This window comes from Mobula hypostoma, chromosome X1, assembly GCF_963921235.1.
Source record: "Mobula hypostoma chromosome X1, sMobHyp1.1, whole genome shotgun sequence".
Classification (NCBI taxonomy): domain Eukaryota; kingdom Metazoa; phylum Chordata; class Chondrichthyes; order Myliobatiformes; family Myliobatidae; genus Mobula; species Mobula hypostoma.
Window position 1 is genome coordinate 16,208,033 of NC_086128.1, and position 72,089 is coordinate 16,280,121.

Sequence of the window (72,089 nt, forward strand, 5' to 3'; positions counted from 1 at the left end):
CAGCGGCTCCGGGACAAGCGTAGCCACACTGGCTGTGGTGACGAACCAGCAGCGAGTAGATGTAAGCTGGAGTTTTTGTGCTGCCGGTTCGAATGAGGATCAGGTGCCTTAATCAAGGAGCCCAGTGGAACACAGGGAAAAGGAAATTAACTGAAATGAGGAGCCAACGGACTGGACCGTGACATTTTGAGATTGCTTTGCTCTGTTTTGCATGTTTCAATTGCCATTTAATCCTGTTAGCTGTATTAGAACATCCTTTTACATATGCCAAGTGCTACCATGCTCTTTTATACACTGTTGCACTCCTGGCTTGCTAGTATTAATGGAGTGAGGGATATACCATCCCATGAGGATACAGATTATGGGGTGGATATTCCTGCTGCTGATGGCCCAAGGTGCATCGTTGATATCCAGTTCTAAGTTGCCGGACCTGTTCTGAGATAATCCCAATTAGTGCAATTGCAATGCCACACAACACGATGGGGTGGAAACCAGTTCTGAGGAAAAACTGTTCAGTGGTCACTTCTATGAATGCTATCATGGGCAGATGCATTTGCCCCAAGTCGATTGGTAAGGATGAGGTCAAGTTATCACATACAATGGTTCAATCACAGCCTTCTGCAGACCCAGACTGGCTTCTCTGTCCTTGGTCAGCAATGATGTCATTAAGGCACTCTTGATGACGAATATTGATGCTGCCCACCAAAATTACTCGTCCAGCAACTTACTGTTATCATCACACTTTTTACAGGTACAGCAGCTTCATGACAGCCATTGTAATTAGACAATCCACAGGAAGTTTCCTCCGGGTTGTAGGAAATTGTAATGCAGGGAATGCCAATGGGAAATGGTGAGATTTACGTTCGATGCAAATCGTCCTTTATGAGGCACTCGCACAGTTTTTGTTTACTATACCTGTACATATATGTGCTTGTGCATATGACAATAAACAGGGCTTTGACTTTAAGTTTGTTTTATGTACAATATATCTGCAATAGGCTCATAGAACCATGCAATCAAAAGTTGCACTCTGAGCTTTGCGTGCTGTGAGGTCCCATTTGTGGTTAGCAATTGATTTTTATGTCAGAATTTAATCACACAGTACATAAAACATATGCTAACCTTGCTCAAAATAATGCCTCAGGGTTTTTTAACATCCACCTGAGAGGGAAGGTAGTGCCATAATTTAATGTCCCATTCGAAAACAGAGTCCCTGTCAGTACAGTACCCCTTCAGTACTGCATCGTCTCAAGTACGAGCCTAATCTCGGGAGCAGGGTGGACCCATAGCCATCTGATTCACTAAGCTAAGGCTTATTAATGCAGCTAACAAGAGCAACTATTTTGTACAGAAAAAGGTTGAGCTCAGCGTCAATGAAAGAATGTTCATTTAATCCATTCATTGAAAATATTATGCTGCCAGATACATCATTTTTTGGATGAGGAGGAATGTGCTTCCCTGTAGACTTTGGCAGGATTGACCCTCTTGGAGAGTAGAATGTTGGTCAAGATAAAACTTTATGTTTCTTGTTGAATAGCTGGGATTGTGAATTATTCACCTGATTAGGCAGGTCTCAGTTTATTACTTCATTCAACAGACAGCAGCTCCAAGAACAGAATTTTTCTTCTGGACAATACAGGAGTGTCAGACTAGATTATGTTATTAAATCTTTTCCATCATCAGTATCTCTGTCACGGTACAAGCTACCATGTCCCACAGCAGAGAAAATGCAGAAGCTAATGAGAAATGTGGCACAAGCCTTTGCTAACCATTGAAGGCCGAGGCACGATTGCTCATTCCCATGCTGAGTGGCTGCATCAGTACAGAAGATGGGAAATACAGAATTTCATCAGCACTTCAGCAATATACGGGGGGGGGGGGGGGCTGTCATATCTAAATGTCCAAGTGTACATCTAAAAGGCATAGAGAACAAAACGATGAATACGTGAAAGCAGGTGATATAATAAAAAGCTCCGATTAAGGGAATCATGCATGTACAACACATATAGTGCTCCACAGAGAAGATGAACTGTATGACTTTAGCCAGACTACTGAGGGTCACTCAAAAAGAGCAGGGTGGAAAAATTAGCAGGCTTAAGCAAAATGACCAGAAAACACTGTGCAAAACATTGTGTTTGCTGACCGCAAAGTTATAAACTCAATTGAAGACCTTAAGCCCTATTAGATCTAAATAGCTACTGGTACCCTCACTAAAGGGAGATTATACTGTAACTACCTAATCTTCAAAGACTAGTTCACTTCCCTATCTATCCTCCGTGGTGAATTAAGCTGCCAATAACCACTATTCGAGCACTATTCTCTCCCCCTACCAAGGAGAAGATACTTCTAGCTAACAAAGTAGTCTAAAACACAGTTCATTTATTTTCAGTGATACACATTTAAATGCAAACAACATTCTTAAAACACATTTAAAATTCACAGAGGATTTCTATCTTATATAACATTTTCAAATTACAAACTATTTCTAAAACACAGAGGAATTCCAAAACACAAGTATAATTCCTGTAAACTAAAAAGATATACCAACGATGCAGGCAAATTATCCATCACAGAAAATGAAGCCAGTGGAAGGGACTCTAGCGTTCACCCCGAGTTTCTTTCATGCTTTTTGATGTTTACTCCCCTATTCTGAATAAGCCTGAACTGCTCTCTACATATACATAGTTTCTTTGCCATGTCAGTGACTTCACACGTACAGTAAATACTATTTTTCCTCGGATACCCCCTTTACACAAAAGGTCTAAAAGCCTCTTGGAGACATTGTTCCCAGCTACCCTTGATCAATGCTGTGAAGCTAACTTCTTTGAATACATTAAACTCTCAACATTAGTAGGTCAGATAGTTTAATGCTATACCACAAACCATTTCAGTAGGTTTCCAATGCTAGAAAAGTTTTCTTCGATCCATTGCTCCAAGAGATCATAGAGTACTTTCCAATAAGTTCTTGTTAGCTCATTTTTCTGTGGGATTCTGTTATTAAACCAATTATTTGTAACAGACATATCCCAAACCCCCTCAAGATGAGGTGAGAAACATGCATACCTGACGCAGGACTAGGAAAAGGAGAGGAGTAAGGGTAACATGACCAGGGAAGTCCCTGCTTTTAACTCTTCCAGGATTGAGGACAAACCGTAGGAATAGGTGAGCACAAGGTGTGTATAGCAAAGCAGACTTAGTCATGCAAAAGATAACCCATGGTAATGCAGGTTAGGTACTGGAGGTAATGGAGTCTTAGGAAACTTCCATCCTTGCAGACTTCAATGTACCAACAGAAAGAGCACTACAAGAACAATAGTTCCAATGGCTAGGGGAATTCTCCATTGGAAAACTGCTAAACAAAATCCTCAACTCAATTTAAAGTGGTGCCAATCCATCCGGAAACTGTATTCGCTGCTGCGGAAGCTAAGTGTGCAACGTCTGGAAAGGTCTTAGCTATTGTTTCAGCTGGAGCGTGAAGCCTGTCAGGGGCTTAGCATGAGTCTGCAAAGGAAGCTTGTGAAGGGAGGTGCCTCGCCTGTCTGACTGTGTCAGTTCGGCAATATATAGAGAAACCTTCTTCTAAAGATTCTTCTGAATATTGTTGACGAATATCAAGTCCTTCTAGAATATCCTTTGGTGCATCTATCATAAACCATTCCTTAAAACTGGACTTGTGTTTTTGTTGAAATACGCAGCATAGATTAAAACATCAAATTACTCCAAGAGTCATTTCTTCTATAAACCTTAAAAAGTGGGTGATCCTCTGATAGCAGTATGTCTGTATAACATTTGTCATCAGAAATTTCTATCTTACGACTGAACCAAAGGATCACATCAGTGCTATTATAAGAGTGAACACTGCTGAGGCATGGCTATACAGGCAGTTTTACTCCGATATTTTAAAAAAACTTGAAAGTTGTTTAAGGCCGAATCATTGTTTTTCTCTCTGCATGTGACTGAATACACAGCAATAATTGAAAGCTTATCTGTATAACATTGTCTATTTGGGTGTAATATTATCTGTGTAACCACAAAATTTTGCATTATCAATTGGTCTCCACCAGTAAAATTTGTCATAGGCTTATTTCTCCATTTTCCAACTTGTAGTCGATGTCTCTCTCAAATATAATTGAGCTTGCAAACACGCCAACAGCTCTGAAGTAATTTTTGTTGAAAGGCATTATCCGCACCACAACGCAAACTATTCAGGACTGTTTGATTAAGGGCAAATAGGAAATGTGGGTGATACAATAGTCTCTGGGACAAAATCTATAAAAGATTTTTGGACTTATCAGATTCAGTTGACCAGGGAGGAAAACATTTTTGTTTCAGCTTCTGCTTCAGTGCATCTTTCCATCTTATCTTCCCATGCAAAAACCCAGATCAAATGCTTTGCTGAACCATTTGGAACATAACCCAGAAATGCAGTAAATTGTCCTGTTACCTTGACGTTTAACAATGGAATGGAAGTGGCCATAACTGGAGAAATGGAAATGTCTAAAATCTTTGCAGTAAGTATGTTCATCCACTTGTTGGCCACAAAGGGAAAATGCAATGAGATATCTGTCTAATGGAGAAGACTTCAAGACTTAGAAAAGTGGCCTTTCATAACGCTCTAGTCTAACAATTACAATGTCATTTTCCCATGAGTGGACCATTCAATGACATAACAGTGTCCATACTTTTCTTCAAGTGCAGAGGGATCCACGTCAAGGAATTCTTCTATTACTTTACCTTCAATATTTTGTTTGGAATCTTTCAATTTTATTAAGAGTGTTATTAATTATTTCTGCAAGTAATTCTTTGCAGAATGTACCCATATTCATTTAATCTGCAATGCGGTCAAAGTGAATGTTCGAGTGGACAGGAACAATCACTTTGCCAGAGGCAAGTATTAAGGGTTCCAGTGTTTCAGTTCACATGTGAACAAGAGGTAAGAGCCACTAAGTGATATTTAAAGTAGAATCATTATTGCTCACAGATGCCCTTAATTTAATATTCTCTGAGTCATTAAGTTTTTGGGGTGTCTGAGCTAGGTGAGACAATTTCCATAGTAACTGAGATTTTGTCTGTGAAAAAGCAAATAGTGAGCATGGCAGCACTGAACGATATTATTATAAGCACAAATATTACCTGTATACAGCAAAGGCAACATTTCTTAATGGAGTTTGAATCTGTTTTACGCTGAAAACAGCAACGCATTCAGGATGCATTATCCTCGAGAAGTGTATCGATGAGGTCTTTTTCAAGTGATCAGGAGTTTTTTATTGCCTTTTAAATCTAAACCTGTGTTTCATCTTTTCAATACATCACACCCCTTCCCGTCAGGCTGTAAGGGTTCCATAGCGGACCGGTGTACTGGTCTAATATGAGAGTTCCGCTCATTCTGTGGGAATAAACCATGCTGGGGCAGGTTTGATGTTATCTATGGAGACAGTTTTACTTATAGTCTTCTTTCCTCTCCTGGTCTTGATTACCACAGTTTCTGATAAAAAAAATTTCCCTTTTATATTCAGGAGCAGTTATTATAATTAAGTGGATCCATCTTTCTGGATTTTCATTGCTGATCCATCACAGTACTATATGTGAGAATAGTGCTCTAAAGGATGTGGTGCTATATTAGGTCAGAGAGAAGATGGTTTTACATCTTCCACAAAATGCTGGAGGAACTCAGCAGGCCAGACAGCATCTATGAAGAAGAGTAAGCAGTCGACGTTTTGGGCTGAGACCCTTCAGCAGGACTGGAAAGGAAGGGTCTCGGCCTGAAACGTCAACTGTCCTCTTTGCATGTTTAGAGAGTAAAGGATAAGACAGGCCTCAAGCTATATATTCAGTTTCATACTCTTCTCCGTAATCTCGATGGGGCCTCTGAACGTTCCCTCTCTCCCAAAAGGAGTATCTTGACCTAAGACATTCTTCTGCAATGAAAGGGGTGGAGCTAAAGGTTGTGGCCTATACCTACAGAACGAGCCATCTAGGTTGTGGGCATATATCTCTTCCTGAGGCAGGCAGCCTCCAGGGAACTTGCTTGATTTGTTGATTACGTCTTCCCTGCCGAGGGAATGATATAGGAGAACATTGTGAATGCAATTGACCTGAGGAAAGGGATTGGTTTGATACACTTTTGAGGGGAAAGAGGAGGACCCTGTGCTGGCACCTCATTGTCCTCGTGTGGGAATGAGTGGTAATCCTGATACCACCATGTGGGTGCACAGGATCTTTTAACAATCTGAAATCATTCGTGTATCGGATGTTGGTTAAGGTTTACTCCCCACATGGAGCAGAGGTTTTCACTAGAATAAAGAGGTAACACTTTAGTATAAACCAGGTCCCAGTCTGCTCTTGGCATTTGTTCTCTGATCTTAAAAGCTGCTATTAAGCCCTGGCTTTCAACTATTTTACTCAATTCACTACTAAGTCCTCCGCGTACACCTCCAGCATTTATTTGTTTATAAATCCATGGATATATCTGATATGGATTTCACACTCATGTGGAAATAAAGCTGTGGGAAATAACATGAATAAGAGTTGCTGAATATGTTGGGGAGTATGACTGGCCCAGAAGGCCTGTAACCTCCTAGCATTCTGAATTAGCCACTTCTGAATTCCATCTGTATCAGCTGGAGGTGTGGTGCATACTGCCTGCAGACTCTGAATGGCCAAACATCCAGAAACTTGATGGGAAGTTTGTACTGGGGAAGCTGCAGCGGCTCCCTGTACAGAAACCTGTCCCTATATTCTTCTTTTACTGGCTATAGTCAATCTTTTTAGTAATCCTAGCATATGTTCCCAAGCATGTGTTCTCCAGGCTTCATTAGTACCTCTGGGCTTTACTGATGTGACTGCTACTCATGCATGACTGGGAGGAATACACAACATCCCCATGCCTCAGGATTAAGAGATGAGTCACCAGTTCTATCATATAAGCATGTGGTCCCCACCCTGGTGCTTGGTTCCTATCTAAAAAGGGACCAACTTGTTGTCTCCAGGTATAAATTATTGCTGCATTGTTGGGATTTGGTGCAAGTTGTGATGTTGTGAGTCCTGCAGGTTGTACAATGGGGTTTGGTCTGTCTAATCTGCATCCTACTCCATATCCTAGCCCTTCATCATTCCAGTCTCCGACTTGAGCAATCAAATATTCATCATGTTCAATTTGAGGAGCAGTCAGAGTATTATCCCATATTTCTGCTATATTATTAACACCTCAACCAGCACTTCCCTGCGCAATGATGTTTGGACCACGATTTAAGCACTAGGCTGATTTGGATAAGTCACGGGGCAGGCCGAATCAAAGTGGCAGGGTCCAGGCCCCAGAGTGTATCAAAGCAACTGAACCTGACGTTTAGACGATGATTTAGGCGCCGGGCCAGATTGAAAAGTCAGGGTGTCCGGGCTCGAGGCAAGGGACGGGCTGGTTCAGCTCAATGCTCGGCGACATACTCAACTCTGAACTGAACGAGGGCTCTGTGGATAGATTCCCTTTGTAGACTTCAGTTCAGAATGCTATTTACTTGTGTTTATTATTTGCATGATTTGTTTGTTTCTCTCTGCACATCAGGTGCTTGATGGTCTTCTTATTTTTCATGGGTTCTTTTGGGTTTCTTTGTTTTGTGGCTGCCTGTAAGGAGGCGAATCTCAAGCTTGTATAATTCATACATACTTTCATAATAAATGTACTTTGCACTTTGAACTGCTGGAAAACAAGATGTTGACCATTTTATAGTACTAGGTGGGGTGCCATAGCACTTGTCGAGAGCTGTTTGAGTTGGCCTATTGCTAAATAATAAATCTTTCTCTTTCAATATTTTTATTAGTTTCTACATAGAAGAGTGCAGAGTACAAGAAAGTATATATAAAAGGTCAAAAACGATAAGAAAAAAACTACCAATTACATTGCATCTATTCATAATAACAATCTCATTACCCCATATTCATGTACGTTTGTAGGTTATTCAATAGTTATATTGAAATATACTAACTTATGACAGGAAAGAGTCTAACCCCTACCAAGACCGAAGCTTTTTATTAAAGGAAAAAGAGGCAAAATACCTTCCCGTATAATACAAATTAATAATAGCCAACATCTAAATTTAAACAACAAATTGAGGGTTTTTAAGATTTTGAAAGTAATTCAGAAAGGGTTCCCACAATGTTTGAAAATATTGATGAGATTCAGAAATTGAACAACGAATCTTCTCTAAATCTAAGAATGACATAATGTCGCATAACCATTGAGCATGAGTAGGAGGAAAAACATCTTTCCATTTAAGCAAAAGCGCCCTCCTGGCTATAAGAGAGCTAAAGGCCAAATAGCTACCAGTACCCTCACTGAAGGGAGATTATACGGTAACTACCTAATCTTCAAAGACTAGTTTACTTCCCTGTCTATTCTCCATGGTGAGTTTAGCTGCCAATGCTACTATTCAAGCAGTGAGTCCCCTCTCCCTACGAAGGAGAAGGTACTTCCAACTGACAAAGTAATTTAAAACACAATTCATTTATTTTCAGTAGTTCATGTTTAAATCCAATCAACGATCTTAAAACACATTTAAAACTCAGAGAGGATTTCTGCTTTACACATTTCCAAGTTTCAAACCATTTCTAAAACACAAAGGAATTCCAAAGCGCAAGTACAATTCCTATAAACTAAAAAGGTATACCAACGATGCAGACGAACGAATCATCCATCACATCTTTCATGCTTCTTGATGTCCCTTACCCCATTCCTAATAAGCCTGAACTGCTCTCTACGTTTACAGTTTCTTTGCCACTTGGGTAACTTCACAAATGTATGATATTTCTGCTCACCAGACCTGGGATATCTAGCCCTAAAGTGCCATCCTTTTTAGCTACCACAGGAGTTCTCTGGGGTCATTTTGGTAGCAGTTTACACTCCACCTCAGGCCAACGTCAAGCAGGCTTTAGATGATCTGAGTAATGGGATCAACATGCACGAAACAGTGCACCCCAATGCCTTCACCATCATTTTGGGAGATTTTAACCAGGCCACTATGAAAAAATCACTAAGCAACCACCATCAACAGATCACTTGCAATACCAGAGGAAACAACACACTGGACCATTGCTACACCACTATCTAGAATGCCTACCGTGCTATTCCACGCCCTCACTTCGGGAAGTCTGATCACCTGGCTGTACTTCTACTCCCTGAGTATAGGCAGAGACTGAAGACTGCAGCACCAGCAGTGAGGACCAAGAAGGTATGGACAAGGGAAGCACAGGAGAGCCTACAGGACTGCTTTGGATCGGTGGACTGGACTGTATTCAGGGATTCATCTTTGAACCTGGATGAGTATGCTGCAGTTGTTACCGATTTAATTAAAACCTGTGTGGATGAGTATGTGCCCACAAAGACTTACTGTACATTTCCAAACCAAAATATGTGGATGAACCAGGAGGTACGTTGACTACTGAAGGCTGGATCTGTGGCATTCAAGTCTGGTGACCCAGGCCTGTACCAGAAAACCAGGTATGATTTGCAGAGGGCTATTTCAAGGGAAAAGAGACAATTTTGAACAAGGTTGGAGGCGACATAGGATGCACAGTAACTCTGGCAGGGTCTGCAAGACATTACTTCCTACAAAGTGAAATCCAGTAGCGTGAATGGCAGCGATACTTCACTACCAGGTGAACTCAACACCTTCTATGCATGCTTTGAAAGGGAGGACACATCTACAGCTGTGCAGATCCCTGCTGCACCTGATGACCCTGTGATTTCCGTTTCAGAGGCCGATGTTAGGCTGTCTTTAAAGAGAGTGAACCCTCGCAAGGCAGAAAGTCCTGATGGAGTACCTGGTAAGGATCTGAAAACCTGTGCCAAATAATTAGCAGGAGTATTCAAGGACATTTTCAACCTCTCACTGCCACGAGCGGAAGTCCCCACTTGCTTCAAAAGGGCAACAATCATACCAGTGCCTGAGAAGAATAATGTGGGCTACCTTAATGACTATCGCCTGGTAGCACTCACATCTACAGTGATGAAATGCTGTGAGAGGTTGGTCATGACTAGACTGAACTTCTGCATCAGCAAGGACTTGGACCCATTGCAATTTGCCTATTGCCACAATAGGTCAACGGCAGACGCAATCTCAATGGCTCTCCACATGGCTTTAGACCACCTGGACAACACAAACACCCATGTCAGGATGCTGTTCATCGACTATAGCTCAGCATTTAATACCATCATTCCCACAATCCTGATTGAGAAGTTGCAGAACTTGAGCCTTTCTACCTCCCTCTGCAATTGGATCCTCGACTTCCTAACCGGAAGACCACAATCTGTGCAGATTGGTGATAACGTATCCTCCTCGCTGGCGATCAACACTGGTGCACCTCAGGGGTGTGTGCTTAGCCCACTGCTGTACTCTCTATATACACATGACTGTGTGGCTAGTCATAGCTCAAATGCCATCTATAAATTTGCTGACAATACAACCATTGGTGGTAGAATCTCAAGTGGTGACAGTAAGGCATACAGGAGTGAGATATGCCAACTTGTGGAGTGGTGTCACAGCAACAACCTAGCACTCAATGTCAGTAAGACGAAAGAGCTGATTGTGGACTTCAGGAAGGGTAAGACGAAGGAACACATACCAATCCTCATAGAGGGATCAGAAGTGAAGAGAGTGAGCAGATTCAAGTTCCTGGGTGTCAAGATCTCTGAAGATTTAACCCGGTCCCAACCTATCGATGTAGTTAGAAAGAAGGCAAGACCGTGGCTATACTTTATTAGGAGTTTGAAGAGACTTGGCATGTCAACAAATACACTCAAAAACTTCTATAGTTGTATCATGGAGAGCATTTTGACATGCTACATCACAGTCTGGTATGGAAGGGCTACTGCACAAGACCGAAAGAAACTGCAGAAGGTTGTAAATCTAGTCTGCTCCATCTTGAGCACTAGCCTACAAAGTACCCAGAACATCTTCAGGGAGCAGTGTCTCAGAAAAGCAGCTTCCATTATTAAGGCCCAGGGCATGGTCTTTTCTCACTGTTACCATTAGGAAAGATGTACAGAAGCCTGAAGGCACACATTCAGTGATTCAGGAACAGCTTCCTCCCCTCTGCTATCCAATTCCTAAATGGACATTGAATCTTTGGACATTACCTCACTTGAATTTTTAATATACAGTATTTCTTGTTTTGCACATTTTTAATCTATTCAATATATGTGTACCATAATTGATTTACCTATTTATTATTATTTTTATAATGTTATTTCTTATTATTATTATTATTTTTTTTCTCTGCTAGATTATGTATTGTATTGAACTGCTGCTGCTAAGTTAACAAATTTCACATCACATGCCGGTGATAATAAACCTGATGCTGATTCTGATATTTCCTCAGAGACCCTTTTTACACCAATTGTCTAAAGGCTTTTTGGTAATTACCACTAATGTTGTAAAGCTTGAGTACATAAAACTCCAAACATTAATAGATCAGTTATTGATATGCTAAGTGATATAATCCATCTGGTCTACAAGCTTCTGTGAACTAAGTAACTTAGTCATTGTTGTCTGTTTTGAAATAAGCCAAATTAAATAACCCATTGCCCATTACCTCTTCAGCAGCAATAAACCAGGTGTTGTGGGTTTGCAGTCTGCTCCATAGACAGACCCTGTTTGCAAAAATGTGTTTTTAACTTCAAGCTGATTACTGCTTGCCATTTACATTTTAAGAATGAAGACTGGCTCCTGTTTACAATTGGAAGCTAAACAACTATAGTTGGAAGTTTAACCTACAACTGTTTGAAATTACAAGTGGCAGCTGCTGTGCTTAGAAAGCTTAACTTAGCAAAACATGAGGCCCCGTGGCCCAGTAAGTGAATAACGATCACAACACGGCCAGTTACAATTCTGTCCAACTGGTAGGAAAGTAAGAATTTCAAACTGTGAGAGTAGTCTTGCAGTTTTCACCTTGAGTTTTTGAGTGGGAAGTCTGGACATCCACTGGAACCATTTTTTACACATAAGGGATTCTGCAGATGCTGAAAATCTTAAGCAGCACACATAAAATACTGGAAGAACTCAGCAAGACAGACAGCATCTATGGAGGGAAATAAACAATCAATGTTTCAAGCTGTGAACTTTTTTAACCATGTGGATTGGGCTCCTATCCATTATTAACGTCCAATTTTAATATGGAGCCTGAATGGGGAAATCCATCCTGGGCCAGATCGATGGCAAGAAGATCCTGAGGCCTGAGGAAGTACAGAAAGATTATTTTCTTTTATTTCTTGGTTATATATGTTTAAAATATATTGTGCAAAGTTCTACTGATGACTAGTAACATATCGCCAACTATTTTCTGTTGTATGGAAATGATAAGATTTGTGAGCTGTTGCACAGTTTGCAGTAAAGATAACTGTGCAGAGTAACTCAAAACAAAATGCTAGAAACACCCAGTAAGTCAGACAGCATCCATGGAGAGAGGAAAAGAGTGAATGTTACAGGGTGATCTTCCATCAGAAGCATAAAAGTGAGAAAATAAGTATGTTTTATGTTGCAGATAGAGGGAAGGGTGGTGAGAGAATATTTGTGATAGGCTGGAGGCCAAAGTTGTCTGGGTAACTTAATAGTCTGGTTAACATTTTTGGTGCTAGCAATTAAGAAAAAAAGAAACAAATGAACACATTGGAACCTTGAGCTGAGTATCACAGCGGTTTCTGGCAATCTGAAACAAAACAGGGAATTTGACACCCATTTTGTGGACAGTGAACTCCTATCGGCACTAAACAACAGGAATTCTGCAGATACTGGAAATTCAAGCAACACACATAAAAGTTGCTGGTGAACGCAGCAGGCCAGGCAGCATCTCTAGGAAGAGGTACAGTCGACGTTTCAGGCCGAGACCCTTCGTCAGGACTAACTGAAGGAAGAGTGAGTAAGAGATTTGAAAGTTGGAGGGGGAAGGGGAGATCCAAAATGATAGGAGAAGACAGGAGGGGGAGGGCCCTTGTCCCGGACCTCCTGTCCCATGATCCTCTCGTATCCCTTTTGCCAATCACCTGTCCAGCTCTTGGCTCCATCCCTCCCCCTCCTGTCTTCTCCTATCATTTTGGATCTCCCCCTCCCCCTCCCACTTTCAAATCTCTTACTAACTTTTCCTTCAGTTAGTCCTGACGAAGGGTCTCGGCCTGAAACATCGACTGTACCTCTTCCTAGAGATGCTGCCTGGCCTGCTGCGTTCACCAGCAACTTTGATGTGTGTTGCTTGAATTTCCAGCATCTGCAGAATTTCTGTTGTTGGCCTGTATTGTGCTGCAGGTTTTCTATGTTGCTATGTAATTCACACCAGGGTCCTATATAATTGCAGCAAGACAGCCCCACTCTTTCTTTCTTTCTTTTTAAATCTTTTTATTAAATAAGTATACAAAAAGGTAAGCCATATAGACACTAATACATTGTTAGAATATAATAAAATTACAGAAGATATTAATACAAAAAAAATACTACAAACAATGTAATTTAAACATAACATACCAAGGTAACATAATAGTATACTAATTTTATATATATATCAATAGAGAAAAAGAAAAAAAAAACCCCAAAAAAAAACCCACCGTGCAACTAACTAAAAGCAACGCAAAGCAATGGGCTAATTTGAAACCAAACAGAGTTAAACTTAAAATCACGTCCTCAATCCCGACCTCCATTAAAAACAGTAAAAAAAAACAAGAAGGGTATCCCACTCTTTCATTCAACTCCTCTTGCTTGCTAAACCTGAATATTATTTGTCAGTGATTTGTCTACAAAGGTAACCAGTTCTCTCTGAACACCATTAACTTCTTGTCACTTAATAAATAATCTGCTTTTCTATTTTTTTTTACCTAAAGTAGATTACCTCAGATTTTTCTGCATTGTGTCTGTGGGCAGCACAATGGCACTACTGCTTCAGAGCCCCAGAGATTTGGGTTTGATCCTGACCTTGGGTGCTGTCTCTGTGGAGTTTGTACGTTCTCCCTGTGACTGTGTGTATTTACCCTGGGTGTTCCAGTTTCCTCAGACATCCCAAAGATGTGTGAGTCAGTAGGATAATTGGACACTGCAAATTCCACCCCAGTGTGTGGGTGGTGATTTGTGAATTGGGGGGAGAATAGGATGTGGAGGGATGGGTGGGGGAATAGGATGGATAAGATTGCTCTAAGAGCTGGTAAAGCCACAATGAGCCACTGGGCCTCCTTCTATGTTGTAAGGAAGTATAAGGAAAGATAAATGTGAAAAAGAATCTGCTGTGTTCTTGTCTATTCACTTGGCCCATCTAGGTCCCTCTGATTCCTCTACTGCCATCCAGCTTTGTATCATTAGCCATCCTAGATTCCCTCACCCAAGTCACTGATGCAGATTGTGACCAGTTGGGACCCAGCAACAAGCGCCACCACACTCCAATAATCACAGCCTTGTGACCCTTGCCCATCCTCTGGGTCCCCCCCCCCCTTGTCTTTCTTCCTGGACCTCCTGTCCCATGATCCTCTCGTATCCCTTTTGCCAATCACCTGTCCAGCTCTTGGCTCCAACCCTCCCCCTCCTGTCTTCTCCGATCATTTTGGATCTCCCCCTCCCCCTCCCACTTTCAAATCTCTTACTCACTCTTCCTTCAGTTAGTCCTGACGAAGGGTCTCAGCCTGAAACGTCGACTGCACCTCTTCCTAGAGATGCTGCCTGGCCTGCTGCGTTCACCAGCAATTTTTATGTGTGTTCCTATCGGCAGTAGTCTGATAGGGAACAACGGAAATAGACTTGCATTTCTCTAGTGCTTTTCATATCCCTTTCTGACACGCCAAAGTAGTTTACAACCCACAGAGTACCTTTCAGTTGTAACCTTTTTGTAATGAAGGAAATTTGACAGCCATTTTCCAGACAGTGAACTCCTATAGGCAGTAGTCTGATAGGGAGCACTTAATCTTTTTAGGTGATGCTGAGGGAGGGATAAATATTAGCAAGGACACCAGATAACTCTCCTTCCCTTCTTCACAATAGAGTTTTATTTTCACCTGGGGCTTAACATCTCATCTGAACTACACCAGCTCCAACACTGCAGAACTCCCAGGACAACCTACTGCATGTAAGTACGTCAGCACATAAGACATGACAGAAATGTGAGCCATTTCCACAGCAGTTGATCACAATAAACTTCAAACGATCAATGTGGTGAGGTGAAACATGGTGCATAACAAGATCCCACAAGCGTCAACTTGATAAATTGGTCAGTGCTTGATAGTGTTGATTAAAGGAAAAATGTTGAGCAGTGTTTCCTATTTTAGCTGAGGAAGACTTTCGTCCTTAGTTTCAATCACAACGCATATTCCACTATGACATCTTCACAATCATCTCATTTCACTACACCATTCCCCAATCACAAGCCAGCAATTAAGATGATGACATGTGGACTGCTTAAATATTCACCCTTTGATGAATAGTTTATGCTGCACTAGTTTACTTATTCATCTCCAAGTTCTTTGGGAGCTGGAAGATTATTTTTCCCTTTCATCTGCTCTGGACAAGTCACACTGCTTCAGACATCGCTCTGAGCTCTTCTTGGCTCTAAGCCTCAATGAGAGCAACATAATCTGCTGCTCATCCATCCAGCTGCTCCTTCAGTGCCTAAGTATATTTTGTGTATGTGTATGTCGGTGCATTTCCTTTTCAAATACTTTTTGAAAAACATTACCTCATTGTGCCAGATTTGAAGAGGCTTGTATTTCAGATGATAATGCCTCCTCCCCTTCCGCGGGCAGGTTCAACAAGATAATTCTTTCTGTTTTTGAAGAAATAAATTCCTTTATAAATTGCAATCCATGAAAATCATATTAAAGGACAGATAATTGTGATACAAATGTATTCTGGTGTTTGAATTATAAATGGACAGCAAAGTAACATTTGAAAGGCTTTAATAAGATTTTTCTGGATTTAATTCAAGGAAGTCACTGTGGTAAAAACAGAGAACATTTAATCCAATAAGAACTACTTCAGCTAAATAAAATTTATACAGAGGCTCATAAATTCAATTATCTATCTTTTCTTTTTAAAGATCCCAGTACCATAATCTTTGTTTCTTATTGGAGGAAATTTAAATAATCCTCTAACTCTAACTCACCTACCAGAGGCAAGAGGTAGACATGGGGGCATCTCTAAAAATGGATAACCTGTAGCCAGCACAGGAACTACCCTCACTTGGAGGCTGTTGGGGCTAGGGGAACAGTAAATTAGCAAGCTTCTTTCAGTTATATTGGCATTCCCATTTGTAAGAGAGCAGCTTTCAATGCAAACTGACCATTCATTGACTCTGAGCAGAGCTTGGCATCATTTTTGCTGGTACTGTGTTTACATTCCACTATCCCGCGCCTCCCCCACCCCCATCTTCCTCCATTCCCCACTCTGACCTTTTACTTCTTCTTACCTGGGTCCCCTCCTCCTTCCCTTTCTCCTATTGTCCATTCTCCTCTTCTATCAAATTCTTTCTTTTCCAGCCTTGACCTTTTCCACCCACCTGGCTTCACCTATCACCTTCCAGCAAACCTCTTTCTCCTCTCCCCACCTTTTAATTCTGGCATCTTCCGCCTTCCCTCTCAGTCCTGATGAAGAGTCTCGGTCCAAAACGTCACCTGTTCACTCCTTTCCATAGGTTCTGCCTGACCTGCTGAGTTATTCCAGCATTTTGAGTGTGTTGCTTTGGGTTTAAATTGCCCCAATATTTCCTCAGCCCCTTCTGTGCTACTGACTTATGGTGAGGTGTAGCTCAATGTGTGCCAGTGTCTTTTCTGTACCTTATCTTATAACAGCAGAGGTCTCATCAGGTCCCTGCCAGCATGCAGAGGAATAATCCCATTAGTTCTATTCCCCTTCTCCTAATTTCCCTGTGAGTCCATAACTTATTTTCTCTCACACATGCTCGTCAATTCCTCTTTCACACTTAATTGCATTAAACTGTACCGAGGGGTAATTTAAAGGCCACTTAATCTAGCTGCACGCCTTTGGGATGTGGAACAAAACCGCAGCACCCAGGGACACCCATGTAATCACAGGGAGAGCTTGCAAATTTCACGTAGACACCAGAGATCAGTTTAACCTGTGATGCCGGCACTAGGAGGCAGTGGTACTAATTCTATACCACTATACTGCCCTTATCATTCTTTGTGCATGAGTCTGGACACTAAGTGTTGCCAAGTTATTGTGTCTAGTATGGTGGAATGAAAGGAAAGGTTCAAACATTCCAGCAGAAATATCAACATTGTGGGTTTCATGATCCAGTTGCTTGAGATACAGTATACTGTTCCCATGCTGTTGTAGCTGATTCAAATCTGTGATTTTCTCATCTCCAAAATGCAGGGCTGCTACCACATGGTGGGACCCATCAAGTCCTCAGGATTTCCATACTTGAGAAAAATATTGCTCATATAAATTCTGACACATCATTTTTCCTCCAGCCCAGTCCTTTCCTTGACAGCCTAAATGTTATGCCAATTCTGGCCATCTCTGACTTATTATGGCAACATTTTTCCATCAGTTTTGAGGAGGGCAAAGAGTTAAATCCCTTTTATCCCAGAAACTGAAACGATACATTATATTACTCCAGACGAACAAAAGAGCAACTACAAATGTTGCCAAAAGGGCATGCCTGCCGAAGAAAGTGGAAGCATTGTCATTTGACCTTTTTATGTAAGCTCTTGTCTCAAAGGAGTAATTTTGCACTGTACAGTTGTTCAGGGTAAAATGCATCATTTTTTAGCCGTATAAAAAGAAATTATTCTGCTCATCTTCAAAGGAAAGCACACAGCAAAGAGCTGCTGAACATACATCATTGTGTTGACTGCTAAAAGAACTTGTCTTCATTTAAACTACATTAGCTGCCTTAGCTGAGTGAGTTTTTAATTAAATTGAGAAATTGTGAATACAATCAAGATTGAACCAAGAAAATTTGGGAGTGGTGGCTCGGTGATGAAGTGTTTGCTAGTTCCTAATCTTAGCGTCTGCCTGGATACTCTTTCCTGAGAGGGTGTTGCAATGAAGGATCTATTGATTGAGTCCAAGTACGAGTGGACTACCGAGCGTAATCCTAAACCGATATTCTCTCAAGGCACAAGAGACAGCAGGTGCTGGAAATCTGAAGTTCTCTGAGGTTTGGATGGATGACATTTGATCCCAGAGTAACATATAAATTTCTAGTGGATGCTACATTGTATTCCTCTAAAATTGTACACAGTCTACTATACATCCATTGTCTAACTTCCCACGATAATACATAGAGGGGTTATTGACACATATTGTAACCATACTTCACCATTGGCCAGGACCACAGAAGGGGATAAAGAGATGTCAAACCCTCTGCCCTCAATTCGTTTCTTGATGTTAAGCTGTGCTCTGTGTTAATAGTTTGGAAACTTTAGAGAAGGTGCAGAGGAGACTTACAAGGATGTTGCCTGGATTAGGGAGCATGGTTTATGACGATAGATTGAGTGAGCTAGGGGTTTTCTCATTGGATTGAGGAAGAATCTGAGGCAGCTTGATAGAGGTGTGCAAGATGATGAGGCATAGATCAAGTGGATAGCCAAAGACTTTGTCCCAGGGCAGAAATGGCTACTACCAGAGGGCATAATTTTAAGATGATTAGAAGAAAGTATAGCAGAGGTGTCAGAGGTAAATTCTTTACACAGAGAGAGGTCAGTGCATGGAGTGCACTGCCAGAGGTGGTGGTAGAGGCAGGTACATTAGGGACATTTAAGAAACTCTTAGATAAACACACAGATGATAGAAAAATGGAGGGCTGTGTAGGAGAGAAGGGTTAGATTGATCTTCCTGTAGCTTAAAAGGTTGGCATAACATTGTGGGCTGAAGGGCCTGTACTGTGCTGTTCCATTGAAGCATCTTTAGAGAGAAAACTGCTTTGCTTCAACAGTCTCAAAATGCAGGTGGCTAAAATTCTTCCTTCATTTTGTGTACTAAACGTGGCAATGTGCTGAGCATTACTTCTGAAATTCAGATGCACTGATGTTAGTGAAACAGGATTTTTCATTGCATTACAACAGCATGGGCTCAACCCATATGACAGAGGACAAATATATGGTGTCAGAATTAGTAGGCAGCCATTTAAGACTGAGATAAAGTGAAGTGTCATCACTTGGAGACTGTGCATCTTCAAAATTCTTCCCCCTGAGTACTGATTATTGTTGTATTCTGGTGATTTTATGATCCAAAAGTTCTTTGAAATTCAAGAATAAAGCATGAAACTTGTTGGTTACTGTGGTTTATTAAGTGTTACAAGAACAAAAAATGAAACAAAAAACAACAAAGAAATCGAGATTGTCTTATACTAAAAACTAGCTCAAACTAGAATGGTAGCAAGGTATCCCATGATAACAATGAACCAAATTCAAATGACATGACGTTACACCTTACGAAAGAAGCGTCTCAGCCCAAAACATTGACCGTTTAGTCTTTTCCATAGATACTGCCTGACCTGCTGAGTTCCTCCAACATTTTGTGTGTGTTCCAGGAAAATACAGTATCATCTACAGTACTATTACTGGAAAATTAACTGAACAATTATACATATAGAGGTGATTGTATAAATATACAAGCAAGCATAGGAAAAGTTAAACTATGAGAAAAATTACACTCCGATATAATATTAATTTTAAGGCTGATTTTAGGGCATGAGGAATCGGGGGATTTAGGGATCAGATGGGGAAATTAGATGAAGAAAAACATTTGAACCATATTAAATGCTGGAGCAAGATTGTGATAGTTCACCTTATGCATGGCAAATACTTCCATACAATAAGGAACAAAACCGCTTTGTCTAAATTTTGCAGTCAACGGAGAGCAGACTGAGGCAGATCTAGGTGCCTCCCACAAGTGTGATACAGAAACAAGAACTGGAGAAATAAATCTTATCAAACATGAAAAGAAATTACTATGATATAATTGCAGTTGATCTTCAATTATGCTTAGCACTTGGTAAACTGTCACACAAGATGCAAGATGCTATTAAATGGAGGTGGCTGTAAGTGCCTGGTGGCAGTGTATAAAACAAATCTGATGTTAGAATGTGCTAATAGGTCAATGCCGAGCTGACATATTGAGGTAATCCTACTGCTTTGTACAAACGTTTGTAAATCATTGGTGCAACGGCAATTAGAATACAGTGTACTGTTTTAATCATCACAGGCAGAAAAGACATTGCAGCCATTGAAAGATACACAAAGGACCATCTAAATGATTGGGAGGATTGAAGTTTTGGATTATGAGAAGTAATTATTCAAATTGGGAACATTTGAACTGGAAAAAGGGAAAGTGATTGTTGCTTGGACTCTAAAGCAACTGGAGAATGTCAACTGTGACACTTTGTTCAGAGCAGTGGAATCAGAGGGTTTTGCTCGAAGGCAATGAATTCAAAACTAATTTGCAAATTTCTGGTGGGAAATATTAGCTCTATTTTCCCCTCTGCAGATGTTTACTTGACCTGCACTCAGCTTTTATTTCAGATTTTCAGAATCTCAGGTAATTTGCTTTTACCAGTACCCCCTTCCACACTTGTCCCTCCTCCCCTTCCTGCTAGCCTAGTGGCTGTGCCACCTGTTTGGAGTAATGTGGCTCCCAAACACTCCTGAGATCTCAGTCCTGAAGCTGCCCCATGAGTGGGGGTGGCCTCAATTGGCAACAAGGCCTTCAGAAAGTGCACCCTGAGGCTCCGTCCACATCCCCACCCTGACGCCCCTGACAGCTCAGTGCAGGTTTTACTTGTCCAAGAATGTCACTAACAATCAGATATTTAGGAAGAGCTGAAATTAATAACAACAATTATTTAAAATTTAAATACTTTATTTAAAAGACATTAAATTCGTTCCTTAATCAAAATTCAAAGTTCAATATCAATTTATTATCAACATATACAACTCTGAAATTTAAAACAACAGACTGTGCAAATACAAATGAGAATATAATAATAATAATAATAAAAAAGGGAATTGAAAGACTTTGGTATATGAACAAGGTATACATTGTAAACAAGAGAAAATCTGCAGATGCTGGAAATCTGAGCAACACACACAAAATGCTGGAGGAGGCCAAAATGTCGGCTGTACTTTTTTCCATAGATGCTCTCTGGCCTGTGGAGTTCCTCCAGCATTTCATGTGTGTTGCAGGGTTTATATTGTCCCGATAGCAATATCTACAACTGGTGTCATCCCAAAGGCATGACACAATAGCATTAAACAATTAGGGCTACACAGTAATATCTACGTAAATCTTCAGAAAGCAACAATACTAAACAGCACTAGAATAGTTCGAAAGTTCTTAGCAATTGACAAATGAGTGTGCTTGGCTATGCCTGAACCTCAGGTTTTACCAGCTTGAGCTGAAAAAAATACACAAAATAATAATAGTAAATAAATAAGCAATAACTATTGAGAACATGAGATGAAGAGTCCTTGAAGGTGAGTCCAGATCAGTGAGAACAGTTCAGTGATGGTGCGAATGAAATTATCCCCTTTGGTTCAAAAGCCTGATGGCTGAGGGGTAATAACTGTTGCTGACCCTGGTGGTGTGGGTCCTGAGGCTCCTGTACCTTCTTCCTGTTGGCAGCAGCAAAAAGAGTGCATGGTCTGGAGGGTGGGGGTCCTTATCTGCTTTCCTGCAACGATGTTCAGTGTAGGTGCGGTCTCCCTCTTTATACCCTTTATTTTTATTTTATCTCCTTTCTTTATCTCTCTCTGTGGTCCTGACCAATGGTAGAGTGCGGTTACAATATGTGTTAATAGCTCTTCTATGCATTATTGTTCTTCGTGTGGGAATTTAGACAGCGAATTAGATTGGACTGTCAAAAATTTTGGAGGAATAAAACTAGAAATTTTTATGTTACTTTGGGATTGAATGTCATCCATCCAAAGTTACTGACTCTCTCTACCTCTGATCCCCTGATGAGGACTGGCTCATGGACTTCCGGTTTCCTCCTCCTGAAGTCAATAATCATTCTCCTTGATTAAGAGAAGTATACGTAAAAGGAAAACTAGGCTAAACTTATCCTTTTCATTAAGGTCAGTGATTGGGCTGCCTGAGATATGCCCCTCCTGGAAACCAAAGAAATGTGAAGTTCTTCAGCTCAGTAAGTTACAGACTGCCCTTGGACTCGATAGTCAGATGAAGATTGTAACATGACTTTTATAAGTGACTTTGATGGGGAAGAGGAAGGGTAGCTTAGTATTTTTGCAGATGACACAAAGGTTGGTGGTGTTGTGGATAGCGTCAAGGTTTGTCATAGGTTACAACGGGACATTGAAAGGATGCAGAGCCAGGGTGAGAGGTGGCAAATGGAGGTCAATTGAAAAAAGTGTGAAGTTTGGAAGCTTGAACTTGGCAGAGTACAGGATTAATGGCGGTAAACTTATCAAGGTGGAAAAACAGAGGAATCGTAGGGTCCACATCCACTGAAACCTCAAAGTTGCTGCACAAGTTGGTGTGTTATCTCCTAGGTGCTAGGATCCAGGATGTCTCAGAAAGGTTTCAGACTATTCTCAAGGGGGAGGGTGATTGTCATGGGGGACTTCAACTTCCTGAATATAAATTGGTACCTTCTTAGTGCAAGTGGATTAGATGCGGCAGAATTTGTAAGGTGTATCCAAGAGGGTTTCCTGAATCAATATGTAGATCTTCCATCAAGAGGAGGAGGGGCTGTACTGGATCTGGTGTTGGGTAATGAAACGGGCCAGGTGACCAACCTTTTGGTGGGTGAGTAGTTTGGGAACAGTGACCACAACTCCTGAAGTTTTAAGATAGCTGCAGTTGAGGGTGTCCTTATGGTCTTATAAGGGGAGGCATGGACCTTGCAGGAGAGTACTAAACTGGAGCAGGGCAAATTACAAGAACATTCGGCAGGGTCTAAGGAGAGTTAATTGGGAACAGCTATTTTTGGGGAAGTCTAGATCCAACATGCGGAGGGTGCTTAAAGACCAATTGCACAGAGTAAAGGGCAAGTGTATTCTGGTCGGAAGGAAAGACAAGAATGGTAAGGTAGGAGAACCTTCAATGTGGAGGGAGTTGATGACTTTAGACAAGAAGAGAAGGAAAAGTATGTACAGCTCAGGAAGTTAGAATCAAACAGAGCCCTTGAGAATTATAAAGAAACCAGAAGAGGAATCAAGAAGGGAATTAGGAAAGCCAGGACGGGCCATGAAAAATTCTTGGCAAGTAGGATTAAGGTGAATCCTAAGGCATTCTATATTAGGAGCAGGAGGTTGGGACTACTCAAGGATAAAGGGGGAACATTTGCTTGAATGCAAAGGATGTGGGTGAGGTCCTTTCTGAGTACTTTATGTCAAGGAGAAGTTTGTGGAGGACAAGGAGGTCAGTGCCGACAGTATTAATATGCTAGGGAATTTTAAAGTAATAAGTGTTGGGCATTAAGGTGGATAAGTCCCCAGGACCTGATGGGAAGTACACTGGGCTATTGAGAGAGGCAAGTGAAGAGATTTCTGGGGCCTTGACGAATATCTATGTGTCCTTCCGAGATCCTCAGAGAACTAATGAGTAGTTAATGTTGTTCCATTAAGGGCAAGACCCTTAACGGTGTTAATGGGCAGAGAAATCTTGGGGTCCAATTTCATAGCTCCTTGAAAGTGGCTACACAGGCTGGTAGGGTGGTTAAGAAGGCATATGACAAGTTTGCCTTTATTAATCAAGGCATTGAGTTCAAAAGTCAGGAAGTATGCTGCAGCTTTATAAAACTCTGGTTAGGCCACATCTGGAGTATTGCATATAGTGCTGGTCACCCCACTATAGGAAGAATGTTGAGGCTTTGGAGAGAGTGCAGAAGAGGTTTATTAGGATGCTGCCTGGATTAGAGGGCATGTGCAATAGTGAGAGGTTGGACAAACTTGGGTTGCTTTCTCTGGAGCGGTGGAGGCTGAGGGGAAATCTGTAAGAAGTTTATAAGCTTAGAAAAGGCAGACAGTATCTTTTTCCCAGGGTTGAAATGTCCAATATCAGCGGGTATGCATTTCAGGTGAGGGGGGGAATTTTAAAGGAGATGTGAGGGGCAAGCTTTTTACACAGAGAGTGGTTGGTGTTTGGAATGCGCTGCTTGGGGGAGATGGTAGAGGCAGATAAATGAGGGACTTTTAAGAAACAGTTAGATCGGCACATGAATGTGAGGAAAATGGAGTGTAGGCATAAGAGATTGATTTAGTTGGCCAATTGATTACTAACTGAATTAGTTCAGCCTAATTCTGTGCTGTACTGTTCAATGTCCTAAGTTGTTAAGGTGGTTAAGAAGGTGTATGGTGTGTTGGCCATCATTAATCGGAGGATTGAGTTCAAGAACCATGAGATAATGTTGCAGCTCTATAAAATCCCGGTTAGACCACATTTGGAGTATTGTCAGTCCATGTCTTCCTCTACTGCCGCAATGAGGCCTTACTCAGGTTGGAGGAACAACACCTTATATTCCATTTGGGTAGCCTCCAACTTGATGGCATGAACGTCAGTTTTTCGAACATTCGGTAATTATCCCACCCCATTCACCATTCCCCACTCCTGTTTCCCTCTCCCACCTTATCTCTTTACCTGCCCATCACCTCCCTCTGGTGCTCCTCCCCTTTCCTTTCTTCCATGGTCTTCTACCCTCTCCTATCAGATTCTCTCTACTCCAGCCCTTTATCTCTTTCACCAATCAGCTTCACCCCTTCCCCCTCCCGGTTTCACCTATCATCTACCACGTTGTACTTCTTCCTCCCCTCCCCCACCTTCTTAGTCTGCCTTCTCATCTTGTTTTTCCAGTCCTGATAAAGGGTCTCAGCCCAAAATAGCAACTGTTTACTCTTTGCCGTAGATCCTGCCTGACCTGCTGAATTCCTCCAGCATTTTGCATGTGTTACTTGGAGTATTGTGTTCATTTCCAGTCACCACATTATAGGAAGGATGTGGAAGCTTTAGAGAGAGTGCAGAGGAGATTTACCAGGATGCTGCTTGGATTACAGAGCATGTCTTCTGAGGATAGATTGAGCGAGCTAGGGGTTTTCCCTTTGGAGTGAAGGAGGATGAGAGGTGACTTGTTAGAGATGTACAAGATAATAAGAAGCAAAAATCGAGTGGATAACCACAGATTTCTTCCCAGGGCATAAATGGCTAATACAGAGGGGCATAATATTAAAGTGTTTGGAGGAAAGTATGGGGGGATGTCAGAGGTAGGATTTTTACACAAAGACTGGTGGATGTATGGAATGCACAGATAGTGGTGGTGGTAGATTCAGATATACTTGGAACATTTAAGGGAAAATTAGAAAGGCACATGGATATTAAGCATACTGATGCCTGTACTGCAAATAGCCAGAAATTCTTTATAGAATCACTGACTAGTCAGCATCACAATTTAGCCAAATATGTCATGGAGGATGTGGTTTGTGAAAGGGATTTGCCTCCCGAGGCATTAAGTAATGTTTCCTCAAAGAAGAACTTACTTGATAGATTTCTAAAGATATTAATATTTTAAGCTGCAGAGCTTAGATTGAGACCTGACATGTACTAAGTATAGTTGGTTAGAGAAGAGCAGGTGACTTTGAACCTGTGGATCCCAGTGTACTTATGGGGTCAATAATTTCTAAAAGTTAAAAGTGATTAAATTATTTTTAAAAGTTGAAACAATATGTTAGAAAATATGAAGCAAAGTAGAAATAATATCTGAAAATAGGAACTTGGCTTCACCTCTGCTTTCTTGTGCATGCAGCCACAATCTCCATTGAAATTGACTTGGATGCATATCCTGCATCAGTCTGAAAGCAAAAACAAGTAATGTTGGAGATCCTCAGCAGGTCAGTCAGCATCTGTGAAGAGAAAAGCACTTCAGGTCAAGTACCTTTTATCAGATGAAATATGAACTCATTTTTCTCTAGCGCTGTTTCCATCATTTTCGGTTGTTGGTGAAGATTTCCAGCATCTGCAGTTTCTCGCTTTTTGGTAATTATATCAGATATCAATCTGAGAGATGATTTTTTTTTTATTTCTGGGGAATCTCATCAATATTTAGCTTCTTTACTAGTGAGTTCCAAATCTGCCAGTAAGTTTGGGACTTCTGTTTTAATGGATAAATGCTGACAGTTTGACTTGAAACCATGGTCATTTAACAGGAACAACTGAGTTGGTGTTTCACTTTGTCTGTCTCATATTACCTACTTTGTTTTGGCAAATAAAGCACACCAATGCCTCTACTTCCTCAGAAGGCTAAGGAAATTTGGTATGTCCCCGATGAATCTTACCAATTTTGATAGATGCACCATGGAAAATGTTCTAGCTTGATGCATCACAACTTAGTATGTCAAAGGCTGCAGGAAATTGCAGAGAGCTGTGAACACAGCTCAATCCATACTGGAAATTAGCCTCCCCTCCATTGCTCCATCTACTCTTCCTGCTGCCTTGGGAAAGCAGTCAACATAACCAAGGGCCCCATCACCCTGGTCATTCTCTCTTCTCCCCTTTCCTGTCAGGTGGAAGATACAAAAGCTTGAGAGCATGTACTTCTGGACATAAGAATGCACGGCTCCTCCGTACACCAAGTTCCTGGGAGTTTACATCACAGATGACCTCACTTTTTCCTTTAATAACACCTCCCTCAACAAGACGCCAGAGCAGCACCTCCACCTCCTAAGATGACTGAGACAAGCAAGGCTCCCCACCCTATCTTAACTGCGTTTTACAGGAGCACCATTGAGAACATCCTGACAAGTTGCATCTCCATCTGGTATAGGTGCAGCCAAACAACGGACCGGAAGTCCCTAAAAAGGACTGTACTAACAGCTAAGAGGATCATATGGGTCTCCCTACCATCCACCGGGGACATTCATCAAGAGCACTGCGTATGCAGGGCCTTTCATATTATCGAGGATCCCACCCATCCATCCAGCATCCTCTGTGACTTTCTACCATCAGGCAGGAGACGCCGATGCATAAAAACAGTCAGGATGGGAAACATTTTCTTCTCCCAGGTTTCCGAACTCCCTGCTGCATCGTATTTGAAATGTCACTGGTTAATCTCTTCTGTACCTTACAATATTTAATATTAATGCACTTTAGTTTGTTAGTTATGCGTGCTTCATCTGTAGCTTTTATTGTTACCTTCAGTTATTGTGTGCAATGTGTGTTATAAGTACTACTGTGCTTTACACCCTGGTTCGGAGAAATTTTGTCTCGTTTCTATATATACATTATATACATGCATATAATTAAAGACAATAAACTAGACTTGACTTGATAAGGATATCTTCTATTTCACCGTTATAAGACTTTTGATCTCCCTGTCTATCTCATTGTGGCCTTTGAATGTTATTTGTCTGCTTGCGGTGCACTTTCTCTTCAACTGTAACACTATATTCTTCATTACATTTTTCTTTTTTTACTACCTTGATGTACTTCTGTATGAAATGATCTTAGTACATGTGACCAACATTCCCTCTAGTTTTTTTATAACTGTGCAGACCAACCATTGGCCTGAAAACTGCATGGCACTTAAAATGTTTTTTATTGTAATATGTATACTATGAATACTTAGAATGAAAATTGAAAAATCACATACTTTTGATTTTATTTATTAATTGAAGGGTATAATGAAATACAGTACAACAAAGAAAATCACATGTTTCATAAGATTTTTCTCATCTGTCTTTATTACAAATCCAATGTCTATAAATACTGTCTAGATTAATTTCGCATCCAGATGAAAGATACATCTTAATCCTCATTAGATCATCCAAATGTTCCATTTCTAGTCTGTTTCAGGATTTACATTTGATTGAATTCATAAAATTGAATCCGTGTTTGCTGTCAGCAGTAGAAGCTTGAAATGTTCCAAAGATGTCAACAAGAACTGACAGTTCTTCAAATTCTTCGTTTTAAAGCACATAGTTCAATGTATCAGTGAATGTCTTAATTGAACCAGTCTTAACTTACTCAATGGGCCAGCAACTTATTAACAATGAGCTACTGACTTCCATTCTGTGTTTATTGTTACAATTTGTAACAGCGTTGTAACTTGAAAAACTAACAATGTAAATACGTTGCTGCTCTAAGATGTTTCAAAGCAAAGGTTGTTGCATGTTTATTGAGATAATTTCTGGATTACATTCATTAATACATAATTAATTACAGGGTATTTCACAATTATATTGACATAGATTTCAAAATGATGTTAGAATCATTTCAAAATTACATTAACGTTATTTTAAAGAAAATTCCAGCTGCGCAGCAGCAAAGACTATGTGCGCAGGAGCATTTCAGTCACTGCGTGACTGTGCATCTGCGCTGCTTAGAGGGAACAGTGCAAGTGACAATCACAAACCACGCAAAACCAAATAATCTTTATGATTTTTATTAAGATCTACCTATGCAACCGATTCATCTACCTTATTACATCTTTGTGTGGATCAGCATCAATTAACTGACTCATTTCCTGTGAAGTGCTTTGAGACATTAAAGATTTGATATGAGTATGAGCTGTTTTTGTTGTTAAAGATTGCCTTTACAATAATCCATCTGCTAAGCGTATGCTTCATGTGTCAATGACCTACTCTTCCAGTTCTCTTATGAAGTAATAAAAACAGAAAATGTGGAAATAAACTCAGTAGGTCAGGTGGCATCCATGGGAAAGGAAACATTTCAGGTCAGAGAAATTGTTTGTCTAAGTAGCAGAATGCGGGGGTAGGTCAATAGTTGGAAGAAAGTGATTGTCAGCATTCGGGTGAAATGATGTAGCCATTAAATAGACAGCTACTGTATTCTCTCAGAAGGAAAGGTGAGACAAGCTACGCATGTTATACATTGGAGCTTGGAAAAGAGAGACTCAAAGTCAATATCAAGTTTATTGTCATATGCACAAGTACATGTGTGCTCAGGTACAATAAAACACTTGCAGCAACATAGATGCCGAGTGGTCTTGGCAGGGTGTGAATGTAGAGAGAATATTGCTTCTTATGGGAGAATTTAGACCTGGGATCATTTTTTTAAAATACCAAGTCACCCATTTAACAAATGAGACTGCAATTTTACTTCTCTACAACGTTTGTGAATCCTTGGAACAGTCTTCTCGATGAACAGTGGAAGCAAAACCTTTAAATATTTTTCAGGCAGAGGTGGACTGATTCATGATAAGCAAGGAGGTGAAAGGTTACCAGGGTCGGTGGGAATGCTGGGTCAAGGTTAGAATCAGAGCAGCAATGATGGAGCAGTGTAAGGGGTTGAATGTCCTATCTAAACCCAACAACCCAGCAATCTCATCAAGGGAAATTTTAGGATTGAGGGAAGGGAAGAATGGGAGGCTATTTCAGCCCCAAGCCTGCTCTTGTGGCTCTCTATAAATAATCTTGTGTGGGGAAGTCCTTGCAACATTCAATATACTGAAGCAGTTGACACTTCACCCCTTGATCTATCCAATAATCTATTAATGAATGGTGGGATTTGCACTTAGATTGAGAATTAAATAATAAACATGGAGCAGCCATGTGGAAAGTAACATCCCAGAGCCTGTGTGAATGGTAGCAAAGGTCAATTTCAGTTAGATCGAGCTTAAATGATTTGTCGTTATCTCTTTTTGCTGACTTCTGATGATAAAGTGAATAAATGACTCTAGCTGCAGTGAACCTTGGCAGGTGTAAATGGCTTGCTCATGAATATTTATATAACACACATCGATACATTGTCCCTTCATTCAAGAAGCTGATTTCCTCATTGCCTCACATAAGTGAGAATGTGTACTTTTGCTGAATTTCATTTTGGAGTACAATGTATGACTTGTCAGTTTGTACACATAGCGAATATCTCTGACTCAGATGTACAAATGATAAATTGGGCAGTCTAGATAACTCATGGCCAAAGAATTTATAATATCCCATAACTTCCTGGGATTCACCCCCCATCCTCTATTTTTGCTCTCAAAGTAAATGCTTTAATCTCATACCAACATTTCTGCTATCATGGAATAATTTACATTTTCAGCACAGGAGGAGGCCATTCAGCTTGTTGTGCCTATGCTGGTCCAAGGTTCACTGAATGGAAACCCACTTCCCAATTCTCAGTTACAGATCCCAGTTGTTCATGTGACGGGATCCTGAATTATTCCTTCTGGACTGTGCCTTTAAAAAGAGAGAGAGAGTGTGCAGCTGTACAGTACAAACAGCTTGTTACCGAGAGAGAGAGAAGGGCGAAGACTCCTCACAGTTTGTTTGGGATTTCTGCAAGGACACTGCCAGCTTCTGAGTTCCTACAGAGAGAGAAGGGAGGAGCTACTTGATGGACAGCTGGTGTTCAGCACAACAGTATTTAAACCAGCATAGTTGCTTGTTTCATAGGACACGCAGATGCACTAAGGTGTGGTGAAGTTACCACTATTCTGTTCAGGTGCTCACAAGTGTGGGACTGAGGATCGATTGAGAGGAATCGATTTGTGATTATTAGTGCACAAAAGAGCGACCCTGTGTGTCTAACCTTTGCCTGGGTTGGTAGACTATCACTTGGAAGTTTCGGAGGACAACGGGAAGAATTGACGGCATCGGCTTACTCGGACAACCACAATGCCTCTCTCTCTCCGTCACTACTCAACTCAATACCACGTACTGAACTGATTTCATTTACCCATCATTGTAAGACTGTATCCATTTACCCCTAGGCTTGAAGAAGCTTGGTTTTTATATTTCCACACTTATATATGCATGAACTTTGCTAACCTGTTTGATTTATCTTTATTTATATTACTGTATTGCATAGTCACTAATAAAATAGTGTTAGTTAACAGCAACACTAGACTCCAAGGTGTTTTCCATTTCTGCTGGTTCTTTAACCTGTTACAGGATACATAACATTCATTTAGCACCTTTCAGTTTGGGGATGGTTTCAGGTGGTGAGTTCCAAACCTCCACCACTTACAGTATTATAAAATATTTTGTTCTGTCTGCTTATGTCTCACCTTGAAGTCTTTTCTCTCTAGTTCCTGATCTCTCTGCCAAGGTATCTTTTATGTTCACCCTGTCCATAACTTCATAATGTTATTGAGCTCTATTAAACTTAATCTCATTGTTGTAAGGAAACTAGCCTCAATATTGAGGGTCTCTCCTCATAACTATAATTCTCTTCTTCTAACAACGTCCTCATGAATCTCCTCTGCACCTGTGGAAGTTGCAGCAAGTCAAGGATTAAACTGGTGTGCTGACAGAACAGAGTGAAGACACTGTACAGGCGTAAGCTGAACCAAACCATTGAAAGCTGGACTTCCCTTTGTACAACCTTTTGTGAGTGTGGAAGCTTGGTAAGGCAAGAGTCAAGATGGTGAGCTGAGAGAGACAGTGTGCAGACATAGTGCACTCATCCAAGCTGAACACAGCCTTTGAAAGCCTAATTTTCCTTTGTACAGTCCTTTTGATCAATTCTGGGAACCAAGGTCAAGATAAAGATGCATGAGAAGGATATGTGGAACAGTCCATGTTCCAAGCCTACACTGGTAAGGCTCCCCAAATCTTTCTGCACTGCATCAACGATTGCATCAGTGCTGCTTCCTGCACCCATGCTGAGCTCGTCAATTTCATAAACTTTGCATCCAACTTCCATTCTGCCTTTGGTCTACCTCTCTTTCCTTCTCGATCACTCTGTTTCTATCTCTGGATATCTTTTATAAACATACTGACTCTCATAGATAACTTGACGACACCTCTTCCCACCCTGTCACTCGTAAAAATGTTACTCCCTTTTCTCAGTCCCTCCATCTTCTCCGCATTTGTTCTCAGGTTGAGGTTTTGCATTCCAGAACCTTTGAGTTCTTACACTCCTCCTTCAAAGAACAGGGGTTCCCTTACTCTACCATTGATGCTGCCCTCATCTACATCTCCTCCATTTCCCAGACATCCACCCTCATCCCACCTTTCCACAACCTTAACAGAGACAGAATTTCTCTTGTCCTTACCTACCGCTCCACGAGCCTCTGCATCCAGCACGTCATTCTCGGCAACATCTACCATCTTCAATGGGACCCTATCACTAAACACAACTTTCCCTCTTCCCCACTCTGCTTTCTACAGGGATTGTTCTCTATGCTGCTCCCTTGTCCCCATTGATCTCCCTCCTGGCACATATCCCTGTCAGCGGAACAAGTGCTACACTTGACCCTTCACCCCCTCCCTCGCCACCATTCAGGGCTCCAAATAGTCCTTCCAGGTGAGGCAACACTTCATCTGCCATCTGTCAAGGTCATCTACTGTATCCGATGCTCCTACAATGGTGAGACCTAACATTGATTGTGAGACCACTTTGTTGAGCACACTCACTTGGTCTGCCACAATAGGTGGGATTTCCCAGTAGCCACCCATTTTAATTCTTCTTCCCATTACCATTCCAAAATGTCCGTCCATGGCCTCCTCTACTGCAACGATGAGGCCACACTCAGGTTGGATTTCTCACACTTCCGGTGATTTTTCTCCCCTTCCCTTCTCTCTTGCTTTCATTCCCCATTCTGAGTCCTCCCTTACCCATTCTCTTCTCCTCACCTGCCCATCAACTCCCTCTGGTCCCCTCCTCCTTCCGTTTCTTCCATGGTCTACTCTCCTCTTCTATCAGATTCCTTCTTCTTCAGTCCTTTACTTTTCCACCTATTAACTCCCAGCTCTTCACTTCATCTCCCCCCCCCTTCCCCACTCACCAACCTTCCCCCTCACCTGGTCTCACCTATCACCTTCCAGTCTGTACTCCTTCCACACCCCTCCCCCACCTTCTTATTCCAGCATCTTCCCCTTCCTTACCAGTCCTGATGAAGGGTCTCGGCCTGAAATGTCAACTCCATAAATGCTGCCTTACATGCTGAGCTAATTCCCATTCACATTCCTGTTCCACTGTGTTGGTCCATGGCCTCCTTAAATTCCATCTGGGTGCTCTCCAACCCGATGGCATGAATATTGATCTCTCCTTCCGGTAAACAAATTCCCGCCCTCCCCTCTGACCTTAACCTCTTCTCACCTGCCTATTACTTTCCCCTGGGTCCCCTCCTCCTTCCCTTTCTCTTATGGTCCACTCTCTTCTCCTATCGGATTACTTCTTCTCCAGCCTTCCCACCCGCCTGGCTTCACCTATCACCTTCCAGCTAGCCTTCTTCCCATCTCCCCACACCTTTTCATTCAGACATCTCCCTCATTCCTTCTCAGCCTGAAACGCCGACTATCTTTTCATTTCCATTGATGCTGCCTGACCTGCAGAATTCCTCCCGCGTTTTGTGTGTGTTGCTAAGGATTCTAGGACAACACTTACTATTGGACATTTATCAATTCTCAAGTATTATTGGCCTTTAACACGTATATTTAATTGTTTATTAATGCCTGAAATATGTATTATGATTGGTACTTAAATATGCAAATGATAAGATTCAGAAATGCACAAATTTTCTATTGAATCAATATCTGTATCCAACTAGTCAATTCCTGTATAAAAATGACATTTCTTTGTTCAGACTTCAGAGCAGTTTGGTGACAGCTGTTCTCCTTGTGCACAAGTAAATGAAGTGTGATTGAGGAACGAGTGCAAGTTGTCAGAGTCCAGTTAATCAGCGATGACACACACTCTCTACTGTTATCTCATCTTTCCTGTAGTGTGGCAATTAGAAATGTGCAAAGTACTCTACTTGCGGCCTAATTCGTGTTTCATATGGCTTCAGCATTAGCTCCCTGTGCATCAGACAACAAAGGCGAGTAGCTAATCTTTTTATCGGGCACTAGACTAGATGATCACGCATGATCATGATGAATGGTGGAACAGGACCGAGAAGCTGAATGACCTACTCCTCCTGCTGTTTCTTGTTTTTATGCAAGGTTCTGAAGGCAATCTAAACATCTTTAAGCACATGCACACTGTCTCATTGGAAGCAGAGATTCACTGAGTGCAGTTAGAGTCAAAAATCTAAAATTTTGACAAACTTCCATAAATGTGTAGTGGAGTGTATATTGACAGGCTGCATCACAACCTGGTATGGAATGAGGTATGGAGGAGGAGGGGGAGAGAGGGGGGCAAAGTGTCGGGAAAGGGTGGGGGAGGGAGGAAGAAGGAGAGAGAGAGAGAGATCTGCAGCTCGTGATTTTCCATTTCTCCTACGATGCTTCAGTCATGGAATCAGTTCGTGCACAGGACCGCAGGGCCTTACCTCAAAGGTGTGTGTCTTCCAGGTCGCATCCTGGGGATATCAAAAAACGGTTGGTAAGCTCTGGGAGCAGGAACCACGGTCGTAAAGAACAATAGATTGAGCGCAGCTGTAGATCACAGACCCTCACAGAACCCCACCCAACTTGAAAAGGGAAAAAAAGACATTACAGGGAAGAAATTAAACTGTCTTGCAGATGAGCTTGAAGAAGCTGCCCTCTGGTGACATCTTAGCTCCATCTCCTTATAAGGACTCTTCATCTCATGTTCTCGATATTTATGGCTTATTTATTATTACTATTATTTCTTTTTGTATTTGCACAGTTAGCTGTCTTCTGCACACTGGTTGTCTGGCCTGTTGGTGCAGTCTTTCATTGATTCTATTATGGTTATTGGATTTATTAAGAAAATGAATCTCAGTATATGTACATCAATAATAAATTAATTTTGAACTTTGAACTTTGATATCTGTCCTGTAGAAGCAACAGTTAGGTGATAGATTTGAAGGAGACCTGGGGTGGGGGTTTGGGATGGCCCCTTCACGCAGAAGGTGGTGCTTATGTGGAATGTGCTGCCAGAGGTGGTGGTGAGGGCAGGTCCAGTAATCACATTGAAAAGAGACGTAGGAGTTCAGAGAGTTATTGCCCAAACATGAGCAAATGGGACTATTTGCTGGGCAATATGCACGAGTACAAGTATATGCACAGTCAGTATGCACAAGTGGGCTGAAGGGCTTTGTTCCATGCTGTAATACTCTATGACTCGATAAACAGTGCCAGTGATTTCAGACCAGTCAAAGCATAGTTTAGCAGGATATACAAGACCCAGACCTCAACCCATTTATTGAAATTCAGGATCTCCTGAGTGGTTTGAGAGTTAGATCACCAGTTACTCCTGGTGGAAACACACCCTCTTGTAGAAGGAGAATTGGATGGAAATAAAAAGGATGTAAAAATCTTCCAAAAATATTACCTTGAATCTAAAGTCAGTGACTTTTTTATCCCTCATTATAATATGCATGAGTGTTTATGCATCTTTCAGAATGGTGTGAACCATGAAGTATGACTTTGGAATCATCACAATACCACTCACTGCTGTTTAGCTGCGAATTGATTGCTTTCAATACAGGATGCTTTATTGGTAGCTCTCTTCTTGCTATTTACCTTAGTTGGCACAGAACACAGGAAATATGAGCAGGTGGCCATTCAGCCCCTTGAGCCTGCTCCGCCTGTTTATGAGATCATGAAGATCATCTACCTCAGCGCCTCTTTCCTGTCTTATTCCTACATGCTTGATTCTGCTAATATCCAGAAATTTATTGATCTGTGTTTTGAATGCAGTCAATGACTGAACCTTTGCAATGCTCAGACACAAATAATTCTACGATTCACTAGCCTTTGTCTGAAGAAATATCTCTTCATTTCACTCCAAATGTCCTAGCCTGCAGTTTGAGACTGTGGGCCCTGTTTCCAGACTCCTGAGGCAGGGAGAAGTTCCCCTCCACATCTATCCTGTCAAGTCTTTCAGAAATGTATGTTTTTCCATCAGGTTACCTCTCATTCTAAGACCTAATAAACTTAATGGCAGACCTGCCTTCACAGGAAGCAGCAGGGTGCTACAAGGACTCTACAGACATTACAATCAGCATTCACATAAATTTTCATCTTTACAACCGTGAGTGGCAAGTATACGAACAACAATTTCTGTAAAAATTTGCTAGACTCCTCTATAAGAATAGGACCAACAACAGGCCAATTCCATTCAATTCTAGAAGTAGCACAATGCCTTAAAAAGGGTTTAAAACTGCTCACGTGCAATACAGTTAAATGGTTGGCTAAACTTCAAACAGCACTTGACTTACCACCTAACACACATCAAAGTTGCTGGTGAACGCAGCAGGCCAGGCAGCATCTCTAGGAAGAGAATCTCTTACTAGCTCTTCCTTCAGTTAGTCCTGACGAAGGGTCTTGGCCCGAAACGTTGACTGTACCTCTTCCTAGAGATGCTACCTGGCCTGCTGCGTTCACCAGCAACTTTGATGTGTGTTGCTTGAATTTCCAGCATCTGCAGAATTCCTCGTGTTTGCGTTGACTTACCATCCTGTCACTCTATCAATTATGTCAACTCAGACACTCTGGACCCTTTTTAAGGGTAATGTATAACAGTCAAGTAAATTAGATTCATGCACAGTACAGCATTCACAGAACTTGAACTGTTTCTATCCATGCAATTGACCAAAGCTGTTGTGTTCTCTTGATGTTTGGTAGCCAATCAATCATTTCAGAGGTTTCGTGTGAGGTTTTTTCAACTGAGGCTTTCTCTTTGCCACTCTCAAATAAAGCTGTGACGGGTGAAGCACCTGGGCAACAGTTGTTGTATGCACAGTCTCTCCCATCTCAGCCACTGAAGCTTGTAACTCCTCCAGAATTGTCATAAGTCTCTTGGTGGTCTCCCTCACTAATCCCCTTCTTGCACGGTCACTCAGTTTTTGAGGGCAGCCTGCTCTAGACAGATTTACAGCTGTGCAATATTCTTTCCATTCCTTGATAATTGACTTAACTGTAATCCGAGGAATATTCAGTGACTTGGAAATTTTCTTGTATCCATCTCCTGACGTGCTTTTCAATAAGCTTTTCGTGGAGTTGCTCAGTGTTTTTTTTTGTCTCCATGGTGTAGTTTTTGCCAGGATACTGACTGGCCAGCCATTGGACCTTCCAGATACGTGGTGTATTTTAGTACAATCAATTGAAACACCTTGACTGCACACAGGTCTCCAAAAGTAGATCTCTATTTAACTAATTATGTGACTTCGAAAACCAATTGGCTGCACCAGTGATGATTTGGTGTGTCATTTTAAAGGGGGGGGGTGAATACTTATGCAATCAGTTATTTTGTGTTTTGTATTTATAATTAATTTAGATCACTTTGTGGAGATCCGTTTTTGCTTTACCATGAAAGAGTCTTTTTTCTGTTGATCAGTGTCAAAAGAGCCAAATTAAATCACTGTTAATTAATGTTATAAAACAATAAAACATGAAAACTTCCCGGGGGGTGAATACTTTTAATAGGCACTGTAAGTTCAACACTACACAGTGCTGTTATGGAGTAGGAGACAGGGAGCTGAACACCATTAAATGGGCCTTGGAGGAATGGAGACATTGGCTGATGGGAAGTACGAGCCCTTCCTGATCCGGACTGACCACTAGAATCTCATATCCATTCAACAGACCCACCAACTCAACCCACACCAGCCTCGCTGGGCCCTCTTCTTCATGCGATTCAACTTCACCATCTCCTACCGACCCGGCTCCAAGAACACGAAGTTGGACGCTTTGTCATGACAGATCGACCCAGCAGAAATGGATATTAACCCTCAGCCCATCATTCCATCCTCTAAGATCCTCACCCTGATCCTCTGGTACCTTGAGGACCAGATCCACCAGGCCCTATTGCACAAGCTTGCTCCGGCCAACACCCCTGTCAACTGCATATACATGCCAGCATCCGTGCACTCTGAGGCACTCTAGCAAGGCCAATCTTCAGCCCTCTCTGCCCATCCAGGCTATTGGCAGACTGACTTTTTTGCACTGCTGCTTCTGGCGGCCCACCATGATCACAGATGTACATCAGTTCATTGACGCCTACCCGTAATGTGTCCTCCTACATGCGGCTTTCTGGGCTCTTCCAGTCCCTCGTCGCCCATGGTCCCACGTCACCATGGATTTCATCATGGGTTTGCCTCTTTCCAATGAGGCCATTCTAGCCCTGGGAAAAAAAAGCCTCTGGCTATCCACATGATCAATGCTTCTCATCATCTTATGCACCTCTATCAAGTCACCTCTCCTCCTCTGTCGCTCCAAGGAGAAAAGGCCAAGTTTGCTCAACCTATTCTCATAAGGCATGCTTTCCAATCCGGGCAACATCCTTGTAAATCCCCTCTCACTCTCTCTATAGTATCCATATCCTTCCTGTAGTGAAGTGACCAGGACGGAACACAGTACTCCAAGTGGGGTCTGACCAGGGTCTTATTTACCTGTAACATTACCTCTCGGCTCATGAACTCGATCCCACATTTATGAATGTCAACACACCATACGCCTTCTTAACAACACTGTCAACCTGCGCAGCAGTTTTGAGTGTCCTATGGACACGGACCCCAAGATCTCTCTGATCCTCCATACTGCCAAGAGTCTTAACTTTCATACTATATTCTGTCTTCAAATTGAACCTACCAAAATGAACCACTTCACACTTATCTGGGTTGAAGTCCATCTGCCACTACTCAGCCCAGTTCTGCATCCTATCAATGTCCCGCTGTAACCTTTGACTGTCCTCCAGACTATCCATAACACCCCCCCCCCACCTTGGTGTCATCAGCAAACTTACTAACACACCCTCCTACTTCTTCATCCAGATCACTTATAAAAATCACAAAGAGGAAGGGTCCCAGAACAGATCCCTGTGGATCACCACTGGTCACTGACCTCCATGCAGAATATAAACCATCTAAAACCTCCCTTTGCCTTCTGAAGCCAATTCTGGATCCACAAAGCAAGGGCTCCTAGGATCCCATGCCTCCTTACTTTCTGAATGAGCCTTACATTGGGAAGCACATCAAATGCCTTACCGAAATCCATATATGCTACATCCACGGCTCTTCCTTCATCAACGTATTTTGTTACATCTGCAGACCAGCGGTCAGTCAGAAAGAGCCAATTGGCAAGTGGAGAAGATTCTGCAATATTTCACCACCTCTAACCCTTCCACATGGAAGAAGTATCTATTCTGGGCTGAACTGTCCCACAATCTACACACCTCCTCTGCCACCTTTTGAAGCGTTTCATGACTACCAACACCCATTTTTTCCTCTGCCAAGGTCCTAGTTTGCCACTGCTGGAATGCTTGGAAGAGGGCACAGAGGGCCATCCTAGCTGCCAACTGTGCCTACTGCCAGCTAACCAGCAGTGATGCCCAACCAGACTACTTTGGCCTGGGGACCGTGTCTGGCTGTGCAGCTGAGATCTGCTCCTGTGCACCAACTCCCGGAGACACTTGCTCCAGTTCATTGGTCTCTTTAAGATTAGCTATCACATTAATATAGTTACCTACCATCCCTCAGGATCACATCTACCTTCCACAAGTTGTTGGGCACGTGGCCAAGTGGTTAAGGCATTCGTCTAGTGATCTGAAGGTCGCTAGTTCGAGACTCAGCTATGGCAGCGTGTTTGTGTCCTTGAGCAATGCACTTAATGCACTTAATCACACATTGCTCTAGTGTCTGTGCGAGGAGTAGTGCCCCACACAGACTTCCAATCTGCGCCTTGTAAGTCAGGCCTCTCATGGTCTGAGTCGACATTCCCTCCACCTCCTTCCACAAGTACTGACTGATGGACCACTCAACCCTCCTGAACCTAAGATGGTGGAATGTAGTCCAGTGAACACAGTTCACCAGCTGATTGATTCACGTTGTCATGAATGGGGTATACAGTATACAGTATACAGTACGGTATACAGTGCCTGTCAACTGGGAAGGGTACAGCCTGGAGGTGAGGTCTTGGGTGGAGTCCAGTTTCATCTTGGATCCATCGCTCATTGAGGAGTTCCACTGGACCCATCTGCGTCGCTCTGGGCCGTTGGGTGCCAGCCATAATGAGGTGGGGGGGGGTTGATCTTGTCAGGTCTGCACATGCAGGCACTTCTTGGTCTCCACTCAGCTAACAGGAATTACCTGCCACTCATTTCCGACTCATCACCTGCAGCCTATTTAAACCCAGTTCTCAGTCACAGCCCTTGTTCACCTATTGAACCAGCTAGCCTCAACAATTTTCTCCTAGCCTTCAGTTCCCTTGTTGCCTGTGGTGTTTAGTATCTGTTCTCTCTTATTTTGTGTTGCCTTTTGGCTAGTTATTTTTGCATTCTACTATTAAAGTTATCATTTATCACTGAGTTGTTTCTACCCCGCTGCTTTTGGGTTAACCCTTCTCTACATTTCCTGAAAATTGACACTTAACGCTTCACTTAAATAGCAAATGACCCTGAAAACCTGTGAGGTTGGGGGTTGGGCGATGCTGGATGAGAATAAATGCAAGACCTAACAGTGAAGTCTATGACTGGTGAACAGATTTGTTTTATTAAGTTCATGCAAACACAGCAAATGAGTTCAGTTTGTATTTCCTTATGCACTGGATTCCATGTTTCCCATTTCACTGCCTGGGTTTCCTTTGCATTTGTTTTTCCATGAAAAAATATAATCCAGTCACCTTGACGATATTCATGATGTATGCCGTGAATAGATATTGTTTCTGTTAAGTAAATCTTTGTGGGATATTAAGCTTGCAGGGCAGGACTTAAAGCAGTATTGGCTTATTTTGGATGGTGGGTTACACAGAAATTCCCTCTGTTCTGCAGAATGAAGATTATCTGATTTTTATTGATTGTTTTGAAACTTGTAAGACTTGTAAGAAAACACACAAATCTGCAGCATATGCAGTACAACATGAAACCAATAGAACTCATCTTAAAGGACATTGCTTATTTTCAGTGTCCTGTATTATTCATTTGTAACTCGTGTACCTCAACCTTCTCAACCACCTACTTCACCCAGTCGGTAGAAAGTTACTCAAACCCTGCTTTAAGTAACAACTTAGTCAAAGGTCTCAGCAAAGTCCTGGAAAAAAATGACATGTGAGCAGAAATCAGACCCCTCAAGCCTACTCTGCCATTCAATAAGATCGTGGCTGATCTGATTGCAACCTCCGCTCCATTTTCTTGCCTACCCATTGTGAGCTTTCACCCCTTTGCACATCAAGAATCCATCTACCTCTTCACGATATTCCTCGACTGCTTTGACCATCCTTAACAGAAGAGAGCTCCAAGAACTCACAACCCTGAGCAAAAACATAATCTCGTCTGTCTTAATTGGGCGACTCCTAACTGAAAACAGTGGCCTCCATTTCTAGACTCCCCCATAAGAAGAAACATGCTCTGCATATCCACCCTGTCAAGACCCCTTAGGGTATTGTATGCTTCAAGCAACTCCCTTTTCATTTTTCTAACTTCCAGTGGATACAAGTCCAACCTCTCGTCATCAGACAACCCACTCATTCCAGGTATCATTGTAGGCTGATGATGATTGTAGTTTGTCCGCAGTCTTGGCTCTGAATCTACAGGCAACACAAGCTGCCCATGCTCACTTCTGATCTACTAGAAAAGATCATGCTTATGCCGAGCACTTGTTCAGCAGGATCTTGAGAAGAGAAACCAGTATCAACATTTGCACCTGGGCCCCACCTGCCAATGGGCCCTTCACAATGTGAAAGGGCGTTAGTGCGGCAGGGGGCGAGCGGAACAAATGAAAATCCATTTCTTGACAACCCAAAGTGCTTCTTGAAACCACAATTGTCCCACACTCTAAACTTGAGAAGGGGCTGCAGAGGAATAAACCCAAAAAGAGAATGAGGAAGAAAGTTTAAAGGAGATGTGCAGGCCAAGTTCTATTACACAGAGAGTGGTAGATGTCTGGAATGGGCTGATACAATAGTGATATTTAAGAGGCTGTTAGACAGATACATGAATATGCAGGGAATGGAGAGATATGGACCATGTACAGGCAGAAAAGATTAGTTTAATTTCGCATCATGGTAGGCACAGACATCGTGGGCTATAGGGCCTGTCCCTGTGCCATACTGTTCTCTGTTCTACAAAGGAGATTATTTAGGTCCTCTTCTCTCTCCTTCCAAGGTGTTGAATCCTGATTTCATCTGTGGAAAGCTGGTCTAGGCAGGGAACTGTATTCTCATACATGACGTAGATGGAGATCATTTGGCCCATCAAACCTATGCTGGTTTTCAGAGCAATCCCATCAAACCCATTCCTCAATGTATTTCCCTGTAACTTACTCTCTCTCACACGCCCATCAACTCCACCCTGATTTCCCTGCCACCTACCTGCACTTGGAGCAACTTACAGTGGCCGATTATACTTACCAAGCTGCGTGTTTTTAGGATGTGGGAGGAAACTGGAGCAGTCGGGTGGGGGAGCCTAAGTAGTCACAGAAAGAGCGTGAAAATTCCGCCAGAGGTCAGGATTGCAACTGGAGCTGCAGGGCAGCAGCACTACCTGCTACGCCACTGTGCCGCACCTATGCAAAGTAGTGGAGAAAAGTGAAATATACATGATTTGCATGTAGTCATGTTTCTGAATGACTCATTATTTTCCTGCTAATATATACCATTGGATTAAGAACCCAGCAGAGATATAAAATTGTATCTACAACTCTGCCTGATTGATATACCTGCCAACACTGCTTCATGCAGAATTACAAGATGCACAGTACAGAAAGGTATTCATGTTCTCTGCTATTCCACTGTTTAACCTCCATAGAAGCTGAGTTTCAGGATAATTCATTTCACCTTACTGCCTAATCCTTGTACTTAGCAATCTTCCCAATAAGGACATCAAAGCTGTTCTCTCCATTCACTCTTGCCAAGGATCCTTAGATAGATAGACACAACAACTGCCTGTTTCAGGTAGGGAAGCAACTTTCAACACGGAAATCGCACTTCAGAGGAATAGTACCATTTCTTCGTTTCGGGATATGGGGATCTCAGGATATCGGGTAAGAAGTTTCAGACTGGGATGAAAACATTACTGCATAAGGCATCAGATATATGAGCAGAATTAGGTCATCGAGTCTACTCCGCCATTCCATCGTGTCTGATTTATTATTCCCCAATCCCATTCTCCTGGCTTATTCCTGTAACCTTTGATGCTCTGACTAATCAAGAACCTATCAACACATTAAATATGATCAATTACTTGGCCTCCATAACTGTCCACCATACTGAGTTCAACAAATTCACCGCTTGGTCCTACACTCACCTACTATAGGAAACATCCTTTCCACTCCACTCTCTCTAAGCCTTCAATAAGTTTCAATGACATCCCCCTCGTACTTCTAAGCTCCAGCGAATACAGGCTTCGTATGGTCAAACGCTCCTCATACAGGAACCTTTCCATTCCCAGAATCAATCTCGTGAACCCCCTCTGGGCCCTCTCCATTGCCTCACAAATCTCTTTGCATCTCTGACCAAATACTTCCCTACACTATATTCCATCTGCCATTTCTTTGCCCACTCTCCCAATCTATCTAAGTCCTTCTGCAGTCTCCCTGATTCCTCAACACTACCTACCCCTCTGCATATTGTCCGCAAACTTGGCCATTAATTCCGTCACCCAAATCATTGACATATAACGTGAAAAGAAATGGTCCAAATACCGACCCCGGTGGAACACCACAAGTCACCAGCAACCAACCAGAAATGGCCCCTTTTAATCCCACTCTTCTCTTTGTCTCCTGCCAGTCAGCCGATCTTCTATCCATCCTAGAAACTTTTCTGTAATACTATGGGCTCTTATCTTTTTAAGCAGAATCATGTGTGGCACCTTGTCTATGGCCTTCAGAAAATCTAGGTAAATAATATTCACTAACTCTCCTTTGTCTCTACTGCCTGTCATTTCCTCAAAGAGTTCCAACAAGATTTCCCCTTGTTAACCATGGAACCCAGGCTGACTTTAGCCAATTGTATCATGTGCCTTCAAGTAACCCGAAGCCTGATCCTTAATAATGGACTCCAACACCTTTCCAAACATTGAAGTCAGACTAACCCGTCTAGAATTCTGTTTCTTCTGCCTCCCTCCCTTTTTAAAGAGTGGAATGACATTGCAATTTTCCAGTCCTCCAGAACTATTCCAAAATCTAGTGATTCTTGAAAGATCATTACTAACACCTCCACTATCTCTTCAGTTCCCTCTTTCAGAACCCTGGGGTGTAGTCCATCTGGTCCAGGTGACTTGTCTACCTTCAGACCTTTCAGTTTCCAAGGAACTTCTCCTTAGTAATAACAACTAGGCTCGCTTCTGCTTCCCACACTCTCAAATTTCTGGCATACAGCTGGTGTTTTCCACATGAAGACAGACACAAAATATGTATTAAGTTCATCCACCATTTCTTTGTCCCTCATTACTAACTCTCCAGTGAGATTTTCCAGCAGTCCAATATCTACTCTTGTCCATCTTTTACTCTTTAAAGTTCAAAGTTTGAAGTTCAAAGTACATTTATTATCAAAGTACATATATGTCACAATATACAAGCCTGAGATTCATTGCCTTGCAGACGAACTCAATAAACCCATAATAGAATAACAGCATCAATGAAAGACAACTTGGGCATTCAGCCAGAGTGCAAAAGACAACAAACTGCGCAAATACAAAAATCAATCAATCAATCCATCAATAATAAATACATAAATAAATAAGCAATAAATATCAAGAACATGAGATGAAGAGTCCTTGAAAGTGAGTCCTTGGGTTGCGGGAACATTTCAATGATGAGGCAAGTGAAATTAAGTGAAGTTATCCCCTTCAGTTGAAGAGCAATAACTATTCCTAAGCCTGGTGGTGTGAGTCCTGAGGCTCCTGTACCTCCTTCCTGATGACTGCAGCAAGAAGAGAGCAGGATGGTGGGGGTCCCTGATGATGGATGCTGCTTTCCTGCGACAACTTTTTTGTGTGGTTATGCTCAGTGGTGGGGAGGGGTTTACCTGTGATGGATTGGGCCATATCCACTACTTTTTGTAGCATCTTCTGTTCAAAGGCATTGATGTGTCCACACCAGGCTGTGATGCAGCCAGTCAATAAACTCTCCACTACACATTTATAGAGGTTTGTCCAATTTTTAGATGTCATGCTGGTTCTTCACGAACTGCAAAGGAAGCAGAGGCACTGCCGTGCTTTCTTCATAATTGCACATACATGCTGGGCCCAGGTCAGGTTCACTGAAATGATAACACTGAGGAACTTAAAGTTGCTGATTCTCTCCGCCTCAGATCCTCTGTTGAGGACTGGCTTGTGGGCCTCTGGTTTCCTCATCCTGAAGTCAATAATCAGCTCCATTGTCTTGCTGATATTGAGCAAGAGGTTGTTCTCTTGACTCCACTCAGCCAGATTTTCAATCTCCCTCCCCTATGCTGATTTGTTACCACCTTTGATTCAGTCTATAACAATGGTGTCATCAGCAAACTTGAATATAGCATTGGAGCTGCACTTAGCCACTGAGTCATAAGTGTAAGGTGAGTAGAGCAGGGGGCTAAGCACACAGCTTTGTGGTGCACCTGTGCTGATGGAGAGCATGGAGAAGATATTGTTACCTATCTGAACTGACTGGGGTTTACAAGTGAGAAAATCCAGGATCCAATTACTCAAGGAAGTATTGAGGCCAATGTCTCTGCTGTGGACCTGTTGCTCCAGTAGGCAAATTGGAGCGGACACAAGTTGCTTCTCAGGCAGGAATTGATATATTCCATCACCAACCTCTCAAAGCACTTCATCACTGTGGATGTAATTGCTACAGGATGATAGTCATTGAGGCAGATCACCATGTTCTTCTTAGGCCTCAGTATAAGAAAATCCTGGTGGAAGCAGGTGGTACCTCAGACTGTTAAAGATCTCAGTGAACACTCCAGCCAGTTGATCTGCGCAGGATTTTAGCATTTGGCTAGGTACCCTATCTGGGCCAGATGGTTTTTATGGGTTCATCCTTCTGAAGACTGCTTGCATGTCAGCTTCAGAGACTGAAATCACAGGATTATCGGGGGCTATGGGAGTACGTGATGGTTCCTCCATGCTTTGATGTCAAAGCCAGTGTAGAAGACATATAGTTCATCTGGAAGCAAAGACCTGTTATCACCTATGTTGCTTGATTTAACTTTTTAAGAGGTGATGTATTCAAGCCCTGCCACAGCTGTCGAACATCCTTCGCTAATTCAAGTTTAGTCCGGAATTACCACTTCACCCGTGAGAGGGCTTTCCAGAGATCATACCTGAACCTCTTGTAACTTTCTTGGTCACTGATTTGAAAGCCTCTGATCTGGCTGTCAGCAGATTGCAGATTTCATGGTTCATCTAGGGCTTCTGGTTGGGGAAACCTCTGAATGATTTTGTGGGGACACACCTGTCTACAGCTGTTTTAATAAAGTCCATGACCAGCATGGTGTATTTATTGAGATCCACAGATGAGTCCTTGAACACAGCCCAGCCCACCAACACAAAGCTATCCCATAGGCACTCCTCTGCCTTCCGCAGCCACATCTTTGTTTTTCTGATCTCTGGAGCTTTGCTCTTTAGCCTCTGCCTGTATGCTGGTAGGAGAAGGACAACCAAGTGATCAGATTTCCCAAAATGCAGTCTGGGCAAGGAATGGTTGGCATTCCTTATTTTAGTATAACTGTGCATTGGGATCTATAGTGCCACATGTATCTGAAAATATGTTTGGTATCCTCATTTATATGATTGTCTAGCTTACCTTCATATTTCAACTTTTCTCTTCTTATGGCTTTTTAATCGCCTTCTATTGTTTTTTAAAAGCTTCCCAATCTTTTAATTGTCCACCAATTTTTGCTCTATTGTATGCCCTCTCTTGACCTTTTTATGCTGTCTTTGCCTGCCCTTTTCAGTGGTGGTTGCCTCATCCTCCCTTTTAGAATACTTCTTTATCTTTGGAATGTATCTCTCCGTGGCCTTCCAAGTTGCCCCCAGAAACTCCAGCCATTGCTGTTCTGCTGTCATCCCTGCCTGTGTCCCCTTCCAATCAACTTTGACCAGCTCCTCTTTTATGTCTCTAATTCCCTTTGCTCCAGCTCCACTGCAGTACTGATAAATCTGACTTTATCTTCTCCCTCTCAAATGGCAGGGTGAATTCTATCGCTACCTCCTGAGGGTTCCTTCACCTTAAACTCCCTAATCAAATTTGATTCATCACACAACATCCAATCAGAATTGCCTTTCCCCTAGTGAGCTCAACCCCAAGTTGTCCAAACAGGCATCTCATAGGTGTCCTACAAAGTCTCTCTCTTGGTGCCCATCACTAACCCGATTTTCCTAATCTATCTGCATATTGAAATCCCCCATGACTGCTGTAACATTGCCCTTTTTGTCTCTCATTGTAAATTATATCTCACTTCCTGGCTATTGATCAGAGGCCTGTATATAATTCCCATCAGGGTGTTTTTACCCTTGCAGTTTCTAAACTCAACCCACAAGGATTCTACATCTTCCAGTCCTATGTCACCTCTTTCTATGGATTTAGTTTCATTTTTTACCAAAAGAGCCACCCTACTGCCTCTGCCTACCTGACTGTCCTTTCGATACAATGTGTACCCTTGGATGTTAAGCTCAGTGATGCCCACAATGTTATACCTGCCAATCTCTCACTGCGCTACAAGATCATCTACCTTATTCCGTATACTGCATGCATTCAAAAAAATCACCTTCAGTCCACCGATTGCAAATTTGCCCAATCATCTTCCTGTTCTTCCTCATTGTTTCGTTATACAATGCATCTACTAGTATACCAACTGCCTGTCTCCTGCACCAGTTCCTCGGCTATTCATTCATTCGTACTATCATCCTATTCCTGCCCTGACTAACATGTGGCACTGGGAGTAATCCAGAGATTACTACCTTGAGGTCCTGCTCTTCAGTGTCTTTTCCAACTCCCTACGTTCACCATGCGTGGGATTCCCCTGGGTGCTCCGATTTCCTCCCAAATTCCAGAGTCACCTTATGTAAAGACACTCTGTGCCTAACATTGGTTGAGGACAGGGGTCCCCAACCTTTTTTGCACCGCGGACTGGTTTAATATTGACAATATTCTTGCGGACTGGCCGACTGGGGGTGGGGGTTTCAAGTAGGGTTAAACTCACCTCAGCATGTCTTTTACAGTTAGGATTGCCAACTTTCTCACTCCCAAATAAAGGACAAAAGTAGCAGTAAAATACGGGACACTTGTGTTTACCCCAAGAAAGACTACCATGACCATGAAGCCTTGCTCGGGCACCTGTGTGCGCATGCGTGACGTGTGCATGCGCGTACGTGCCAATTTTTTTTCCACAAATCGGTTTTGGCTTAATCTTCCCGACTATACTGTACATACATTATTTCTACTTTATATAGGCTGGGTATTTATCATATCATTCCTGCTTTTACTATATGTTAGTGTTGTTTTAGGTCTTATGTGTTATCTGGTATGATTTGGTAGGTTATTTCTTGGGTCTGGAATGCTCAGAAAATTTTTCCATCTGAATTAATGGTAATTGCTTCTTCGCTTTACGCCATTTTGGCACGAAAAGTTTCATAGGAACGCTCTACCTTAGCGGGGGAAATACGGGACAAGGGAAGTCCCGTATGGGACAAACCAATTTAGCCTAATATACGGGATGTCCCGGCAAATACGGGACAGTTGGCAACCCTATGTTCAAGTTCAACAGTGTGACAGGGAATGAGGAAAGGTGCAGCTGACTCATATCATTTCCTCACGGCCCGGTAGCACATGCTTTGCGGCCCGGTGGTTGGGGACCGCTGGTTTAGGACATATAATCAATCTATGTATATAAGCTATCTTATGTACAGATTTATTGTGTTTTTTTTATTATTGTGATTTTATGGTGCTGCATGAGATCTGGAGTAACAATTATTTTGTTCTCCTTTAAACTTGAGTACTGGAAATGGATTAAACAGTCCTGAATCTTGACATTTTCGGGCTGCCCCCAGTACATATTTGGACTGTGTTGGTCATTGATGTAAGCAATGCATTTCACTGTATGTTTTGATGTTTCAAAGCACATGTGACAAATAAAGCTTATTTTTCCTTGAACAGCAGCAAGTGATGTGGAGAGAGAGGAGGAATGACAATGACCATATTGAATGATGGAGCAGGCTCCAAGGGCCAGATGGCCTGCACCTGTTTGTATGAGTCTATATTACAAAGGTAGACATAGGTGGCTTTGGTTATAGAGCAGATACACGGCTGAAGCTCAGTTAGGGGGCCAGGATAATGCCCAAGTTGCAAGCAGTCTGGTTTGACTTCAGGCATTTGCCAGGAGAAGGAATGGGGTTGGTGGAGAGTCTGCGCCACCTGCCTTGTCAATGAAACCCTGTTTTCTATACACAGCATTCAGTCGGCTGATTGGATTGATCACTGATTGGCCAGGCTTGCTCAGAGTATAAATCTGCCTTGTATGCAGACGACGATCTCGCACGATAGCAATCTGGGCCATTTATTCTTGTGTTACTCCTGCTATCCTATCTTTCCATCTTGAATGGATTAACACTGTCATTAAAATATTGCATTCATATGTCCACACTTTAATGCTGGTGTCACTTCAAAATGACTGCATTTCCCTAACTCTTCATCTTTTTAGAGAAAAGAAATCAGACGAAATTTTAAGGTAATTGGATACCTTTAAGTAAATTCCTGGTCTTATCCAAGGATCAATGTCTGATCTTAGGAGAGATTTTCAAAGCAGCTAAGAAGCTTTCTTCCTCCTGAAACCTTGGCTAGCTGTCAAAAAAGATTATGGGATTAAATCTAACCCAGGCTGGAAAACTCAGCCCCTTCATAGGGAGAGATAGGTAACAGGGTTATTGCACAGGCTGTAACAGAAACTATCTCGTGAAAATGTTTGCTGCTTAAATGCTATCTGTCAGGCCCTTGCTCTGCCTGCTCATGAGGATTCTATTCCAAAACAATGCCTGTTAGATGCTCAAACTGGCTGGATGCTGCTCAATTTCATATTAATTTAATGTAAACCCACAGTCTGATTAAAAAGGTTTCTGTTCTAATACAGTCTTGTGTCATAAGTCTGCTGGCCTTTGGTTTATGCTGCAGTGTTTACATTTAATAGCTACCCTTTGTTCATCTTTTATTGTTGCTCTTAAGCTTGTTTGCCAATTCAACTATAAATGGGATTTCAGGCCCTCTCCCAACTGCCCTGTTTGCTTGCCTCCAGTAATTGGTGAGGACAGGAACACTGTCAGTGGAGGGGGAAAGTAACTCTTATCAGGCAGCTTGCAATGAAAAGACACACATAGGAATTGCTGGTGAACGCAGCAGGCCAGGCAGCATCTCTAGGAAGAGGTACAGTCGACGTTTTGGGCCGAGACCCTTCGTCAGGACTAACTGAAAGAAGAGCTAGTAAGAGATTTGAAAATGGGAGGGGGAGGGGGAGATACTCCAACCTCGCGCCGGCCAGGTGTAGCACTTGTTCCGCTAACAAGGATAAGTGGCAGGAGGGAGATTGGTGGGAAGGGATGGGGGAGACGAATGGACAAGGGGGACACTTCTCACGCTCTGAAATTTTTCAATAATTTTAAGTTCCCTGGCCCCCACCGCTTTATTTTCACCATGGATGTTCAGTCCCTATATACTTTTACCCCCATCAGAAAGGTCTCAAAGCTCTCCGCTTCTTTTTGGATTCCAGACCTAACCAGTTCCCCTCTACCACCACTCTGCTCCATCTAGCGGAATTAGTCCTTACTCTTAATAATTTCTCCTTTGGCTCCTCCCACTTCCTCCAAACTAAAGGTGTAGCCATGGGCACCAGTATGGATCCCAGCTATGCCTGCCTTTTTGTTGGCTTTGTAGAACAATCTATGTTCCAAGCTGATATTGGTATCTGTCCCCCACTTTTCCTTCGCTACATCGACGACTGCATTGGCACTGCTTCCTGCATGCGTACTAAGCTTGTTGACTTTATTAACTTTGCCTCCAACTTTCACCCTGCCCTCAAGTGCTACACATGCCCTTACACTTCCTCCCTCACCACCATTGAAGTCCCCAGACAGTCCTTTCAGGTGAGGCGACACTTCACCTGTGAGTCGGCTGGGGTGATATACTGCATCCGGTGCTCCCGATGTGGCCTTCTATATATTGGTGAGACCCGACGCAGGCTGGGAGACCGTTTCGCTGAACACCTTCGCTCTGTCCGCCAGAGAAAGCAGGATCTCCCAGTGGCCACACATTTTAATTCCACGTCCCATTCCCATTCTGACATGTCTATCCACAGCCTCCTCTACTGTCAAGATGAAGCCACACTCAGGTTGGAGGAACAACACCTTATATTCCATCTGGGTAGCCTCCAACCTGATGGCATGAACATTGACTTCTCTAACTTCCGTTAATGCCGCACCTCCCCTTCGTACCCCATCCGTTATTTATTTATTATTATTATATATTTTTTCTCTCTCTCTTTTTCTTCCTCTGTCCCTCTGACTATACTCCTTGCCCATCCTCTGGGCTTCCCTCCCCGACCTTTCTTTCTCCCTAGGCCTCCTGTCCCATGATCCTCTCATATCCCTTTTGCCAATCAACTGTCCAGCTCTTGGCTCCATCCCTCCCCCTCCTGTCTTCTCCTATCATTTTGGATCGCCCCTCCCCCTCCCCCTCCCACTTTCAAATCTCTTACTATCTCTTCTTTCAGTTAGTCCTGACAAAGGGTCTCGGCCCGAAACGTCGACTGTACCTCTTCCTATAGATGCTGCCTGGCCTGCTGCATTCACCAGCAATTTTTATGTGTGTTGCTTGAAATTCCAGCATTTGCAGATTTCCTCGTGTTTGAAACCATAGAAACCATAGAGAAACTACAGCACAGAAACAGGCCTTTTGGCCCTTCTTGGCTGTGCCGAACTATTTTCTGCCTAGTCCCACTGACCTGCACACGGACCATATCCCTCTATACACCTCCCATCCATGTATCTGTCCAATTTATTCTTAAATGTTAAAAAAGAACCCGCATTTACCATCTCGTCTGGCAACTCATTCCATACTCCCACCACTCTCTGTGTGAAGAAGACCCCCCCCGCCAATGTTCCCTTTAAACTTTTCCCCCCTCACCCTTAACCCATGTCCTCTGGTTTTTTTTCTCCCCTTGCCTCAGTGGAAAATGCCTGCTTGCATTCACTCTATCTATACCCATCATAAATTTATATACCTCTGTCAAATCTCCCCTCATTCTTCTACGCTCCAGGGAGTAAAGTCCTAACCTATTCAACCTTTCTCTGTAACTGAGTTTCTCAAGTCCCGGCAACATCCTTGTAAACCTTCTCTGCACTCTTTCAACTTTATTAATATCCTTCCTGTAATTTGGTGACCAAAACTGAACACAATACTCCAGATTCGGCCTCACCAATGCCTTATACAACCTCATCATAACATTCCAGCTCTTATACTCAATAATTTGATTAATAAAGGCCAATGTACCAAAAGCTCTTTTTACGACCCTATCTACCTGTGACGCCACTTTTATGGAATTTCGTATCTGTATTCCCAGATCCCTCTGTTCTACTGCACTCCTCAGTGCCTTACCATTTACCATGTATGTTCTACCTTGGTTTGTCCTTCCAAAGTGCAATACCTCACACTTGTCTGTATTAAACTCCATCTGCCATTTTGCAGCCCATTTTTCCAGCTGGTCCAAGTCCCTCTGCAGGCTCTGAAAACCTTCCTCACTGTCTACTACACCTCCAATCTTTGTATCATCAGCAAATTTGCTGATCCAATTTACCACATTATCATCCAGATCATTGATATAGATGACAAATAACAATGGACCCAGCACTGATCCCTGTGGCACACCACTAGTCACAGGCCTCCACTCTGAGAAGCAATTCTCTACTACCATTCTTTGGCTTCTTCTATTGAGCCAATGTCTAATCCAATTTACCACCTCTCCATGTATACCTAGCGACTGAATTCTCCTAACTAACCTCTCATGCGGGACCTTGTCAAAGGCCTTACTGAAGTCCATGTAGACAACATCCACTGCCTTCCCTTCATCCACTTTCCTGGTAATCTCCTCGAAAAACTCCAATAGATTGGTCAAACATGACCTACCACGCACAAAGCCATGTTGACTCTCCCTAATAAGTCCCTGTCTATCCAAATGCTTGTAGTTTCTGTCTCTTAGTACTCCCTCCAATAACTTACCCACTACCGACGTCAAATTTACCGGCCTATAATTTCCCGGATTACTTTTCGATCCTTTTTTAAAAACAGAACAACATGAGCTACTCTCCAATCCTCCGGCACCTCACCTGTAGACACCAACATTTTAAACATATCTGCTAGGGCCCCTGCAATTTCAACACTAGTCTCCTTCAAGGTCAGAGGGAATACTTTGTCAGGTCCTGGGGATTTATCCACTTTAATTTTCCTTAAGATAGCAAGCACCTCCTCCTTTTCAATCTGTACAGTTTCCATGATCTCACTACTTGTTTCCCTTAATTCCATAGACTTCATGCCAGTTTCCTTAGTAAATACAGATGCAAAAAACCCATTTATGATCTCCCCCATTTCTTTTGGTTCTGCACATAGCCGACCACTCTGATCTTCAAGAGGACCAATTTTATCCTTTACAATCCTTTTACTCTTAATATACCTGTAAAAACTCTTTAGATTATCCTTCACTTTGACTGCCAAGGCAACCTCATGTCTTCTTTTAGCCCTCCTGATTTCTTTCTTAAGTATTTTCTTGCACTTTTTATATTCCTCACGCACCTTATTTACTCCCTGTTTCCTATACATGTCATACAACTCTCTCTTCTTCTTTATCAGAGTTGCAATATCCCTTGAGAACCAAAGTTCCTTATTCCTATTCACTTTGCCTTTAATCCTGACAGGAACATACAAGCTCTGCACTCTCAAGATTTCTCCTTTGAAGGCTTCCCACTTACCGATCACATCCTTGCCAGAGAACAACCTGTCCCAATCCACGTTTTTTAGATCCTTTCTCATTTCTTCAAATTTGGCCTTCTTCCAGTTCAGAACCTCAACCCAAGGACCAGATCTATCCTTGTCCATGATCAAGTTGAAACTAATGGTGTTATGATCACTGGAACCAAAGTGCTCCCCTACACACACTTCCGTCACTTGTCCTAACTCGTTTCCGAACAGGAGATCCAATATTGCATCCCCTCTAGTTGGTACCTCTATATATTGAAGTAGAAAACTTTCCTGAACACATTTTACAAACACTAAACCATCTAGACCCCTAACAGTATGGGAGTCCCAATCTATATATGGAAAATTAAAATCCCCTACCACCACAACTTTATGTTTCCTGCAGTTGCCTGCTATCTCTCTGCAGATTTGCTCCTCTTTGCTCCGTTTGCAAAGAAAAGAGATCACTTTCTCATTTCTGATCTCTCCCTGCGACCCTGCATATTCCCTGTGCAATGTCCCTCTAATTTGTAATGACCAGTGTGCGCAAAAATCTTGCGCTGTGCAAATTTTTGCCCAGTGACAACATGTGTGCACTGAATAATTTCTTCAATAAAAATAGTATAAATAAGCCAGTTCTAAAATCTGCAGACAAATCATTGCAAACTCCACGTTGTCAACACAATCTGCACTGGAAACCAGAAAAGGAAATGTGATTGGGTACTAATGAGAAATATACTTAACATGCCAATGAGGTGAAGGGTGACAACCTTCTGTGCGCAGTTTAAATTCCTTTGTGCGCTAGTAGCACGCGCGTGCACACACACACGCACACGTACACGCACACACACGCACACACACTCACACACACACACACACACACACACACACACACACACACACACACACACACACACACACACACCTCAGAGGAAACATTGCTTTGTTGCATGTTTGCCCTCCTCTGCAGATCTGTTTGTACTATGAAGGCTTAGGGGATAAGATCCAGAGCTGGATTAAAACCAGATCAAAGATAGAGGGGAAAGAAAGTTAGGTGTGACGTTCTTTGCAAATATCCTTCTGAAATATGAACAAAAGGTGCATTCTGTCTATGTTTTAAAGAATAGTTTTTTTCTTTTCAAGTGGGCACCACTTTCAAGCAAAGGGGAGACACTGGGATACTGATTTAACACTCCCTACAAAGTTGGGAATAGAGAGGGGGCAGTGGGACAGGTAAAGTAAATCAGCCACTTCTTTCACACTTCTATCTGACCCATTGCAGGTAGCAAGGACTGCTTCTGAAGCTGTTGTGCTTTTCTCCAAAACCCTGAGCCTGAAAGATAAGGAAAGTGATGGCTTCCAGAAGAATGAGGCGGAACCTGGCAACTTAAAAAAAGCTTTAGGCTTCCGCTACCAAAAACTTCTCACCACATTGTGCCCACCAACCCTCACTCACCACTATTCCCTGGCCGGCAGAGGTTCCAGCTGAGTTTCCAACCTTCAGTATGAAGACAAGGGTCAGGAATGAAATGTCAAACAGCATTGGCTTGGGAGTCTGTTACCTACTCTGGCAAACTGCTCTCTCCTGACACCTACTGATCCCAGCCCTGATTTGAAAATTGAGGCTGAAATGTTATTTCTAGGGCATTACCAAAGTGCTGCTGTAATGTACATTCTGTCTTTCAAAGGCCCACACAAAGCAAGCAGTTCTCTGCTAATTCTTTCTGGCAGCAAGCTCCAAATGCTTTCTTCAGTAGAAGATTCAGGTTGACAATACCAGAAGTCTGAGGAACTGAGCAATTCCTTTTCTCTTTGGCACAGTGCTTTAACCTCATTCACTATAATCAGAACCCCTTACAGTCAAATAGGCAAAACACTGAAGAGTGCCATCACTGCAGATAGGCCGAAAACTGACAGGAAATACTCACCCAACTGATGTTGCAATGTTGTCAAATGGACTCTTAGTACTGCTGCATATTCCCTGTTCTCAGGTTTGCATTTTATTTCCTCACAACATAGCAAAATACCATTCACCCCATTGAGGCAACACACATCAAAGTTGCTGGTGAACGCAGCAGGCCAGGCAGCATCTATAGGAAGAGGCGCAGTCGACGTTTCAGGCCGAGACCCTTCGTCAGGACTAACTGAAGGAAGAGTGAGTAAGGGATTTGAAAGCTGGAGGGGGAGGGGGAGATGCAAAATGATAGGAGAAGACAGGAGGGGGAGGGATAGAGCCGAGAGCTGGACAGGTGATTGGCAAAAGGGGATACGAGAGGATCGTGGGACAGGAGGTCCGGGAAGAAAGACGGGGGTGGGGGTGACCCAGAGGATGGGCAAGAGGTATATTCAGAGGGACAGAGGGAGAAAAAGGAGAGTGAGAGAAAGAATGTGTGCATAAAAATGAGTAACAGCTGGGGTACGAGGGGGAGGTGGGGCCTAGCGGAAGTTAGAGAAGTCAATGTTCATGCCATCAGGTTGGAGGCTACCCAGACGGAATATAAGGTGTTGTTCCTCCAACCTGAGTGTGGCTTCATCTTTACAGTAGAGGAGGCCGTGGATAGACATGTCAGAATGGGAATGGGATGTGGAATTAAAATGTGTGGCCACTGGGAGATCCTGCTTTCTCTGGCGGACAGAGCGTAGATGTTCAGCAAAGTGGTCTCCCAGTCTGCGTCGGGTCTCACCAATATATAAAAGGCCACATCGGGAGCACCGGACGCAGTATATCACCCCAGTCGACTCACAGGTGAAGTGATGCCTCACCTGGAAGGACTGTTTGGGGCCCTGAATGGTGGTAAGGGAGGAAGTGTAAGGGCATGTGTAGCACTTGTTCCGCTTACACGGATAAGTGCCAGGAGGGAGATCAGTGGGGAGGGATGGGGGGGACGAATGGACAAGGGAGTTGTGTAGGGAGCGATCCCTGTGGAATGCAGAGAGAGGTGGGGAGGGAAAGATGTGCTTAGTGGTGGGATCCCGTTGGAGGTGGCGGAAGTTACGGAGAATAATATGTTGGACCCGGAGGCCGGTGGGGTGGTAGGTGAGGACCAGGGGAACCCTATTCCTAGTGGGGTGGTGGGAGGATGGAGTGAGAGCAGATGTACGTGAAATGGGGGAGATGCGTTTAAGAGCAGAGTTGATATTGGAGGAAGGGAAGCCCCTTTCTTTAAAAAATGAAGACATCTCCCTCGTCCTAGAATGAAAAGCCTCATCCTGAGAGCAGATGCGGCGGAGACGGAGGAATTGCGAGAAGGGGATGGCATTTTTGCAAGAGACAGGGTGAGAAGAGGAATAGTCCAGATAGCTGTGAGAGTCAGTAGGCTTATAGTAGACATCAGTGGATAAGCTGTCTCCAGAGACAGAGACAGAAAGATCTAGAAAGGGGAGGGAGGTGTCGGAAATGGACCATGTAAACTTGAGGGCAGGGTGAAAGTTGGAGGCAAAGTTAATAAAGTCAACGAGTTCTGCATGCGTGCAGGAAGCAGCGCCAATGCAGTCGTCGATGTAGCGAAGGAAAAGTGGGGGACAGATACCAGAATAGGCACGGAACATAGATTGTTTCACAAACCCAACAAAAAGGCAGGCATAGCTAGGACCCATACGGGTGCCCATAGCTACACCTTTAGTTTGGAGGAAATGGGAGGAGCAAAAGGAGAAATTATTAAGAGTAAGGACTAATTCCGCTAGACGGAGCAGAGTGGTGGTAGAAGGGAACTGATTAGGTCTGGAATCCAAAAAGAAGCGTAGAGCTTTGAGACCTTCCTGATGGGGGATGGAAGTATATAAGGACTGGACATCCATGGTGAAAATAAAGCGGTGGGGGCCAGGGAACTTAAAATCATGGAAAAGTTTAAGAGCGTGAGAAGTGTCAGGAACATAGGTCGGAAGGGATTGAACAAGGGGTGATAAAACAGTGTCGAGGTATGCAGAAACGAGTTCGGTGGGGCAGGAGCAAGCTGAGACAATAGGTACGCATGCAGAACTCGCTGACTTTATTAACTTTGCCTCCAACTTTCACCCTGCCCTCAAGTTTACATGGTCCATTTCCAACACCTCCCTCCCCTTTCTAGATCTTTCTGTCTCTGTCTCTGGAGACAGCTTATCCACTGATGTCTACTATAAGCCTACTGACTCTCACAGCTATCTGGACTATTCCTCTTCTCACCCTGTCTCTTGCAAAAATGCCATCCCCTTCTCGCAATTCCTCCGTCTCCGCCGCATCTGCTCTCAGGATGAGGCTTTTCATTCTAGGATGAGGGAGATGTCTTCATTTTTTAAAGAAAGGGGCTTCCCTTCCTCCACTATCAACTCTGCTCTTAAACGCATCTCCCCCATTTCACGTACATCTGCTCTCACTCCATCCTCCCACCACCCCACTAGGAATAGGGTTCCCCTGGTCCTCACCTACCACCCACCAGCCTCCGGGTCCAACATATTATTCTCCGTAACTTCCGCCACCTCCAACGGGATCCCACCACTAAGCACATCTTTCCCTCCCCACCTCTCTCTGCATTCCGCAGGGATCGCTCCCTACACAACTCCCTTGTCCATTCGTCCCCCCCATCCCTCCCCACTGATCTCCCTCCTGGCACTTATCCGTGTAAGCAGAACAAGTGCTACACATGCCCTTACACTTCCTCCCTTACCACCATTCAGGGCCCCAAACAGTCCTTCCAGGTGAGGCATCACTTCACCTGTGAGTCGACTGGGGTGATATACTGCGTCCAGTGCTCCCGATGTGGCCTTTTATATATTGGTGAGACCCGACGCAGACTGGGAGACCGCTTTGCTGAACATCTACGCTCTGTCCGACAGAGAAAGCAGGATCTCCCAGTGGCCACACATTTTAATTCCACATCCCATTCCCATTCTGACATGTCTATCCACGGCCTCCTCTACTGTAAAGATGAAGCCACACTCAGGTTGGAGGAACAACACCTTATATTCCGTCTGGGTAGCCTCCAACCTGATGGCATGAACATTGACTTCTCTAACTTCCGCTAGGCCCCACCTCCCCCTCGTACCCCAGCTGTTACTCATTTTTATGCACACATTCTTTCTCTCACTCTCCTTTTTCTCCCTCTGTCCCTCTGAATATACCTCTTGCCTATCCTCTGGGTCACCCCCCCCCCCGTCTTTCTTCCCGGACCTCCTGTCCCACGATCCTCTCATATCCCCTTTTGCCTATCACCTGTCCAACTCTCGGCTCTATCCCTCCCCCTCCTGTCTTCTCCTATCATTTTGCATCTCCCCCTCCCCCTCCAGCTTTCAAATCCCTTACTCACTCTTCCTTCAGTTAGTCCTGACGAAGGGTCTCGGCCTGAAACGTCGACTGCGCCTCTTCCTATAGATGCTGCCTGGCCTGCTGCGTTCATCAGCAACTTTGATGTGTGTTGCTTGAATTTCCAGCATCTGCAGAATTCCTGTTGTTATTCACCCCATTGAGCCCAGTAACTCTCAGAGCAATACAATCAATCCCATTCCTCCACTGACTTCTCTCTCACATCCCCAACAACTGCCTCCTGATTCTACCACTCACCCACACACTAAGGACAACTTACAGCAGCCAATTAACTGGCTAACCTGACATGTTTTTGCCGTGGGAGGAAACTGAAGCCTGCAGGGCAAATGCACATGGCCACAGGGAACACGTGCAAGGTCCACATAGTCAGCACTGGTGGTCTGGAGCTGTGAGGCAGCAGCACTATTTGCTGTGCCGATCTACTGCTGCTAGTGCATGGGAGGGGGGAATGAGGGGGCTTTGGGGTTCTAATATTTTTTACTGTCAATCATTCTTTGGGGCATTCTTCTGGTTTTGTGGATGTAGATAGATAGATAGACATACTTTCTTGATCCCGAGGGAAATTGGGTAAATTGGGTAATTGTCTGCGAAGAACAAAAGTTTCAGGTTGTATATTGTATACATTCTCTGATATTAAATGGAACTATTGAACTATTGAACAATTGTAACAAAAATATTTTAAAACTCATTCTGGAATCACTGTAGACATGTTAAACCAGAAGAAATCACTTTATTAGAGTTATATAAAGCATGCAATACAGAAAGGAAAACAAATGGTTAATGAAGTAGCAGTGAAGAAAATAAATTAATACTTATCATCCACTAAATGAGTTGATCTGCAGAATGCTGAAGGGACCCACAGATCTGAAACCTTTCCCCTCCCCCTCTCTCCCTCCTCCCTCATCCCTCCCTCTCCCCCTCTCAACATACTCACAACCTCGTGAGATACTCTTCCCTATCTCCTCTGACTCTTAGCCCTGGCACTGGTCGTGACCTACCCTAAGAGAAAACTCTCCCTACACAGAGAGATTTCCCCTTTTATACTCTTCAAATCTTGAAAATAACTCTTACTCTAGTACTTTACCAGAATAAGGCACCATTTGGTACCTGTACCTGAACAATGACCTCACCTTCTACTCTCATGGCTGTGGACTTTAACTTTAACAAAACAATCCCACTCCAGGCTAACACCATTTTGTCTTGCAGACTTCCATTTCATTTTTGCATACAAGGAGGAATCACATTGAACTGTGTCAGTGCCCTGATCCCTTGATCCCTTGATGTTTAACAGAAATATTAACTCATCTTTCCTGAGTGAAATTGGATAAATAATTAAATATATGTATGTATGTATACACACACACACACACACACACACATATATATATATATATATATATATATATAATTGAAGAAGCTGGGCTAATTTGTCAGCTCTTTCAAAGTGCTGGCACAGGTGTAATAGGCTGAATTGCCTCTTTCTGTCCAATGTGATTCGCAGATATATTAAAATAACACTAAGTAAATCAATGTATGATGAACATGTTACATGCTGTCCACTAATGTTATCAACAGTATTTTAAAATTCAAAGCCCTTCAGTATAAATAACCCATCGAGGGAGAGAGAGAGCACGTCCCTACCTCATTACTGTACAATACTGGTCACAATCTTGGTTTCAACATACACCCTTAATGACTCCCTTAGTGTAAGGTAAGTTCCTCTAATACAATCCTCTCACAGCAGTAGTCCAGGATTTATGACAAATTGGCCCTGATTTTAATCCCCAAATCTGCCTGTCAGGAATTGGTCCACAGAGAACAGTTGAGAAGAGCGAATTACTCCCCCTGACAGTGGTCTTCCTTGGAGTCTCCTAAGGCAGACTTGGGCTTGACATGAAAATCCAGGAACTGCAGAATCCAAAATGAGATCAGAAAATGTTGGAAGCACTTAGCCCAGCATCTGTGGGAAGAGAAACATTACAGGTCCAAGGTTTTTGGTCAGAATGTTCTTCAACCTGAAGCATGAACTCCCTCCATAAATGTTGCTGTACCTGCTGGCTGAGTGTTTCCAACATTTTCTGTTTTTACTTGGGCTTTGCTGATGTGGGATCTCCCTCCCTTTCTTGTTTCTTCCCCTGCATCCACTTTTACTCAGTTGCAAAAAATGATTGAGTAAGCTCCAATTAAAACCTAAAACAGTGGGCATGGGCAGGGAAATCTCTGTGGATGTAACATGGACGTTTAAAGCAATTTGTTTTGGTTCAGAAATTCTAGCTAATGGAAACATTATCTCTGCATCTAGCCTCTCAAGAAATGTGTATGTTTCAATGAGATCACTTTAATTAAAATTAAAGCAATCTAGGCCCAGTCTGCTTAATCCCTCCTTGCAGGACAATCTCACCATCTCAAAAATCAAATTGGTGATCCTTAACTGCATTTCCCAATCTTTCTTCTTTGAGTGCAGTTTCCAATTGTTACCTCCCACCCTCAAGACTGAGGTAAATTATGATAATTAGTTTCAGTCATTAAAATTGTAAATTAGACCCAGCCAGGCCTCCACTTTCCAGAATGTCCATTGTTTGCCACATACCTCAGTGCTCCCATTCAGCATGCCCAGATAACCTCCATCCCTCCTCTCCTGCTACCGACTTTACATTTGGTGCCACACTGATTTCATTTCCGTCAGTAAACCAGCCTTCCTGGAGCCTTTGTTGCCCCCTCACTGTTTAGCCTCTGTGGAGCTTTGGAGGCCTACTCTGCAAAATTTCATAAAGTCATCCCAAAAATAAGATTATCAGTGAAGGAATGATACCATTTTAACTTTAATAACATAAATTGTGATCAAGACAGATTTATTGCTCATTGATCAAATAGTCTAAAATCATGACTGAAATGCAACAATAGAAGATTAAAGGTTGTTGTTTAAAAAGTAACTCTGCCCAGAGGACTGGGTAACGCAGAGAGCTGAGCTTTAAAACTGCAAGGCAGCAGACAAAAACAGGCTACATCATCAGTTCAGTCCAGACCACAGTAGAGTGGCAAAATATGGGGGGTACTAGGAGATGGTATAGCAAACAGGAGTCACCTACTTTGTATTAGTGACCAAGCAGTTTTTAAAAGTATTCTTGATTTACCATCACATTTAAAGTTCAAAATAAATTTATTATCGAAGTACATATATGTCACCATATAGTACCTTGAGATTCATTTACTTGCAAACATTCACAGTAGACAAAGAAATACAATAGGTTCAATGAAAAACTATTAACATCTATGTTAGTCCATTGCTATGGAAGGTCCCTGAATTTACTTGTTGAGTACGTCTGTATGTGTGAGAAATAGAAGCAGTAGGCTATTATGCTTTGTAAATGCAAAACTAGTTGAAAGAAAAACACAGAGTCAGGAGATGCATAGCTTAGTTTCATTTTTATTTCTAGCAAGGCACACAAATAAGACATGGTAGCGTCAATTTCCTTCTCATTCTTGTATTGAATGGCTGATCCATTATTTTGAGGCGCCCCTAGCCAGAGCAAATATTATCCCTGCATCCAGCTTGTCAGTGCCATAAAACTTGTGCACATTTCAGAAAGGTCACTTTTCATTCCTCTAATGTGAACAGGCTCTCCTCATGAGACAAGCTCACCATTAGTGGAACCGATCTGGTGAACCATCGGTACTTTTTCTCTATCTTAAGTACTCCCTTTCTTAGGGAGTTCAGAGCTGTGCACAGCCTTCTAGATGCAGTCTCACCAACCCCCGATGTAATTGGAGCAAGAGCACTCTCATCTTGTACTCAAATGCTCTTGCAGTAATGGTGAAGAAGCCGTTTGCCTCTCTAATCTCTTGTACCTGCACATTAGCTTTCTACAGTTCAGGTTCAAGACAAATCTGGCAATGCTTTGATTCACAGTTGTGCTCAACAGAGGAATACAATGTTATGAGAGGATGGTAATTATACTCTCAGAAGCAAGAATGAGTGAGACACACCTTTCTGTAGCACCTTTCACAACTTCAGGATGCATCGAACCACTTTTCAGTTAGTGAAGTACTTTTGAAGCATAGGGGCTGTCATGATGAGCCTCTGTTGCTTCCAGCTTCTCCGATTTTGTGTTCCCGTTGTAGGCACAGCTTCCACTTGCTGCACACAAACAGGGGATGATGCTAGAGAGAACAGCTGCAGAGACTCTCTCTGGATGCGGTTGAATTGCAGGGCCAGATGGAAAGTTCCCTCCCATCATAAGAGAAATTGTTGACCTGAACAGCTTTAAAGTTAGTGCTGGGCTTTGGCTGAGTATCTTTAGGCAGGTTGTGCTAATTCTGAGAGCTTCTCGCCTGTCATTCAGCTGATATCTTAACCAAGGCAAGAAATTACCTTCAATGACTTGATCTTCAAATTTAGTTAATGGCTTCTTTTGGGGAACTTTATCAAATGCCTTCTGGAATGCCATAGAGCTTTGCCTGCTGACAACCTTGGCTGCTTCTTCAATCCTTCAGTGAGCTAGCTAGTTGAGTGGATGTGTGCTTGCCCATAGAAGAAGTAACTTTGTCTTCCTACTGGCATATTCTAGATGCCAGTTACCCTTTTGGATGGCAAGGATGGTAGAGGGTGCCATCTACTTTCTACCAAATGCTGACATTTATGTTCAAGCTTCAACCTTCACTAATTTCCTTTCAGAAGCAACTACACTGCAAATGGCCAACAATGATGGAGGTAGAAACTACTTGTCTTGATAGGATGTCACTGGCTAACAGCTACTCCTCTTTGTTACAACAAATCACAATTAAGATAATTCGATGCACTTAGTGTTTTATTTAACTCCTTGTTCATATAAATGATGTTGCTTATGGGATAAATATTGGCGGGAACTCCCATTGCTCCTCAGCCTTCACAGCATCTTTTTCCGTCCACCTGAAAAAGCGGGAAGCATCTCAGCCTCATGTCACAGCTGAAAGTGACACCACAACACTGCAATTCTTGGCCACATTTGCACTGAAGTTTAAAACTTTCTGTTCCAGTCTCAGGAGTGGGAGCAAAACTGGCAATCTTTACTTACTCGTTACAACAAAGGTGTAGGCTATTCAGCTGACTAGGTCCATTTTGGCACCCAAGGAGCAATCCCATCAGTCCCATTGCTCCCTCTCCTTACTCTCAAAGGAGAATAGTGGGTGTGTGAGAAAGAGCAAGATATCTTGCAACTTACTGTCTCTCATGTGCTCACCAACTCTCCTTCAATTCTTTTCTCACTTATGATACAGTAGCAATTAGTCTACCAGCATGTCTTTGAGAAGAAACCCATACAGTCACAAGGAGAAAGTGCAAAATCCTCAGAGATGGCAACCAAGGTCAGGATTGAACCAGACTGATGGAGTGGTGAAGCAGCAACACTACTAGCTACACTGCTCTGACTCATAACCAACCAATGTTCAAAGTTCAACGTAAATTTGTTATGTGTGTTAAAAAAAAGGCAAACTGCAAATAAATAAATAACTAAATAAAATGATGGAGAACATGTGTTGTAGAGTCCTTAAAAATGAGTCTATATATTGTGGAATCAGTTCAGTGTGAAGTGAGTAAAGTTATCCACACTGGTTCAGGAGCCTGATGGTTGAAGGATAATAAGTTCTTGAATCTGGTGGTGTGGAACCTAAGGCTTCTGTACCTCCATCCCAATTGCAGCAGCGAGAAGAAGGTATTGTCATGGTCCAGTCCATGAAGTCCGCATTCCAGTTCACGGTCCGGTCCATTGTTCCTTATTCCAGGTTTTCCAGTTTTCCCTTGTCCTGTTGTGTGCCTCAATTGAGGCACATGATTCCCATTTTGGGCTAGCTACATAAACAGCTCCTGGGTTCAGCTTCAATTGCTGGACTGTTTCTTTCCCTTCCCCTTCCCCTTCCTTCTGTAGCCCTCGCCTGCTACCTTCGCCTGAAGCCTCGCTTGTGTCCACACCTCTGCTAAGTAGGTCCAGCCGTTTCCCGCTACCTTGAGTGGGGACTGTCTCTGTGTCCACGCCTCTGCTAGGTAAGTCTGGCCGTTTGCTGCTACCTTGAGTGGAGATCTGTCTCTCAGTATTCTGTGTATGAGTCCCGGCCCTACGTCCTGCTCCCTAGGAGGGGTCCTGACTCTGTGTTGAGCCCCGGCCCCGAGTCCTATTTCTAATTAGGGGTCCCGGCTCTGTGTTCCATGTTTCTGTCCTCCCTCGACCAAGTCAAGGCTTCATGTTCTCATCCTGTCCATGTGCCTCGCCCAGCCCAGTGCTGGGGTTCCCTCGTCCTGTCCAGGAGTCTCGCGTCCAGTCCTGTTGCCACTCCTTGTCCTGTAGCCACGTCTTATCCTCGCCTGGATCCGGGGTCCGAGCCCGAGTCAAGACTCAGGTTCCGGATCCCTGTCCAGTCTCTGGCTCGGAGTCCTTGTCCAGGTTCCAAGTTCCTAGTTCCTCATCCAGGTCCCGCTTTCCTAGTCTAGTCCCAGCCCAGGCCCAGTATCCTAGCCTTGTCCAGGGCCTGTGCCTTGTCCAGCGTCGTTTCTTCCCCACTTCCCTTGCTTGCTTGACTCAACTAGTCCTGTTCCTAGTACTTCAGCGTCTGTGTCTTACATTTGGGTCCGCCACCAGCGCCCCCTTATGACGGGTATGGCCTGGACGGTGGGGTCCTTGATGATAGATGCTGCCTTCCTGTAGCAACTCTCCTTGTAGATGTGTTCGATGGTGAGGAGGGCTTTTCCTGTGATGGACTCGGCTGTATCCACTACTTCTTGTAAGCTCTTCCATTCTGGGGCATTGGTATTTCCATACTATGCTGTGATGCAGCCAGTCAATACACTCTCCACTGTGCTATAGAAGTTTGTCAAAGTTTTAGATGACATGCTGAATCTGTGTAAACTTCTAAGAAAGTAGACGTGCTGATGTGCCTTCTTTGAAATGGCACTTACGTGCTGGATCCAGGACAGATCCTGTGATATAATAACGCCAAGGAATTTAAAGTTACTGACACTTTCCACCTCTGATCTTCTAATGAGGACCCCAGAATTGATCCATTGATCCACAGCAAAACTTGCAAATATGAATCAGTAAAGTGGACACATACCATTTTTTTCTTCAAATATGAAGCACTTTATTCAAAGGTTCATTTTATTGTCAAAGTATGCATGTACAATACCACTCTGATATTTGTCTACTCCAGATGGCCATTAAATACAGAAAGACCATGGATGCTGATGAAAGAAGAGACATCAATTCCAACCACCCCCCCAACCAGCACAAAAAAAAGAAATAAAACTTGCAGACCCCAACCCCCCACCCACAGCAAAAAACAGCCACAATGACAGTCAACAACCCCATACACATAACAATCCCCAACCCCCTCACTCACAAAAAAAAACAGCAGCAGTAGCACCAAACCCCCAACCCCACCCCCACACACAAAACGTAAACAGATCACCCACCCGCCGATCACCCACAAGAAAGAAAACACCAAAAAACTGAAGGAAACCAATATAAAGTACAGTCTTATATTCACATAGATCTCAGAATATGGGAAACGTCTTTTCATCTGCATACAAGGAGAGCGACCGCACAAACTCTGACCTTCGAGAAAGAGTGACTGGTGACCCAGGTTCGAATGCCGTCGATCCGGGTCGAACACACTGATCTGGCTGCTGACCATCTCTGTTGGGAGCCATTGCTGACCCCCTCCACCTTCACCTCAATGCTTCAATCTTCCTCGCCACTTTGAGATGGAGTCATTCATGACCCCGCGCCTGGTCTCTGGTCTTTTCCATGAGTCAGCTTGTGTTTTCAAACCTTATCGCCTCTCTCACCCCATTCCTGATCTCCACAGGGCAGCTTTCTGGACACAGCACAGTGCTGGGTCCTTTGATCGAGATCCAAACTGTACGTCACAGGCTCCAACAGTTTCCGTAACACAAACAGGATAAAAAGAGCAAGCAGAAGGCAGAGAAAAAGTGAAATAATTGGAAAGATTTGCTAACTGAAAGATGTCGCCCGAGGAATCGTTTGCTGGTGCCATCTTGACCGGAAGGATGTTACCATATTGTTAATATTTCTAGCCATAACATCAAACCAACGGCCCTTCTAATTATCCAATATCCAACCTCTAGAATTATTACTGACATCACCCATTGATCATTAACATTCTCTGTAGTCCAGACTGGTCTGACTCATGAAGGCCAGAGTTAATTTGAATCGTTTGTTGGGTACGGGAAGCCTGCAATACGGAAAGCATTCCTTCTGCTGATGAGAAAGAAAACTATCTAAAATGATTATTTTTCTAATTTTGCTGAAAAATACCCTTGAATGTCTGAACTCAAGATGGTTACGATATGTTGATGTAACAGTGCCACATTTTGCTCACTGCTTTTGATCTGATGCTTATAAACCTTTACATATTACAGCTTCTTTACTGATGTGTCATACCACATTCTGTCATGTTATACATTAATATATCAGGGACTTATGGGATGGTATTGCATGCCTCATTAACATACTTCATTTTTACTGAAATGTACACAGGTACTTTTTTCATATTTTTTAGTGCTGTTCTTCTCCATATAATTTAGCAATTCATTCATGCCTACTGCTACAAAACAGATAGCAACATGATCTAATGACTGCAACTTGGATGGGTATAGTGGAATCTGGTTAATTGGTCCATTGGTCAATTGGCACAGCTGCTTATTTGGGTCAACTCTTAAAGAACAAATACTAATCAGGAAAATAGCCGGGATTCCCTTCGCTTATTTGGGACATTATGCTGCATAACTGGGACAGGAGATTGTTGCCAAGTGGTTTCTAACTAGCGTCAGTCACATGAACTTGTGTGGCCATTAGACACTGTAGAGTGATCAGCTTTTAATAGTGTCATTTGTGCCTGTGCTCTAAAGCCAGTGACTTTTGTTGCCAATAGTTGGTGAGAAATAAGCAGTAAGACAATTTAGAATGGTTTTGCTCACTGTGGTTTCAAGCATTCAGGCTTGGAGATGCCAGAAACAGCCAGGAGTGAAAATGAAATGATTTCACTACTTCAACAAGTTAGGAAATACAAAGAATTTGAAGGTATCAACAATCATTTTGAATGTTGCAATGAAAATTAAGATTTACAGGATGCTTTCGTCAAAAGCATTGTATGAAGGCAGTCCATTGTCTGTACTAGGTGTCTGCATTGACTTTGTTCAGTTACAGTCAATCAAAAGAACACGGCAGCATGTTGGCTATCCATATCCAATAATGACAGTGAAAGCTATACAGGAAAGTTTTTAAAGTGAAATAGCTGTTGCACTGCGACAGTTCCACTCTTTCAACCTTGGAATTCTGGGCCCAGTGGAATGAGTAGTTGTTACAAACTGGGTCGTCCTTGGTTGCAATAGAAAACCATGACTTCTTCTGTGCCTTCCCTCCCCACAAAGTATTGCAGAGCTGCCTTCTTGGCCATTGGATCTCACTGTTGATCTCATCCGCTCTGTCCACAGAGCTGACTTCACGTGCGGGAACGGGCATGTCCCTACTTCACTGAGGTGTGAAACTTGCTGACTACCCTCACCTGGTTTAGCCTGCCTGCCGTTGCAGCGTACTGGGGTGTGGCCACTGTCACGTGCAAGCAGCTACTTGGAGCCACAGGTGAGAACTGAGTATCCGGTGGGGACCAAAGGTGAGTGAGCTGTCCCAGACTGTACCCTTCCCTAAACTTCCCATACACAGCAGCATACACAGGATAATTCCTCCATTGACAACTATTAGGAACTAATACACAGCTTTATAGTACTGTACTAGCATTGGTAGTGTTCAAATTTTTTTCTGTATTTCATTTAAATGCATAATCTGTTATTCAGTTAAACTGTAGTTTGACTTTTTTTATATCTTTTTAGATTTTTTTTCTGAAAATTCGGCTAATTGGGGCAGCCGCTTAATTGGGCCGATATGTACTGGTCCCAATAAGTCCAATTAACCGGAATCCACTGTACTTAGATAGCTGATAACTGTGGGCATATATCAGTACAGTATCTTGATGGTCTTATGATGTCCCTCAGGGATGGGTAGGTAGTTTGTGAGGTGATGCACTTCTTCTGCCATGCTATTCATGCTGGGCTTCCCTTTGCTCCTGACAAATGGATTCAGGGTTCTGCATTCCAACACAAATGCTTATTCTCCACTTTGTGAGGTCGTGGACTGCAGATTTCTAGTCTCAAAACAACAGGGGCAATGTATACATTGATGCAAGAAAATCAAGGTTGAAGGTCTCAAGGATCTCACAAAAATAGCTCTTCAAAGACAAGAGAAGCACCAACCTGCACGTCTGGTGGACAATGCTGAATTCCACAATTAGCATCTTTGAAAACTCTGTTGGATTTTCCAGCTGTAAACCTCAGGATTTATTTGAGCTAGAAGTGCAGGAGTTAATTAATTGGAAATAATTTTTATTCCTGGATTTTAAACCCCATCAAGAGAAAAGAAAGCCACCTGAAGTTGGAGGTCCAACGCAAAGCAGATGACCTAAAGAACAGATGCGACATGAGAGAGAAGTGAGGGGGTTCAGCAACTCTCTAACAGATATTGCACATGTAACTTCTTCAGCACTGTCAGAGAGACACTGCCTTGTGACCTGCCCTGTACTCTTTTGCCAATGAATTAAAAGACTTCCAAAAACAGCGATAACTTAAATTTAGAAAGTGTCTTTAACAAGTTAAAGCTGTCCCAAATCACTTTCATAGAGATGTTTTCAACCAATGTTTGACATTGCAGCATCCACTCAGTGGCCACTTTATTAGATACAACTGTACACCTGCTTGTTAATGCAAATATCTAATCAGCCAATCGTGTGGCAGAGACTCAGTTCATAAAAGCATGCTGACATAGTCAAGAGGTTCATCTGTTGTTCAGACCAAACATCAGAACGTGTGTGTGTGTTAAATTAAAGTAAGTCGTGCAAAAATGTAGTGAGGTAGTGTTTCTGGGTTCAGTGTGTGCGTTGACAGCTGAGAGGATCCATCCTGGGCCCAACATATTCACTCACAATCAGGAAGAAGGCATGCCAGTGGCTATACTTCATTATGAGTCTGAGGAGATTTGGCATGTAACCAAACACTTGCAAATGTCTCCAGACGTCTGGTGGAAAGCATTCTGACTGGTGGCCTCACAGCCTGGTGTGGAGGCTCCGACGTGCAGGATAGCAACAGGCTGCAGAGCGTTGCAGAGTCAGCAGCTCCATCATGGGCACAAGCCTCCCCACCATTGAAGACATCTTCAAAAGGTGGTGTCTCAAGAAGACGTCATCCATCATTAAGGACCTTCCCCATCCAGGGCATACCCTCTTCTCATTACTACCATCAGGGAGCAGGTACAGTGCCTGAAGAACCACGCTCAATCAATCATGATTAGCTTCTTCACCTCTGCCATCAGATTCCTAAACAACCTATGACCTCATGAACACTCCCTCACTATTACTCTTTTGCACTACTGTATTTATTTAACATAACTTATAACAATTTTCATGTCTTGCACTGTACTTGTTGCTACAAAACAACACGTTTCCTGACAACTGTCAATGATAACAAACCTGGTAAACTCATCACTATCAAAACCGAGACAATGCACAGAGCGATCAGGAAGGCTAATAGAATGTTGGGCTATTAATACGCTCAGTGGAGTTCACGTCTAGAGACATTTTCCTTAAGCTATATAATACACTTGTGAGGCCACACCTTGAGAACCGTGTACAATTTTGGTCCCCATATTTTGTGAGAGATGTGAAGGCACTGGAGTTCAGGGAAGGGCGATGGGACTCATTCAAAGTCTGCGGGGTGTGAGCTATGAAGAAAGATTGAAAGAATTAGTTTTTTTTTAGCCTAAATAGACATAGAATGAGAGGAGACATGATAGAAGTGTTCAAAATCACTAAGAGTATTAGTAAGTTGGATGCCAGCTACCACTTCAAAATTAATTCATGAACAAGGACACAGGCCCATAGGTGTACGAGTTGTGGACACATGGAACAAACTACCTAGTTGTGTAGTTGAGAGAAGTACCTTAGAGACTTTCAAATCTAAACTCGATAGTTATTTCAACACACTATGTGGAAAGGTATTTGGCAAGTTTTGTTGGGCCGAATTGCTTGTTCTTGTCCAAAACTTTCTAATGTTCTGAAAACCTGATTCGGGAAAATTGAAGGGGTGAGCGAGGCAGAAAACGTACAAACATTGTGATGCATTTTTTCCAGCCTGTGACATTTGCCAAATTTTACACTTAAAACGATGCATTCTCATGCAACTTTAAGCACCGTTATAACTTTAAATTAATAGATTTTTCAGTCTTAAGAAAACTCAATGACCTTTGAAGTGCCACCTGCATTGGTAGTAACCCCAGCCCTGCGGATGTCAGATGCAAGGCTTGAGGAGAGTGTAAACTTGAATGTATTTATTCACTTAGCTTGCTTGAAAGCAGCCTGGAAGGTGGCATCAATACAGCCACTCAGTCATGCAACCAAATGATGAACCCAATCAGCTAATTACCTTCCTTTTTACGGCCTTCCTGATTTTCAATAGGCTGCTAAAATTAACAGGGTATGTACAAAGCCACTGAGTGTTTCGAATTGTAGAAATACCCTCCCCACCAGACCTCTGACGGGCAATAAATTTAAGTGTTTTAATACTTGTCCTTTACAACCCTTTTTAATTAGAAAGCTATTATTTTGCAGAGGTGGGGGATTGCTTAAGGGGCCGTAAAACATAACTGGGAGGGGCTGCAACATGACAGCCTCAGTGGCACGGTGTCACAATCGAGCAGTTTATGATATTTTTCTCATTAGCTGCCTGGATTCTGCAGCTTGCAACCTTGTTCATGCACAGCAGGAGGATTAGCTGTCCGCCGAGAAGACTGAAAGCTAAAATATTGATTGAGACGTGCAAAATGTGTATTGATGAATCAGTTTTGAGCGGGAGCACTGGTTGAGGAAACAACGGAAAGTAAGAGGGAAGGGCAAAAGGAATCAGGGACCAGTTTTGAGTTGCTGGGGATTTCTGCTCCAGCAGCTCTGGGGCAATTTGTAACAGCATCCC